Raw genomic sequence first — 72,089 nt, forward strand, 5'->3', positions numbered from 1 at the left:
AAGAAATACGGTACTGTAAGATTTTTCCATAGTGTGTATGCACTTGGCTCTGTAGCCTACTGTGACACAACTGCTGTCGTGAAGTAACAATAGTCCCTGGGTGAGTGGCTGCATGTTTTCAGTGTATAGCCACATGGAGGAATCCAAATATCACATAGAAGTCACATGAAAACATCCAACATTTTCCTGCATTCTCATTGAAAAATGTCACAACAAACTCTGTGACAAGTTTGAAAATTGTATTACAGTCTACAAAATTTCAGGCAATTTTACAAGCAGCAATTTATACATCTAACAAGCAACTTCCCTCAAATATTAAAAATCTCCTCAGTGAGGATTTGTCACTGATATTGTGAATGGGCCCATTTAATTATTTGAACAATAGATTTAAGATTGTACTCCTGTATCTCCTCTGCCCTGGTTCAAATTCTCTTGTGCCATAGCTGTTACTATTCACAGTGGCTAAAACTGCTGATGTCCACCTATTACTACAATAGTTGTTTGACACAAATGAACAAGTAATTCATAATAGGCATTTTAACATAGAGGAGAGTGGATGCTATGACGTGATGCCAATAAAGTGATATCCAAACATTCATATAAGTATTCTTCAGGATATGAAAACAGCCCAAAACAGTCCAAACACAAATAAACAGATAGCATCTGCATGTACCTGTCAAAGTCAAGTAATTAGGTGATCCGAGTATCCTCTCGGATCACCTTCTGTATCTGTACGGATTCTTTTTTCTTCTTCTTTATTTCTCCTCAAAAGTTGTGCAGAGGTTAGCTCACAAAGTGCATTGCCTCTCAATGTCAGACTCATACCATATATGTATCATGTCGCAAGGACGACAGCGCAAGTAAAATCATAGTGATCAGTCGACCGTGACGTCACTATGACGTCATTATATGAAAACACATTTTCATGAATATCGCATTAATGGAATGGAATATTTCAATGAAATTTACGTCACATATATTTCAAGTCAAGTGGATTCTACTCATATTCTCAAAATTTATTCTTATCTCAAAACGCGCGCGTACGCGCCCGTTGAAATATTTGTATGCTCAAATCGAGCTCAAATTTTTTTTGCACACGTTTCAGACCATTTGGAGCATTTTTTGAAAAATTGAAAAAATTGGACGGACGCGTACGCGCGCGCACATATTCGCACGCACAGCTAATATAAAATAGAAATTTTCAATTTTTTCACACGGATCAGATGTCCAAAATGTCAAGGAATATTTCTACCAAGTTTCAAGTCGATCCGAATCAATATGACGTCATACGGGCCCGTCAAATTCAAAATTCCGCGCGTGCGTCAATGGGGATACACAGTGCAACTATGCTAAAAAACCGCCAATTTTAAATCGGATTTTACTCGTCAGAATGGACGGTGACCACCCATTTTCTTTACATATTCTGAAAGCTGATGAGTTGTACATGTAATTTCATGGGCTGGCTATGCTAACAAAATGATTAAAAGATATCAAATTTCTTAATAAAGTTAAAAAAGAAAATTTTCAAAATGACGTCATCAAATTTCAAGTTTACTCAAGCCTATCTCACTTATCCTTTCCCAATTTTCACCCAAATTTCAATATGTTGTAGGTTATGAAATGATCTTTCATTTATGTAATTACACAATTTTGATTTGATGACGACATTACCTCGAAAAAATGGATTGAAGGTAACCTTGTCAAATTTGACCAGTTTACGTGTAATCTCTACGGGAGTGCAATTTTTATGGAAATGAAAATTGACATGACTATCTTTATCGAGCACTAGCTCACTTATGCTTCGGTGAATTTCTCTAAGATTTTAACATGTTGTAGCTGAGACGGAGAGCTATCGTTAGTGTGCCCTTCGTTTCTTCATACATTGTCGGGATCACGTGAAAAAACTTGGTTGAAATTAAAGTTTATCTTCGATGTATTGAAATATTTCTTTCTTTTTGCAACTTTATGTGCAATAAATCAAGAAAAACATACCCTATCACCACCATATTTTGCACATCTTTAGTTCATGTCACGAACATTATTTCATAAAATAACAACTACTTGATCAGACACCATCTTGGGTATGTAAATTAGGGTCAAAGGTCATAGATGTTTCATCCTGTATCTTGGTGAATACAGGTCCTATCTTTCCCATATTTTGCACACGTAAAGACCATGTTACAGGGATCATTTCATAAAATAACCACTTTTTGCTCAGATGCCATCTTGTCTGTGCAAAGTGGGGTCAAAGGTCATATGTACTTCTTTTTCTATGTTCGCTATGACGTGTTATCTCTATGGGAGGGAATTTTTTAGATGTGAAAATTGACATGACTCTCTTTATCGAGCACTATCTTGCTTATGCTTCGGTGAATTTCTCTCAGATTTTAATATGTTGTAGCTGAGACTTTGCAGTATCAGGACTCGAATCATTGATTTTAAAAAAAAAATCGGATCACCTTAATTTGTCAGTGATGACAAATTACAATCTCTAGTTCTTTCAGTTTTTGTATGATTGTCGTCATGTTACCCTGTCAGACAAGGTGACTGTGAGATCCTGGAATGTACCAGCTTGGTAATATTTTGGTCTTACTTTTTTTTCATATTCTTTTTCATTTCTACATTTTTAATACCCAGAAATGATATATAAGTTGGGTAATGTCATTTTGTCACTTACATTGGAACATTTTTCAAACTATTGATTACTATATATAAACTGCTACTTACTGGGCATGTCTAATATTTGCAGTTACCAAGTTTCCTCAACATAATGACATCATAACTCTTCAGTTCCCACTTTATGAAATAAATTCTGCACTTTTATGTTTCTCTTCTCTTAATAAGTAGTTCTTTTTCACTATTGTCCTTTAATATATAAATACTGCAATCTAGTGCTAGTCACGATGATCTAAAGTACTCTGCAAAATATAGAAAAGCATCTATTTCAGCAAAGTGTTACGGTGAACCAAAAATGCCCAAAACCCGACCAATACAAGCGCACTAGATAAAGCAAATAAAAGCATGCAAATCCAAGAAACAAAACTCCAAAATCCATTGGCCAAAATTCATCTCATTATTTTCCTGCTCATTAACATATTGTTGTGAGAACTGAGATGGAAAAAAATGTAAAAAAGAGAGAATACACAGAAACAGCTCCAACCTGGGCAATGGTCCATAAAAATTAAAGACAAGGAAAGCAAGAGAGAGAGAAGGGGGAAAAAAGCAAAGCGATGGGAACTGGAAAGAGACAAAAAGGCCTACAACCTTAGACTTCTCTGTTATGGTAATGAGACTTGTGCCAGGAGTGTGCCGCTGCTGTACGCTTCACTAGCCACAGATTCATGTCTCAAAGTATGAAAGAGCTCTGCAAATACAGGACTGCCACAGAGAGAGAGAGAGAGAGAGGGAGAGATGAAAATTAGGGATTACATAGCAATCATAAGGAGAAGAGAGAGAGGGAGTTAAGGTGAGAGGAGAGAGGGGGAATAGAGGAAACTCGCTTGTACAGAGTGCCATTCACCATCTGTTAGTGGGTAATTACACAGGGTACCAATGGCAAACAAGTAGGCGAGTGGTGTGTGTGCACTGGAGTCTTTTTTTTTCTGCCTAATAGCAGCAGATGAATGAATGGACATTTCTATTTTCTCTACAATTTGGCAATGCCAGCCTCTGATGAGAGGATTTCTGCTCTGTGCGATCACAAAAATAATCACATGTATTCAATTCTTGTTTTTTCTCCGCATTCTGTGGATTTATTGTCCATGGGAGTTCTTATCACTGCAGTCAGCACATTTTATTATTTTTCTGGAGGGTTTTTTTTCCCCATAAGGATAATGAGCTCAGAATGTTTTTAGTTGTACTTTATATTGCCATTGTACATGTCTCTCATATGGAATGTTTCTTTTCAATGCAAATAACACCACTCCAAAATATGGACAAATATACCTTCACAATGTGAATCAATAAACATACAATGATTAAAAAAAAACTTTCTTTTTAATTAAATCATTGCATTTCTTGAGTGTAAGTTCATTGGGTATCAAAGATATAATCACATTTGGATAATCAGGAAGAGAAGATGAAAAATTCTGATGCAGCCTTGGGAATCTGAGGAATCTCTTCCCCCAGTCCTCTCTTGGATACATTCATTAATCAATTCTTCACCATGGTAACACTATTTTGGCATGATTAATATTTGCCTCTTACTGATTCCATCAGCTGCTTGTGTGCTCACACCATCACAGCAGAGTACCTGTCCTTAGCTCACAGGTCAAAGTCAAAATACTGTCCTCACACGGCTGTCATCACACGCAAGCTTTGAGTGATAAAAACAACAAAAACTTATTTATTCAGTGCTTCAAACTCTCATTTCATGACAGCTAAATGTCTACCGGTAGTTTCTCAATCCACTGTGAATGAATGAATGAATAAATAAATAAATATGTATATACATAATTAGATGAATAAATATTGTAAATTAATACATAAATTCTGTATAGTGGGTAAACGAGTATATCAATGCATATCTTGGCATAATTATACAGAAGACTGGGCATATTGGATCCAAGAAGAAGGGGAGGGGCAGAGGGTTTTTTGAACCTTGAACAATTTAAAACTCACTACATCATTACAGAGAATAGCAAAGGTAATATGCAATCAGTCTTTTTTTTTTTAAGAGAGGAAAATGCAAACTGCATGTGATATTGTTGCCATGACAGAGCACTATGGAGAATGTAATAAGCTCTGTCCTTGGAATCACATTTTGATGTCCATGTTTACAATTCTGGAGTACAAAATGTCCATCAGATTTTTTTACTGAGCTGCAGCAATGAGCAACACCTAGACTTCATTACAATAATTGTATCATTGTATTATAATATGTTTATATGAATAATAATATCCGACCATAATAGACAGAAAGGGAGCAGAGCTGAGTCATAAGGGATCATAACCTGTGCACAAATCATCCAATGAAGTGATAAGATCTTGAATCCCTACAAATTTGTGAATTCCAAGTTTGAATGAAACTCAAGATCAAATATCAAAATGGAGAAAAAAAAAAACAGATAGCTGTCACTGTACTTGAGCCTGTACTTATTCAGACCTGGAAACATTTGAAACATCAGTCAAACACAGATAGGAAATGATGAAACTGATGGAATCTAGTCAAGGAAATAAGAGTGACATATTGTGAATGTGCAAAATCTGCCTTGTCTGCTAATGCTATATTTGAGCTTACATGGGTCAAAGATATGTTATGAAAATGCTCCTGTTCCTGTGTAACCATGCCTGTATTATTTCAAATAATGCTATATGGATTAGCAATACAAACTCAAGGGCAGAGGATTCCCCATGGTGTAAAAAAAAAAAAAAGAACGCAGTGGGTGGGGAATGACACAAGAGTCGTAAAGTTGCACTGACTCTCCACCACAGACGAGAGAGCCAATACCCACGTGCTGCATTCCCATCAGGGCGTACGACAATTATTGCGCCCTCACTAGCGACTGACAACCATTCTCGCATCTCCAAGAAGGAGGCAACTGTGGCAGCACGCTGTGTATGATTTACTCAGATTATGTCAGCTCAATTAAAACAGCAATTGTTTTAGCTCTGATTGTCTGGTGTGATAACTCCACACACCTGCAAGTCAGTGAGCGATTAGTAGTCTATCCCATGCAGACTCTGGCTGACATGTTTTTCCCCAATGCAAATGAAAGCACTACAGGAGCTGTCTCTTTGACAGTGTGTATCAGTTACCTTATGAAGATCTTTTATCAATGCTCCTTTTCCTTGAATTCTTTCCCCCGCTTAATAAATTGTTGATTGTTTTTAATGATAATTAATTGATTTTGTTTGAGGCAATGTATTGGCTTTTGTTCCCTATATGTTACTCTTCAGCTACAAAAGAAAAAAGATGAACAAACCTGGATAACAGAATTTGTAAGTCACCTTGACTTTGGCTGAAGAAACAGATACCAACACTGCTCAAATTTTACTTGAGTCAAGCCACTGCTTACAGGAAGCTGATGTACCATATATCAGTCCTGTAGACAATATCACTTGGTTGTTATTTGAATACTGTAAAACGAGGAATTTTCACGGGCACTTTAATTTCGTGAATTTTGCGAGCGCCAAGATTCGCGAAATTAAAATGCACGCGAAAGTTCTTGTTTACACTATATGCATTGAACGCCAGTGGCACTTCGCGAAAATTTCATGCCACAAAAAAGGCTGTCAGCTCCAATTCGCGAAAATTTCATGCCGTGAATATATGTTTTACAGTATGCAAAAGAGCTACTCATTACAAAAAGTCTACACGCGAACAGTGACAAACAGATAATGAGCTATGACGTAGATCCCTCATTTGCATACCACCTATCACAGTGCGTTGAGCGTTAAAGAGTAATACATATACATGATGCAATCACGTGCCGCAAATGCTACGTTGAGCTAATGTATTAATGAAATCTGAATAGTAATAAAGACGCGCGCACCTATTGTCACGTCACGAATTTGCATATGCGCAACATCACGATCACGCGTTGACCCGATGCGACCTCGTAAGGCCAATGACATTTAGCCAATCAGCGTAGCGTATTCAAGTGAGAAGCACGCAATTGCTTTAGTGTATGAACATATTGGTGGGTTATTCACTCGGGGCTGAACTGACATGGTTTATGAATATTGAAAAGGTACCGTTGGCGAAGTTTCACGAAATTCCTCCAAACTCAGTATGAATACACGTGAGTATTTGCTGCAACTTACTAGGCAGGTGCATTGTACAAATACAACAGGTATGGCAGTAAAATAACCCTCCCAAAATGGCCTTCAGGCTCACAGTTGGCACACGGCGCCGTCAATGTAAAATTGCGTGTTGTCGTAGAGCTGATTGCGTTTGAGTGAGAAATGACACCTAATTTTCAACTCGAAAGGTACCGATGTAAAATTTTCACAAAACTCTACAAATGAGGTATGTAGAGCAAGCTTGAAATCTAGATTTTCATAAAAACCAGGTGCATTTAAGCAAAAAGACATATTCTGGGAGGTATGAGTTTGTAAATTCGAGAGTCTGTGTAAATGTCCTATACCTGATTGTGTGCTCTGCGCGGTGCATTTAAAAACGCTCATTTCCTATGGAGGATGTCACCGCACTTTTTGTAATGTACCCCCAACAGTGACTTTACCAATCAAATCCTTCTGCATGGCACAATCACTCTGGAATGAATCATATAAAAAAATTTATATGAATGCTTTGGAGGACAGATAAAGTTTAATTTAGGAAATGTTATTTTCTATTTATTTTAAAAGAAATGACGTCTCAAATCGAATTGTGATTTTGACTAAGCAACTGTTTGTACATAATAGCATAGAAAGAAAATCAATGAATACAATGTATTGTGCAGATCAAAGATAAATTCATTCTCTATCAGGTGGGTGCAACAAATATACAAAATGACAGTTACTCTGACATCTGTTTGTATAAATGAAAATGAGAGAAAAAATATTGAGTTTTGTTTCAATCTCAAATATAAGTATAAGATTATTCAGTTGTAAAATACTTGAATGGATTCAACAAAATATCCAATGGAAGGCTGAAGACATTCGCAAAAAGATTATATTACAATATATATCATAATGTTTTCTTTTCCCTTGCAGCTGCCAGTACTCACATGATTTTCTTTTTAATGCTGTTGGTGCTCTTCTATTTCTACATTTTTCTCTGATGTGTGCTGGTGTGTGCATGCACGCACACAAACGCTTGTCTAGGTGTACTTGTGTGAGTGTGTATGTGTGTATGTGTGTGCATAGAGGTGTTTGTAATAACTTCTTTTCTGGAGACCAGTCCCAGCAAGCCTTTCCTTTTCTTTATGTGCCCCCACACACTGTCTTTATTCCAAATACAAATGCAAAATACACTACTGACTAATTTGCATGCATCCTGTAACTTTGATTATAATGATATAAAGATCAACCAGTGAATATAAATGGGACTTTTTTAATATTTTTGTTACCATTGGTAGATCTGTAGATGTATGTCACAAATGCAAATTGTTGAAAAATTTAATGACTGATATGAAAATAGTACAAATGTAGATTACTATTTGTCACAAGGGTCAACACTCTTCACATCTGATGAATTTCTGTCTCTACTTTCTATTTATCCAGTCTATGGAAAATCAAAGATCTTCAAGGTAGAAAATATGCATAGAATTCATATGTATGTTCTTTAATATGAATAATCAAAATGAATCAAATAGATGTTTGGAGTGGAATTAAAGCACATCACAGCACAATGCACACCTCACAGCACTATGCACCTTCTGCACTACTATTTACTATATCGTGAATTGCGACATAGAGTTGTATTATTAAAGATAATCTTATCTATTGTGTTGTAAGTTTATCTGGGGCCATCTGCCTAGTCAAGCTCTGCTTATTAAAATGGTCCCCTGCATTTCCAGTTTTATGTGATATCATATGATAGTCTTTACACCCAATTTGAAATTGTGGTATATTTTTTCCCTATATATGATTTCTTTATACAATCATATACAGTGTCTGTATTAATGCGTTGGAACAATTCATCTACGATTTATGACATATCATCGAATTCTGTTATTCATTGTTTAACATGAAAATGGAATGCAGAAATAAACTGAACTGAAAAGTGATGAGTCTATTTGTATTAAACAGCATACAAAATGACAAACAAAGGCTTGTATTCTCTGGCAATATGAAACCTTACACTAGCTATCAGCTGAGGTAAATCTATACATAAGACAGAGACAGCACCAAGAACAACAACAACAAAAAAGACAAGCATCTGTTAGTGTTCTTCCATATACTGTTTTCAGTTTTACGTACCTGCCCCTGCTTTAGTTATTTCAGAATCATTTTCAGATGTGGAAATGAAATGCAAATTGCATATTTTATACAAGCATGCAAGTCTCAGCCAAAGATATGAAGAGGTATCTATACTACATAACAATCACACATTTCAATTCAAAAACACTTATTAAATTCAAAGTACAATTTTCAAAACACTACTTAGTTTTGAACACAGAGATTTAACCTGCATATTGACCTTTGAGAGATATTGACTTTGAATGAACTCCTACCTAACGAGGGCATCAAATAGGATACTGGAGAAAAATGAAGATTACCACTTCTACCACGCAGACACACAAACACACACACACATACAGATGTCACTTGATGGGATGTCAGTCCATATACATTTTAACCCATTAAAGACTAGTCCTGATGATATACTGTATACGCTATAATTTTCGCGTACATAAATTTTCGCGAATTGCCGCCGTCATACATTTTCGCGAGTGGTTAAATTCGCGATTGGGGGACCAGAGAAAATATGAAGTGGCAAAGAAAGTGTGAATTTTCAACTTACTAGCAAATAAGAATGATACTAGTTATACACTGCATGAAAAAAACTTAACAAACTCTGCGAACTAGTAAGTTAGAATTCAACATTTTTGAAGTGGTTAAGTCCATCGCGCTAGATTTCTGACGAGTGGTCCCATTGCGATAATGGATTGGCTCTCTACAGTATTCGTAAGTAGACGTGGACGTGCGTAAACAAGCTTAGCCAGTATGGTCTGTTCGGTAAGCCGTGACATGGTATACTAGTACTGAAATGTTCGTATCATCAAGGCAAGGGATTCATTTTGGAAGGTAATATTTTCGCGTGTTGTTGATTTCGCGAATAGCTCCCGACTCGCGAAATTCGCGAAAATAAAACCCCCGCGAAATATATAGCGTATACAGTACTTGGGTGGGTGTCTATGGGAAATACATGTTAAAACAAAATCAGCTGGTTCTCAGTGGGTTAATGAGAGAAAGATACCTATTTCTGGCTCTAAATCAACAGTCATGAAAAACACCAGATATTTGTTTAGTTTATGGTATAGATTTGCAACAATTTGTACAATAAACTAAACAAATACTTGGTGTTTTTCTTGACAATCTTGTAGGCAACTTTTATGGGCTATCTATAGGCAGCTATTGCCATAAGATGTAATGTATTCAGCACATTAAGCAGTATGCTGCTGTTACTTTATATGTAATTCAAAGAGAAATGTAGCACAGATGAGCAAACCAGAGTAAGAAGGGAATCCATTACAACAAGGAAATACACAATGGACAATTTCAAAGCTTATGAAGGTCTTTCAAATGATCGGAGACCTCCACTACCAAAAACAAACAAACAAACAAACATAAAAGCACAGTCTTTATACACATTGGTCAAGGTGAAAATAATAATGTCTCCCTGATTGCTACTGATGGTTTGACATTATCCCTTTAATGACCATATTAAATCTCTCAATACCCACAAATCACTTGGTTCCTTTGTTGTCAGGGTCTGACCCAATGGACAAAGAAAATCAGAGGGAGTTCTAGGCTAGGGGTCTCTATATTGCCTAACTCTAACCACCTGCCTGAGCTACCATTGTGTCTTATGTCTGAATGAATAGCAGCACTCATGTTAAAGTTTAGCCTAACTGTATGGTCATCCTATCCATACAATATCTCATCATTCATGTTCAGGGTTTGTGTTGCTTTTCACCGTAACACAAAATATGTGCATGCCATTGTTTGACCATATTTTTGAACATGAAGAAAATAAAGTCTAGAGAAATTAAAGGATTTTCTCTGATAGTGGATGAATGGATCAAACAATTGCAAAATGATCAGTTCTGGCAAAACAAATTTGCCTAGCTGTCAGTCCAGCAGCAAACTACAGGTTGTTCTCTTGGCCACGGTAGACTCTGTCTCTGGTCTGAATATTGTTTATATATAGTATTTATCTATATATATCTATCGTATATCAACCTATCATTCATTCACTATACACATGCGTGCATGGAACAAGGTTGGATTGGTCAATTTAGGTTTGAATGCAATGAATGATCAACAAAACTGCCTAACTATGTGGATAATTTGTCTAGTTTGCACAGCTGCACAAAATGTGCCTAACTGTGGTATGCTCTCAGCAGCACTGGGTTTCCATATGTGACCCGCTACAACAAAAGGATCCTAAAGTCGCTGACGGGCGAGCCAAGCATGGCCCAGAAAAACGCTATTTTCAGGCCTTTCCCTTTATCATTTAGCTTCGAAATTTCGGCAGATGATAGAAGATACACTAGACTACAAAATTATGTTACAAACAGAAATCCGAACGTTTTGACAGATTTTGGTGATCTGACTTTAAACTTGATTTTCTCGGCTCACCCGTCAGCGACTTTAGGATCCTTTTGTTGTAGCGGGTCACATATTCTTTATTTGCCTAACTCTATTATATGCCAAATCAATCGCACGATGTGACTTGAACTACTTACAACAGCTACTACAACTACTATAAAATTAGCTGTTTGCCCATAAAATGTTACTCAGTGTTGTTCAGAAGGGTAATGCTAAGTTTTCACTCACATGATTTGGAGACTCACTTAGCCCTACAGCATGACATACCTGTGGGACCAACACTACACATCCACCATGGGGATGGTATCTCAGGGCGGGGCGGGGCGGGGTGCGGTTGGGGCGTTCTGGCTGAGCATTTTGGGGACCTTCGCTTGTACCTGGGTTATTGAATGATAGAATGTAAAACCACTGACCGTTTATATACATTATACAATGTATCACACGACAAGCAAGTGGTAGAAATTGTCACAACTTCTGTCGAATCGTAACCACAAATGCAGATTAATATTAAAAAAAAGTTCAGCAGCATGCATTGAATGGCCTAACATCGATTTTACAGATCGACAATTTAGAAGAAAAAAAAAATCTCGAGAATTAGCAACAAACCTTTCACTACGATGTATGCGCTCTGGTCCTCCGTCCCCGATACCTCAATGTTTTTCCGAAGCGAGAAAATGATATTGTGGAATTAGGACGAAAGATGGCGCCAAACCCATTCGAATCGTTCTAATACGGTGCAACTGCACTGGTACTCCCTTCGTTATACATAGAGGCATTATTTACCATTTGCAGATGAAACAAAAATCCAGTTTTAGTGCTTCAAAATAGTTCTAAAATGTGAGTTCGGGATAGAAACAACCAATGTAAAAAAAAAAATGATAATCAGTATAACCAATGTTAAGCATTATTAAATATTCAAAATGTGAACATAGTTACAATAAAATTGTTTCTAGACTAAACCGTCTACAGCTATGGTTTAGTTAGAAATATCTCCTTATATATTGTAGGCTTTATTGCAATTTTTTATATGGTAGGATATTTTGTGATACCACAGATCTACCCATATGCATCAAAATAATGTGACATCTCGAACATTTTTAAATCACTGCTCCCAATGGTAAACAGTACCTATAAGATCATGACTGTTTGCAGGCACCATCGAGCTAGCTTTCATCTCCTATTGAGAAACAAATTCCCGCCTGGGTTGGTGCCAAAACTTTCTACGTACCGTGGCAGCAATAACCTTGATATAGTCATTATTAATTGTACCATATAAAAGCATGATGTTTGAATCAAGCTTTACTCTGGGAACACAAATTGCACTTTTCATTTCTCCTTGAAAGAAAGATTCTGTGGGAATATTGGTAGCAACAGACCAAATAATAATAATAATAATAATAATAATAATAATAATAATAATAATAATGATAATAGTAATAATAATAACAATAATAATAATAATGATAATAACAACAACTGAAAGTGCTTGCATGCCAACGCTTTTCATAACACATTATCTTATTTTCCCGCTGTTTTACGTTTACACTCATTCTAGTCTATATGCTTACTGGCCCATTTGATATATTATAAGCTACAATACATATTATTTCTCCAAAGAAATGCTATGTTACAGTCACTGTTATGTTACCATAACAACAGTTACTCAAATTGTGGAAACAGCGATCAAGTAACAACCCTCCAAAGAAGTAAATTATTGAGGATAAATTTAGTCGTGTAAGTATATGGTTTCATGCAGTGTCATATTATTACGTCATCTCTGCGTGGAAGGCATTATAGTGCACAATGTTGAATGTAATATTTATGTAGTCTAAAAATAAATCTTATGTCGTGTTTACAAATTTCTGACCCTGAGTCCGAATTAAGAGATTCATTTAAGAGTGTATACTACTAAACATTAAAATCCAGCATTCAGAGAAAACGAGGAAGAAAGAGCATTCAACAAGAAGCATAGGCAGACACGATACAGATGTGCGTGGTGGGATCAAACTTGAGTAGGTATTCTCTGAAAAGTACAGAAACATGATATACGAAAGCAGTGGTAGCCAATAAAAATTAATGTAGTACATGTACCATCATAAATCTCAAGTCTGATCATGGCTAGCAATGGGAAATGGGTTGCAATGTGTTTGGACTGTAGATGGCGCTCTTTCATTAAAAATGTCGAGACCAAACTCAAATTCACGCTTCGGCAAGTTGCGACGCTTACTTTCTATGGGCCCTTGTATACCCTACACATGCATGTCTGTATTATAGTTTCACGCCTATAAAATAGCCTTATTACGGATAACAGTCCATAGTTCAATAAGAAATGAATGGGTGAAGGAAGAAAGGAAGGAAACTTAATTCATTTGATTAGCAAATGAAAACAATACATAACACACATGTTACTTCGGCTCGTAATGCTTCTCCTCCTCTTATACAAACATCTTTCATCAATTTTTTTTTTTTTTTTTTTTTTTGCCGACATCGCAGCACATCGATAAACAAACGATGTACAGGACGGAGAGGATCAGTTAGAAATAAGAATTGGATGCTCGAGTTTAACTTTGGAACTGTTTAAACCCACGAGCGCAGCGACTGTTTCCAAAGTTAAACGAGAGCATCCAATTCTCGCCGATCCACGAAATGGGCCTGCGCATCATTCGTTTTATGAAAATGGGCCCGTAAAATCATGAAATTCAACCTTTTCCCCATCATGCGTCCGGTGCACCTACAAAACTATACAAGGCTTGCCACCATGCCTTTGAATGTTACCGGACGCATGGCTCAGTGTGGATCAGTAAAAATGCATGATAATTGACCTATCAGATTGCAGAGATTCTAAAGCCTCTTTGTAAAGACTAAACTGATTATGTGTAATATTCAGTGCTTTATTTTACTTTCAGCACTTGGATGGACAATCAATCGAAGATTGCTGCAATAGATAATTGTGTATTATGTTCATGTATGTTCTTTTTCTAGTTTCCATGTTTAGGAGACAGAATTCGCACAATAGCAAAAATATGTCAAAGGATGACTCATGATTGACAATGGATGACTTCAAAATCACGGAGTTTCAAGATTATAATGAAAAAAAAATGATATTAAAGTTTGAATAATCTCTAGATTCCTGAAAAGACACTAATATAGCACTTAATTTGCTTATACATCAAATCAATACAAAGTGACATTACAAAAGATTTATGATTCGTTTTATACCGCTAGCGAGCTTAATGCTTTATCATGATAAATCCTCCAGCTTAATAATAGCTATGACAGAATATAAAAATGATACTACAAAATGGCCTCGAAACGGTATGATTTTGCTTGTGACTTGTCTTGATAATTAAACAAAGGGAGACCCAAATAGGATGTTAGACTGTGTGAAAGATGTGAAGAAAATGGAAAGGATGCCATGCAGTATTAATAGTTTATGTTTCATAATGTGTAAGAAGAAAATATAAAACAGTCATCGGACAACGGCTGCCACAAACACTCGTGACTTGCTCTGGAGTTAGTTTTGGATCATTTGGCACGAAAATCAGCGGGGCTTTATTGCATTCGGATAGTAGTATTGTTATCGAACTTCGTGTGGCAGTGAAGCAGACCTATACACGGGCACCAAGAATTGATGGATGACCGTTCGTAAAAGCAGTCATGCGCCACCACTGTCTCTTGGCAGGAAGTTATTCTATCGTGTCGTCTTGAATGAGGTTATAATAAAAATCATGGCCTTACGATACATTCTTTCCTCTCTATAATCGAGGCGATATCAGGAGGAACATGAGTGAAGCAAAGATATATTATGTTTCTTGATTATTGACGATTTTGGGGGAAATATTATAGAACAACCGATACAATTTTCTGAGTATGATATTCGATAAAATAAATTAAATGAATGCCATTTGGGCCAATATAGCGTAAAGGAGTATTATTTTGAATGATATAGAATGTAAAATTATCTCAACTTTACGATTGAAGAATCTATTCATTTTTTTATCTTATACAGTATGAAAGCACGATGTCTTTATCATCATTACAGCAGAAATTGCGGTGTCAGGGAGGAAATGTTTCTCTTAACCAAACAAGAAAAAGGAAAAAAAAAGTAGACTTGCGATATCGTACATGTAAAGCAAATGCGTAGTGAAAGCGCCATCAAAGTCGGTGAAAACTATGCCGTTTTGATGTGATAACACGTACGACACCTTATATTTAAATGGTTACAACATTCTTTATCATAACATGTTCGATTCCCCCTTTTCGTTTTAGCCGATAAAACATGTACCTAAAATGGGAGTCTGTTCCATTACTCAATCCACTATGTGCGCTTCTGCTAATACTTATGTAAGAACGATCTAGAAAATATGTAGTCATTGTACGGGACTATTACCACCGTTTGACCATGTATACATCAAATCAGGTTGCAAACGAAGATACAAGCGTTTTTAGAAAGAAAGAATCTGGCCTTTCTCTCACGAGCTGTAGTGTGAAGGGTCTTTTGTGCGTCCTTTTCAATTCGAAGCCAGCTGGCGCGTTTTTGTCGGCTCCAGCAAACATCGTTCTTTCGGGGGAGGGGGAAGACAAAGGAAGGGGTTTGAGACTTGGAAATAGGGGGCGGGCCCATGATCGAGCTACAAGCATTGTTGGTGGACGACTATCCCTCATCACACCCAACCCTTTTCTTGTTGTCCTTATTTCATGTGATGAAGCTCTGTGTTTTTCTCAGCTTCAACGCGATCGGAGCTTTTGTTCCAAGCCTATACTGTACCGTTGCCACTCAGTCTATTACCATTTCTATATGGATGTGAGTGAACGTATTATGAAGCATTAGGTCATCAATAGCCCCTGCCTACTTCCTATCTGTATGACCCTCGGTTTAGCTACTAACTCATCTCTGCATAATTTGACAACCTAATAGTTTGAGTGAGAAAATCTATGTCGTTCCTTTCAATCATTTTATACAACTGATGTTAGGAGTATTAGTTTTCCTCAGACTGTGGGAAGAACCTTATGCATTCTCATCACGGTTTACCAAAGGCAAGGTGTTCACAGTTTCTGTTGCATTGGTTCCTGAATTTCACCTTTTCTATCAATATAAATAGTTATTGATGTTAGTAACTTGTTCTTCTTCATGCCATTTTGGGGGCTGGTGAAAATAAATTGCATTTCTTTTTCGTCATTATCCTATTCCTGCACCGTCACTCCAACAGTATTATATCATGCGCGTTGAACTATACATGAACTTTTTAGTCTCCGAATGTTTGGTTTATATCGTGCCTTACCATCAAAATGATTATCTTTTCTTTTATACCCATATATAGTAAATTAGTTGCATCTTTGAACATATTTTTTTTTCATTTAAATCATTTGCAAATCAATATCATGTACATTTGCTGAGGTATTTATGTATAAAAATGTATGACAAGTCTAATCACAATAAAAAAAAAGGACTTAGTGTTCATAATTCTACACTAAATAAATGTAAACAATGACATAACGAGGCACTATATCAAAGGAGTATCAACGCTTCAGATCATTATTATTCTTGGTCGTTAAGATATCTCTCACTGTACCATTGAATATTTCTTTTTATCTCTTAAAATCTGGCTTCTTTAAAAACAAATTATCATCATTTAACTTGGTCACTATTGTCCATTCGAACTGTCTCTATTTCTACCATTCCTTTTCTTGTTATGAATAGTCATGATTTTTCTGGTATTTTGTCCTTCTCAAATATATAGAACTGATTTAGCATCTCTACACCATAGCCATCATCATCATGATCATCGCCATCAACATCCACACCACTTTCGTCACCATCATCACTCTCTCAATACATTGTCATATTGATTTTATTCGCTTTACTTCTCAGTTATTTAGAGTCAGCATCCCTATTGATTTTCAATTTGCAATAAAGTTTGACAAAAGCTGCTCCTTCTCAATCTACCTGATACTCAGATTTATCATGATCTTCCTTTGTCATTCGCATAATTTCTCCTTTCTTCCTTCCTTCCTTTAGTAATCTCTTTGTTCTTATTTTGGTCCATATTTTCTCTTCTTCTATTCATTTTTCTCATATTTGAACAAAACGTTTTATTTACTTCCTTGTATATCAACGATATCCATCCACTGTCTTTCGAATAATTAGCATTTATTGCTGTCTTTTATCTTATTACCCTTTCCCTCCATGGACTTTGTATTTGTCTTAATTTCCTCTTCAATCCTATATCTATTCTTATGAATATTCCATTAAAAAAAAACCTACTTGAATTGCTCGACATATTATAATTTCGAAATTCGTCATGTCAGCATAGGTAAGTATTGGCATAATATAGGCACCATTTTCTCAATCACCATTTCTTCAGTCATCATTTCTTCAAATGGCATCATTTCTTCAGATTCAAATTATATTGTGCTCAATCATTTCGTTCAATTCACTTTGTATTTCATTTATGTATGAAAAGTGAATTCAGAAATCAAATCAAATCAAATCAATCAATCAATCTATCTATCTATCTATCGGTCTCGTCGGGATAACATGTTTGCTTGTAATAAATTGTTGATTCTCCTTCCAAGCAGTCTTCACATGAGAGCAGGATACCACTTCTTGGAGAACAGAGGCCACTCAACAAAGGCTTGATCATGAAATATGGCGCGAGCAATAACCAAAGCAGGAGAAAGCTCTGAGAAAGGAGTTGTGAAAGTGCGATGCACGCAGAGGCTCTAATTCCGGTCATTAACTTGGAAATATAACTTGAAATTGACTTTGGTGAAAATGAAAAAGATATATAATCCATAATCATAATTGTAACTAAGTTAAATTTTCTCATACTCTATGGCAGAAACAGCGCGCGTATAGAACAAGGGTTGTCATTCGCCTCAATAATTAATGTTTTTTTTTCCTTTCACGTATATAGCTGATTTTCCATTACGTAAGTGCTCAAAAGAAGTGCCTGTATTTTTCATGGTGGTGCAGTGTAAAATAGACTATAGTGTTATTACAAGGCCACAGTCATTGACAATTTTCGTTGTGACTTCCTTGAACGTCCTTACTATTTTAACTCTTCTTCCTACCATTCGATGTTTTTTTTTTTTTTTTTTTTGGGGGGGGGGGGGAGCTCAGCAACAGCAAATTCATGGTGGAAATTGTATAACGTCATGATAGTCGCGTAGTATTTGAGAGTATGTGTGTGTGGTAAATTGAGACAGTTTGGATAATGATTCAGAGAGCAACTACTTTAATGGTTTAAGTCCAGAGTAAGAGAAAGAGAGAGGGGTTTTCATATGACATATGAATCATATAATTCACAGACGAGATAGAATATTTACTTTGAAAGGAGATGTGTGAGGTTAATATAACCTCACATGCGCTTATCACTGCAATACAAAAAGAAAAAGTGACAAAAAACCATCGACAACTTTAGTATCAGTAAAAGTGGGATGTATTAAGCAATACATGACCATGATGATGATGGTGATGATGATCATTGCTACTATAATGTCACATCTTTTGTTCATACACCGATAAAGATTTACATGTATTGTTATTTGGCATCCCTAATGCATCAATACTACCATCATGATAGTGATGTCAATCTTCTAAACAGTTTGATCATTACAGATTGAAAGGAGTAGGGCCACCCAATGTTCGCTTGGAACTGTTGCATCCCTCTCCGCAGAGATAAAACGCGGCCTTATGTTACGACAATAACAACCATGCACAGGACTATTCATTACTGGCATTGGCGTTCATAGATTATGTTTTATAGGTCCTCAGAAAATTTTCACCCACTCCGTTCTGTGTGAGAAGTTACCTTTCTATTGTAGACCAGTATAAACGAAGCATGATCACAAACACACGCACACACACACACACCAAAAAAAAAAAAAAAAATATATATATATATGACTATACTTTCATGCTGGGACTATTAATACTTTAATGATTTTGACAATATCATAAAAAGCCCTTAGTGATAGAAAAAAAAACAATTAAAACTAAAGGTTATGTAGCCTTAAAGTCAATAGCATTGCATAGATCCTGCATTTGCTGGTCACCATATAAATCAATAAATTATTCTTTTTACGAATGCGTAGAAAAAAAATGCGATATAGTGAATTACACCATTATAGCTGCCCTTGCTTTAAAACATTACATGGTTGCTACCTCCCTTTGTTTCATGCCAACTTTCAGCGTGCTTTTATCAAAGCACGAACACTTCTTTATGTAATCATGAAAGATCATTACGAGTACATCCGAAATACTTACAGATGATGATGATGCCCAAATACTTGTAGTAATTTCGCTACCCTATGAGATTTAAAACATATAAACTGATACGAAAGGCAGCTCGATGCATATCAACATGTTGAGTTTTTACAAAGGGAAAGTGTTGTCTCACCGCGGATCGGAAAAAAACAAATCGCTTTTGTACTGATGCCACGGATCAGATATGTGATTGTGAATGTGATATATTGTTCATGCGATTATATCGAAAATCAAATCAAAGCTAAAACCTACACGTTCCTTTTTCACTGGTTTGATTTACGTTTATACATCACTGGAAGTAAAACCCTTCCATCTGTCTTGTCTATGCCTGCAAAGACAAAGCCAGCGTTCCACAAAGCTTCAAAATTGATAACACTCACCTCAAAAAATATATCATATTAGAAGCAAAATAGTTTCATCAAATGGAAGGAAGGAAATATTATTTCATACCAAGATCAATTCCGTGTTATCCAAAAATGGCATGTGTTATCCAAAAATAATTCCAATATCAAGAAAGTCCACTGTAATCCACGTCAGCGCTGTGCGTTTTGCCACCCGTGCTAAAAATAGACACTCCGGGGGAACCCCGTACACGAACAATGAAATGAGATAATTTATCCTTTCTGCGGACCGATTCACAAAGGATCAAGGTCTGAAAAAGAGCAAATCGCTGATACTCGGTAGTATATCAGAGCAGTAAATGAAAAAATTGGGAACACGGGAGGAGATTTTGTATCCGTCTCCATATACTTCAGATATTTCCACGAATAAATCACTAATACAGTATTTTCGTTTCCAAGGATTACAACGAACAATAGCTCCAGAGATGGGTAGTCGCTTTGTATACATTCACTCTCAATGGCAATCGGCGGATCCAACCACGTGGTAACCAGGGTCGCTTGCAGACGACAAATTCAGCATAGCAACGCGTACGAAAATGAAAATCTCTTGGACTCACCACAGAAATGACTAGAATATCGCAGCAATCCTTAGTTCCAGCAGGTTGAAGCATTTAGATGTCGAAAATCCAAATATTCCTGATAAAACGTTATAATCCTTGAAGAAATGGGCCTCAAATTTTCTCAGACAATCACATTTTGAGCCATTAACTGTACTGCGATACCAGTCTTTCAACTACAAAGACTTTCTCAATCTCCCGCCACAGACAGTGTTTTCCTTTGTTTAGCGATCATCGCGTTGATTAACAGAGATGAGCTTTCCTCATTGGTTCTTGGTGACTCGTTGCTGGCAATTCTATGAATTTGATTGGCTCTTCTACGCAACTTTTTTGTCTACCTATATGCATATTCATAACCATAAGTGGAGAGAAAATCTGGCTTCTGTATGTTACAAACAAACCATTTTCCGGTGAACCGAGTTCGAGGGTCAAAGGCAACCGAGACTACACGTAGTATACTACACACACGGTACACACACACTGTACCGTTTTATACCGTGTACAGCTACAGATTGATAATTCTCTGTCTTCGTCCTTACACTCCGGAGTGCTGGGAATCGGCCGTCTCTGAAAATCAAACAGGTGAACTTCACAATTACTAAGACTTACAACGATTTACATCAACACAGTGTAACGTAATTTGTAGTTCGGTTTGCTTTGATACCGCTTGTACGCCGTAATTTACTTGTTTTCGTACACGTACAAGTAAACCCGCGGATTGACAGTCATCACACTCGGTCACACTCACAACAACAGTGCCATGAACAAGTATAGGTTCTATTCCTTCTTGCTTACGTGTCACTACACCAGTGAAGTGGATGGCAGTGCTCAGTGAAGAGCATGTAGGTTCAGCGTGACTTTTCAAGAATCTAGGTTTTGTTTTTTTGTGTGTGAAGTCAAGTCACTATTGTAATATAGGGGATATCACAGAACACATACATGCACGCAAAGTTTGAGGAAAATCTGACAATTGATCGTCATCATTACGCCTTGCCTAGTCCCACGTGTACAAATTAGTGTCGTTATAAATGTTAAATGCAACCAACCCCAAGCTTATGGCAGTTAGACTAACGCTAGTTCGGGGATATTAAGCTCTGAACTGCAACTGTTTGGTTAGATCTACATTGTAGAAACCCAATATGCCAACTGACAAAACGTCACGAAATATCGGCTATCATTATTAATATCGAGTTCCCTTGTAATGACTACAAAGTACAAGCTTGTGTAGGTTCTAACTTTGACCGAAAGATCGGTCTGTTTCTGTCCGTCAGGGAATGTTCCGCGGAGACTGCGTCTGGCTTCACGGATCCCCTCCGTATACAGACCGAAGTCAATGATTGCGGCTCTTGTGTGGGGCAGTCGCGCACAGATCAAACGTTACGATAAACCAAATTTCAGACAGCTTTTTTACATTCAAACAAGTTTGACATGACATGACACATTATGCAGCAATATTTGGGATAAATTTCTCACATTGTGCAATCGAAATACATAACCTCGGTTATAACGCAGAAATTTTATCGATATCGCAACATCGCCGTTCGCGAGCAGTAAGTCGCCATTTTGAATCTGTAAGCCAATCACATGCGAGGTACGTGTTTTAGTAAAACACGCAGAAATTACCTCGCATGTTATTGGCTAATAGATTTATAGTGCATGTTTCTGCAGTTTGAATGTGACGACGCGACAGGCTGTGTTTTACGTTGAAAATTCTCCTAAAATGTCGGATTATTCATTAATCTGGTGAGTGTAACGTATTCTTAAAAAGCTAATTTCACCATACAAGCTTAAATTTGCCGGCCTAGGGCCGTGAATTAGACGCAATTGAGAAGGGTGAGGTACCTCACCCAATTTTCCATCAGTTCGGGAAACCCACTCACAAGGGGGGCCCCTCCTTATAAGTAACCCGTCCCCCTTATAAGTAACCCCGTCCCCCTTATAAGTAACCCCCGGGGCACCCCTTATAAGGAGTCTCCACGCTTTTTTGCAATGCAGCGCGAAAATGAAAGGACTGCGGCAATTCGCTTGATTATGTCCATAAAGCTTCACAAGTTTCCTAGTTACTCACGAAATTTGAGCAAAATCGGTTTGAGGCATCATATCTAAAATCATGGATTTAAGTGCGATGTCAAACGACCCATGCGAATGCTGAAATGCGAGCGATTACTGGCGTGAGTGTCGCCAGGCGCGGCGGCGCGGCAATGCTTGAGTGCAGACGTGGCGACTCAGTACATGTACTCAGTCGCCACGTCTGCACTCAAGCATGGCCGCGCCGCCGCGCCTGGCGACACTCACGCCAGTAATCGCTCGCATTTCAGCATTTGCATGGATCGTTTGACATCGCATTTAAATCCATGATTTTAGATATGATGCCTCAAACCGATTTTGCTCAAATTTCGTGAGTAACTAGGAAACTTGTGAAGCTTTATGGACATAATCAAGCGAATTGCCGCAGTCCTTTCATTTTCGCGTTGCATTGCAAAAAAGCGCGGAGACTCCTTATAAGGGGTGCCCCGGGGGTTACTTATAAGGGGGACGGGGTTACTTATAAGGGGGACGGGTTACTTATAAGGAGGGGCCCCCCTTGTGAGTGGGTTTCCCGAACTGCCATAGAGACAGTGGTTAAGAACATCCACACAGCAATGGGTACTACTGGTACCTTCCACTGTCTACGGAGGACAGCGTTAATGGCAAAATATAAAAGAGTCCCCCAGACAGACGGATCTTTCTGTCTAGTTCTAACTATACTATTTTATTCATATGGGTAAATTACAGAATACCGGCAGCCAATCACAGATAGCGCAAATCGCTCTGAAAAGAGCGTAAATGCGCTTAGGCCAAGTAAAAAAAGATAGTAGTTTCTCGTCCGGGTTTTTTGAGCAAGGCGATGAGGGAGGTCCTTACTATTTGATATCTTACTATTTTTTCGAGGATTGACAAAATGAAAGTAATATGTGTTTCTCGTCCGGTAATTCTGAGAAAGGTAACGAGAGAGGGTTTTATATTTTCTATATCAAATTTATGAAATGAAATATCACTCTGGTAGCTGTGTTATGAGAGACCAGGTCCCAAGTGTATGTCTTGCCTGCACTCTGTGCATTTTCAAACAAATAGATTATGTGCCACACTTGAAATGAAACTTCATGCATATGCAGAAATACATTTGCTTTTTCTTTCCACTATAGATGTCAAGGGAAAATGACAATCTTCATACTGGTATAGTGTTGTAATGGCATTTCTGATACCAGTGTACTTGCAATTCTGATGTATTGTGCTATTAAATGAAACAGGTATAAAACATGTCTTTCGACAAAGAATGTACGACTGAAATTTAATTCCATGATATTCAAAACACTGCTTTATTCATCATTGGTGTTTGAGACTTTTTGTGTCCACACAGCTGGTATGTATCTGCATTTCTTCACAGTACAATTGTAGCACATTCAACTGGAAACTAGCTTGTACAATTGCAGATGGATGTCAAAATGATACTGATATGGCATTATAGCATTAAACATTTAAAGATGTTTCTTCATGTTCTAAAAAGACATTTGATAATCACTCATCATATGGATGACGAATGATTGTATACCACACTACAGAATGGGTTGATACGACTCACGGCCGTGTCCGTGAATTTACATCGTAAAGAAAAGTATCCCGCAGAAATACGAGACAAACCAGAATCTGTGGAAAAGTTATTTATTTTGTAGATACACCCATTTGATAATTCTACATTTGTTGGAAAAGTGCATTCATTTTCTCTTCAAAATAGAATAATACATCGCCGTCAGATGCAATGTTACAGAGCAGAGTGTACGGGCTCTACACATTCGAATGTGTTCATGCATGCGTGCAGACAGCTGACAGACCAGGCTGCAGGGGATGGTACCGGTGACCGACCCTGGACAGCTACAGATACAGCTAGCTACACAGACACGCACACTTTGCCAATACGGTGCGGCACGGCCATTGCACCGGCACCGTACCTTCCGACACTGCACACACATGCACATAGTCACAATGACATGAAAATGTATACAAACTCGATACAATCCTCACAAGCATTTGTACAGTACAATTCATCCGCTTGAAATATAAACGGGGAAAAATACGAACAATGCGCGAAATATGCGTAGAATATTGACAACGATTGATCGCAAAAATGTAGCCGCGCTCGCGTTCACGACGTACCGAGTGCGCTGTACATCACAGCTAGCCCAGGCCGGCCCGCCCGCGCCCATCCAACTACAGTTCGACTGCTTTGTGGGTCATTCCTTCTTGCCGAGCTCGCAGTGTGAAATGCATGCGTTATTACATACGCACTACAGAAGCTACAGCTGTACTACAGCTAAATAGAGGAAGCAAGGCCTAGGCGTAATTAGAAATGAGACATCACGATTGGTAGGTGAATTGTCGATTTTTTTTCGGCGGCCGAAAAAATAGTAAATATCAAACAAGTCGATGCGGCAACTGAAAATCGATGCGGGCGGGGAGCGGACTGGGACGAGAATTATGAATTTCTTGGTATTTTCAGCGCCATTTTGAAAATAGTAAATAGTAAAAAAATCGATGCGGCGGCCAAAATCGATGCGCGCGAGGACGAGAAACTGGTTTCTTTTTTTACTTGGCCTTACCGATAGCAACCACCTAAGATATCAATCCGCATAAGTGATTCTCAGGCCTCAAATTTCGCCAGTTTTAGGGGACAGGCAATTTTTGGTTTTAGGGGCACTCTCTCTCTCAAAATTTTTTAAGGGCAGCATGGAAAAGTTGCAGTAAGCATGGTAATTTTGAGAGAGGCATTGCGACAAGTAGATAGGGCATTGCAGCAAATTGCCTTTTGCCTCCCGGGTAATTCGAGGCCTGGATTCGGCTGTCTACAATTGCATTGTTTACGTGTGTTTTTTCGATCTGTGCGGTGAGGAGAGTGTGGTTGTCCATGCATTCGGTATGGGGGTTCGGGAGTGTCCCCTGATAATGGCAATAATGTAGTTCTAGATCCCTTCCAGTGCTAGCATTTATGAGGCATATTCACAATTTTTGGAGCAGAGGATGGTGTAGAGGACTAGAAAACGAGATAATTTTCGCTTGGTATGGGGGTTCGGGGGTGTCCCCTGATAACGGCAATAATGTAGGCACTCTAATGTTAGACTGTGCTAGTTCTAGATCCCTTCCTATATAGTCTAGACTAGTGCTAGCATTTACGAGGCATACTCGCGATTGATGCTGGAGCTGAGGATATTCCGCATTTACAGTAGAGGACTAAAACACAAGATGAGTTTAGGCGAGGCTATAAAGCAATCTTAAAGGGATTGTACAGTTTTGGTTCAGACCTAATATCAGGTTTCTAACATTTTTTGGTGAGATAATGAGAAACCTCTTATGAAATATGAAAGAGCATGTAATTCCATGAAGAATTCAACGTTTATTCGATGAAAATTGGTTTTGAAATGGCTGAGATATCCAAAACAGAGCGATTCTAATAAAGTGTGGGACCCACACTTTATTACGATCACTTTGTTTTACTTTGTTTTTGGATGTTTCAGTCATTCCAAACCCAATTTTTGTCAAATAAACTTTGAATTCCTCTTAAAATGTTACGCTCTGTACTAGTTCATAAGTGTTTTCTTGGTATCTCGCAAAAAGTTAAAAGCCCAATTCTCATCTCCACCAATACTGTACTATCCCTTTAAGTAATTGCTGGTGCTAGAGCTGACGCTCTAGTGGATCCCAGAGCCCACAACACCAGTTGACTCAATGCAATGTACTAACAGTCTGCTGCATGTGTGTACGTACGTGTGTACACTGTGGTATCTTAACAGTGGAGTCTGCCTAGTTGTTTGCGTTTATTGTGTGTACTGAGCTTGCAAATCGTGCGCATGTTTACTACTATATATCGTGTACAGTACAGCAGTTCAACGCGCAGTTGTCTTTGTCTACTGTCACTACGCGTACGCGCTGACCTAACTAGCTGGCTATACTAGTCATAAGTGATTGACCGTGGTTGACCCTATTGAAGTCGACAGAACCACTTTGATGACGTCATTGTTGACAAAATAGTTCTGTCCATATCGGCTAGATTTTCTTTTCCATCGATTTACTCGAGTTATCTTGATTTATAGCAGTTTTCCGCGAAAACCACTCAATTTTCATAAAAATTGTGTGGTCAAGCTACTTCTTGACAGCCGATCCATTTCCGGGCTTTTTTTGGGCCCCAGACGACGGGAAAGACGAATTTCAGCTCTCCAGGCTGAAATTCATCTATAGGAAAGAGGTGCCGGAGGCGGGGCCATCAGCCCCGCCTCCGGCACCTCTATACGCTTAAATATGCTGATTTATATAGAGCAAAACTGGTCTTCTGTAATTTCCCCCAGTAACTCAATATATTGGGTTTCACTTCCCTCTAAATGCATGAATTGCATCATTGCTTTCTTTAAATCTAACCCCCTCAGTCATAACCTTACCTTGTAGTGGGGCAGATACGTGAAAAGATGCTCACGTCCGGCAGAAAGTATAAAATTTTGCACACAGGGGTATTTCGGGGTGCTGATTTCAAAAATTGTCGGATCCAAGAAATCTGACCGCAGGGTCGGCCACCATTTTGAATTCCAATATGGCCGCCGCCAAAGATCCCTAATCTTCAGTTCTATATATAGGCCGTTGAAATTTGATACATAAAAGCATGGTGATATGATGACTTCAATAACAGACTTATTTGATATGTCTGACAAGCTACATGGCAGCCAATTTGAATTTTCCTACATAGTTGCCATGTCGGAGTGTTGAAAATCTCTATCTCGGGTTTGTAAATTAGGCTAAATGATTGAGCGCGCGTTTGTAACTGATTGAGTGCACGCTGCTTTATTTACATTGTGACGTCAGTGAAAAGTGCAGTATGCTTCATTTTTGCTGCACTTTTTGGCATGCCCGTGAATGTTGGTCGTGATGTTTGTCTTCGCAGCCATATTGGAATTCAAAATAGCGGGCATTGCGTTTGTCACACACATCACATTAGTCCATGTTTTAACTCCGTATGTCAAAATACTTGTTTGCACCTAATTTCAGCATCACTCACCAGTTAGAATTCGAGATAGGATTTTGAATATTTCGTCCAGGCGGCCGTATTGGAATTCAAAATGGCGGCCAATCGATGTTTGTCAGACACTTCAAATTATTCTGTCATTAAATTCAATACATGTATGTCAAAACGCTCTTGGGTACCAAATTTTGGTGCCACAGGTCATTCAGAACTGAAGATAGGGATCTTTGTTTTGTGATGGCTGCCATATTGGAATTCAAAATGGCAGCCGACCCCGTGGTCAGATCTCTTAGATCCAGCAATTTTTGAAATCAGCACCCCAAAATACCCCAATGATATGCAAAATTTAATACTTTCCGCCGGATATGAGCATCTCAACCAATTTTTGCTACATATCTGCCCTACTATTGGTCCTTGACCTTGGCTTAGCTTGCATAAACTCAGTTGCGGGCGCTCCTGGTATAGAAGCTAGTTGGACCTACCATTCATCGACCACTTTTTTTAATGAATACCTTGTATCTTCGAAAATATCCCTCATTTTCACCTTAATTTCATTCCACTCGAGGCAGAGAATACCGCAGATTCATATCCCAGGCTCACATTGTTCACTTGTACCGTACGCGCAGAGTTCTCAGCAACAAACACAAGTGACATTTTTCACTGTATACTGGCGCAAGCTCATTATATTATTTTAATTGACTGCCTGTTTTCCGATTGAAAAGCATGTAAATCCAGTGAATGGGCAAATATGTATTGACAATAATTACAGTGTACGTGTATTACTAATTAGGATTTTCTTCAATTCTTTTTCCTCCTGTTTCCTCAGGTTATTGAGATGGTCTACCTGTATCCCCCTAATTTTATTGATTTGTATTCATGTTTGAATGTTCCAGCGTATTGCGCCCCGTCCCGCACATATTTTTGATTTTCGATGTAAGAAAGCCATTGCATGAGGGTGGTCGATCTAAAAATAGTAGACCGGGGGCCCAGAAGATTTATTCAGCTGAAAAGGGTCACACTTTTTAATGGTCTCATCATATAAGGATGTGTCCAAGGGTCAATAAAATGCATTGCTGGCAAGTCACATCCTGTACCGTAAGCCTAGGGACCACAAAAAGGGACCCCGAAAAATGGATTTATTCAGCCGAAGGGGGTCACGGACAAAAGTTGGTGGATATTGTTCCTTTGGGTGTACTTATCATGAAAACAGCAATGCCAGCTATTTTATCCTGTACGGGGCCCCAGACAGTAGCCCCAAAGGGCCCCAGAAATATGGTTTTATTCAGCTGAAAAGGGTCACGGCTAATTTCTTTTGCAATGGAAGTAGTTCCCATCAGAGATATCTAAAACACCAATGCCAGCTATTTTATCCTGTACGGGGCCGTAGACAGTAGCCCCAAAGGGCCCCACCCCCCATAGGCCTACGTACAAACACACACAAACATTGATTTTATTCAGTTGAAAAGAGTCACGGCTAATTTCTTTTGCAATTGAAGTAGTTCCCATCAGAGATATTCAAAACACCAATACCAGCTATTTTATCCTGTACGGGGCCCCAGACAGTAGCCCCAAAGTGCCCCACCCCCCATAGGCCATACGTACAAACACACACAAACATTGATTTCATTCGTGCAGCTGAGAAGAGTCACGGCTAATTTCATTTGCAATGGAAGGAGTACCCATCAGAGATATCAAAAACACAAAAGTCAGCTATGTTATCCAGTACGGGGCCCCGGACAGTAGCCCCAAAGGAGCTCCCCCCCCCCCCCAACACACACACCCACACTAGTTTCATTCAGCTGAAAAGAGTCACGGCTAATTTCTTTTGCAATGGAAGTAGTACCCATCAGAGATATCCAAAATACCAAAGCCAGCTATTTCATCCTGCACGGGGCCCCAGTCAGTAGCCCCAAATTGCTCCCTCCCCCCCCCCCCCCCCCCCACACACACACACACATTAATTTTGTTCAGCTGAAAAGGGTCATGGCTACTTTCTTTTGCAATTGGTAGTAGGCATACTCATCAGAGATATCCAAAACACTAAAGCCAGTTATTTTATCCTGTACGGGGTCCCAGACAGTAGCCCCGAAGTGCACCCCCAACACACACACACACACACATACACACACACACATTAGTTTCATTCAGCCAAAATGGGTCACGGCTAATTTCTTTTGCAATGGAAGTATACCCATCAGAGATATCCAAAGCACCAAAGCCAGTTATTTTATCCTGAACAGGGCCCCAGACAGTAGCCCCAAAGTGCCCCCCCCTCTCCACATACACACACACACACACACACACACACACACACACACACACACACACACACTAGTTTCATTCAGCTGAAAAGGGTCACGGCTAATTTCTTTTGCAATGGAAGTAGTACCCATCAGAGATATCCAAAATACCAAAGCCAGTTATTTTATCCTGTATGGGGCCCCGCACAGTATAGCCCCAGACACGGGTAATTTCTTTTGCACTGGAAGAAGTACCTATCAGAGATATTCAACACACCAAGGCTAGTTATTTCATCCTGCACAGAGCCCTAGACAGTAGCTCCACAGTGTCCCATCCATTATGCATGTACTGTGAATCAGCTGAAAATGGTCTTACAAATTCTTTTGTAACGTTAATATCAGGGCCTACTGAACAGAGATATCACAAACACTAAAGCAAGTCATCTTATCCTGTATACGGGGTCCCATAGGTTACAGTAGCAAAACACTCAAGAAATTTGCAAAGGAAGCATACTTCTGTATATAGTGCACAACCAAGATGACCATATTACGAAAACCAGTCATTTCATCTTGTACTGGGCCCAGGTTACAGTAGCCATAAAGTGCCCCTCCCCCACATAATTATTATGACATCATTTAGCTGAAAAGAGTCATAGTTGTTTTTCTTTTACAATCGAAGTAAGCCTTAGTTTACATCATAGATACCCAAAACATCAAAGCCAGTTAGGTTTTCCCAGCCAATTTCGCACTTTTGTTGGTTCATTAATTTTGATAGAAGGTTCGAATTCGTAAAATGGGTATTCAAATTGGCTGGTACCCTATACGTTCATTGAAATTCGCCTTGACTTGCCGAAAAGTGTATTTCAGTCATTAAATTTCGCGAAAGACAGTCAAATTCCAAACGTGTTCATTCAAATTCAAATCATGCTATTTCTTTGTTTCAGATCTTTTTAACATGTCTTTCTATGTGTGTTTTCGTTTCATCTATAAATTACTGTTATAAAGCAGTAAAAGTGTCATATTTCTTATCTAGTATAACTGGATTTGGTTGTTCTGTAACCAGACTGGTAACGCTCTTTCTCTTTCATATACATGTCATTATAGGCATATATGTGTACCAGTAATGCAGCTTAACTTCATTTTTTATAGTCATGATAGCACAATATATACAGACGTATATCTCTAGAAGACATAGAAAGAATTATTAAAAAAAAAAAACATTTGAGGATCATAACCTTGACTTCTTGGAACTGGCCGACCGCTCGGAATAAAGCGCTCGTAACGGCCAGATAATTTGTGGCTTCTTACTTCTTTGGATTCAAAAAGCACGTTAAAAAATGGTGTCAAAGTCTCTTAAACGAATACGAAAACATGAAATGCTATGATGCTTACAAAACAATAACTACGACGAAAGAAAATAAGGAAAGAGGCCAAGCATGAACATATCTGTTTAATTGACTGCAGAACATGTTAAATTAGATGGCCAGAAATCAATTTGAATGAACGAGCGCAGCACGTAATCACGTGACTATATCATTATGAATTTATGAATGAACGGATAGTGGAATGGTACTATATATGGATTTCAGTTGAAAAAGTGTTATTTAGAATAAGGTTAGAGGTAATGTGAACGTTTCAAAATAAATTTGAATGAAGAGATTAATATGACATTGAACTACCATGTCATCTAGGCGAAGTTTTTGCTAAATTTAATTCAACATTAAAGAATTCGATTAAAAGAGGTGCGATATTGACCCCGGATGCAGGGCCCTTGACAGGTATAGCCCCAAGGTATTCCCACCCCATATGAATTAATTGTTTTTAGGTGAAAACAGTCATGTATGCCTATTTTCCTTGGCAGTGGAATTAACAGCTGAGATACGTAAAACACAAACCCATCCAGTTAAGGGGCCCCCAGCCAGTAGCTGGAAAGTGCTCCCGTATTATTATATTCTAAGTGAAAAGAATCATTGCTATAATTTCTTTTGCAATGGAAGTAGTACTCAAGGAGGTATCAAAACACCGAAACCAGTTATATAGCTGTACGGGGCCCCACGGAGTGTTTCTAAAGTGTCCCCACATGTAATTCCACTATCAAGATCTGCATCCCGATCTATTCAATCTGTCAGATCGGGAGAGAGCGGCAAAAGTGTACGGGGACCGGGAGCATCGTAGCAGCAGCGTTTGGGTGATGGGGTTGGATCTGGCAATTTTACAGATCGGGAAGAAATTTTGAACTGGTTCAAAATTTCTTCCTCATCTCCCCATCAAGATTGACCTATTTTGAATCGTAGCTCAAACGGGGAGAGAGCAGTGACAGTGTAAATACCGCGGGATGAGCGTAACAATTCCAGGTTTTTCTGACCGTAGTAACAGCGGCACAAGAACGGGAAATATAGTCTAAACGAGACACCGACGACATGGTCCCGCTGCTGCGCCGCTTTCTTGATCAAAGCATGACCTTCCCGCTTTAACGACGCTCTCACTAAGTTCTCTACTCTCGTATAAAATCAAGGCATGTTCCTACGACGCTTCATTCCTGCTTCGATAACGCTGTTGGCCGCGTTAGCTACGCTGTTCCTACGCTTTCCCAGACTCAATTCCGCTCTCGCCGCTCTAAAATCGAACGTAGCCGATACGCTGGAAATGTTTGCCAGAACAGCAAAACTGATGATGATGAGGAGGACGCGTTGTCGTTGTCGCGAAAATGAAGACGAAGGAGCGCATATTAAATTCTTTAAGAAGAAGCCCATGCAAACAATAAAGAGAATAAAGCAAAACACTTTGGAGCTACTGTACGGGACCCTGTGCAGGATAAAATATATCGGACTTTGGTAATTTGATATCCGATGGATACTACTTCCATTGCAAAAGAAATTAGCCGTGACCCTTTTCGGCTGAATGAAACCAATATATATATGTGTGTGTGTGTGTGTGTGTGTGCGTGTGTGTGTGTGTGTGTGTAGGGGGCACTTTGGGACTACTGTCTGGGGCCCCGTACAGGATGAAATAACTGGCTTTAGTGCTTTGGATATCTCCGATGAGTACTACTTCCGATTGCAAAAGCAAGTAGCCGTGACCCTTTTCAGCTGAATAAAATCAATGTGTGTGTGTGTGGGGGGGGGGGGGGGGGGGGGGCGGAGGGGGAGGGAGTAAGGGGGCAATTTGGGGCTACTGTCTGGGGCTACTGTCTGGGGCCCCCCATGCAGGATAAAATAACTGGCTTTGGTATTTTGGATTTCTCTGATGAGACTAATTCCATTGCAAAAGAAATTAGCCATTGACCCTTTTTCAGCTGAATGAAACTATTGTGTGAGTATGTGTGTTGGGGGGCTACTGTCTAGGGGCTACTGTCTAGGGCCCCGTACAGGACAAAATAACTGGCTTTGGTGTTTTGTATGTCTCTAATGGGTACTACTTCCATTGCAAATGAAATTAGCCGTTATACTCTTATCAACTGAATAAAGTCAATGTGTGTGTGTGTGTGTGTTTGTACGTAGGGCTTATAGGGGGTGGGGCACTTTGGGGCTACTGTCTGGGGCCCCGTGCAGGATAAAATAGCTGGCTTTGGTGTTTTGGATATCTCTGATTGGTACTCCTTCCATTGCAAAAGAAATTAGCCCTGAATCTTTTTAATTGAATAAAATCAATGTTTGTGTGTGTTTATACGTAGGCCTATGGGGGGTGGGGCCCTTTGGGGCTACTGTCTAGGGCCCCGTAGAGGATAAAATAGCTGGCATTGGTGTTTTGGATATCTCTGATGGGAACTACTTCCATTGCAAAAGAAATTAGCCGTGACCCTTTTCAGCTGAATAAAACCATATTTCTGGGGCCCTTTGGGGCTACTGTCTGGGGCCCCGTACAGGATAAAATAGCTGGCATTGCTGTTTTCATGATAAGTACACCCAAAGGAACAATATCCACCAACTTTTGTCCGTGACCCCCTTCGGCTGAATAAATCCATTTTTCGGGGTCCCTTTTTGTGGTCCCTAGGCTTACGGTACAGGATGTGACTTGCCAGCAATTCATTTTATTGACCCTTGGCCACATCCTTACATGATGAGACCATCAAAAAGTGTGACCCTTTTCAGCTGAATAAATGCTTTGGGCCCCCGGTCTATAGGTGGTCGATGAGTAGTAGACTTACTATATACAGTTATACTGTGGGAGCACCCTGCTCCCACAGTATGCTGTCTCTGTACGATGCTGTCTTTGTACGATGATAGAGAAAGACAAATTTTCACCCGTCTATAAGTTACATATTTCATCAGCAGAAGGCTTACTTTTATACTATTAAACAAACAGTAAAGTTTTTGTGTAAATCAGCTTTTTTTATTTCTTCCATCATACATTAACGTACACGTATGTATGTGTGTGTGTACATTTGTCATTGATTTATTTGTGGATTGCTATGATCAGGGAGGTGGTTCCCACGAAATCCCACCTCCCTGTTATGATTTTGGCAAGCCAATGTAATACAATGTACCGGTACATGTATTTATCAGGGAGACAGGAACCTCCTTTCATGTATCCACGAGCAGTCAACACAATCATCTTAACTTAGTTATTTTTTATGATGAAATCAAAGATATTCTCTTGTGAACACAAGACCAAAGAGGAAAATGCTGAGTACATGTACTAATAAAGTGATAATACTGTGGCTTTCTCAACCTTAGTGAACATCACTTATTTATTTGCTTGCCTTCCCAAAGCAAATTTTGCTTATGGCAACATCATGCCTGTGTGAACACTGCTTGTATTTGAAGTAAGGAGGGTTTGGTAATATATATTCTCCATTTGAAAGGGCATGTGTATGTGTGTGCATGATGCATTTCCTGACATAGCAGTAGAGCAAAATGAATGCTGATAGGAAGTAAATGCACACACATATGCACATGCAACACACACATACACTCAACACTGGCTGTACACATGCATAGCTGCACAATGATTCTGTAGGGAAAGATATGGGCCATGGGGTCAAAGGTCAAGTGAAAATGTTTAAATGTCACAATTTTTCCACATATTTTGAAAATATCTCAAAGTATTGTCATGAAAATTGGATATTACCACTCAGTAATTATTTGAAGAGAGTTTTGGGTCATGGGATCAAAGGGCAAGGGTCAGAGCTTGAGTAAAAATGCTCAAATTCTGCAATAATTGCTCTCTGAAACAATTTAGCAATCCAAATGAAACCTTTTTGAAGGAATGTTTAACACTCGACACATCCGTGATTGTGCCAAACTTTCTCACAATGTAAAGATGTAGTGTAGACCTGAACAATGCGATATGGTGGAGGCATGTTTTCTAGTCTTTGTTTGTTTGGAAAAAGATAGCTATCCAAGATGTTCCCCTACCTCATCACTAAACAAATAGAGCTGAGAGGTGACAAAACATGCAACCATTCATGGTTTAGAAACATTTGGAAATATGAAATTATGAATTGATATGATCTTGTGCAGATACCTGTTTTTTTGGAAATGGCTGTAATTACGGTGACCCCCCCCCCCAAAAAAAAGAGAAGAATATTATACTTGTACTTGTGTAAATGAATATATATTACCAGGTGTCTTGTGTACTATTGACCCGCATGTTTGTTGTACATTGTGTGTCTTATTCCCAATGCAGGATGATAACTGACGTGCAGTTAGCAATTTTTGCCAACATCCTTGGCGTGAGCCTTTTCCTGCTGGTTGTCCTCTATCATTTTGTAGCAGTAAATAACCCAAAGATTAAATCAGAATGATCAAGTGGTGATTAGACAAGCCAAGATGTATCATATGTAGAGGTGAGTTTGTTGTCCGTGAATTGGTGCTTTTCCAATACATAAAAAGACATGAAAAATACACCGCATGTTAGCAATATACTCAAGCAGGTAACAATTTTCTTTTTATGACAAATTCTTGTTAAATGAACACCCATAGGTTGCTTCAAGTACATACATGTATTGTAGGACTACAGTGCGTCTAAAACGAAAGGTAATCCAACTTTGGAGGGCTACTATTGCATTGTCAGCTATGGCGAGTGCAAAGTTGGTTGTGAGGAAAGGGGAACCCCTCCTCTTTCCATTGGTGCCTAATTTTGTTGATAAATATCGTGCATGACTGAGCACATGAACTTTAAAGGGATGGTACAGTTTTGGTTAAGATGGGGCTGCAGGTTTCCAATTTTTTTTTTTTAGTGAGGATTTTTTAGATAATGAGAAATTTCTTGTGAAATATGAAAGAGTATGATTCTAAGGGGAATTCAAAGTTTATTTGATGAAAATTAGTCTTGAATCGGCTAAGATATCCCAAACAAAGTGATCATAAAAAAATGTGGGACCCACCTTTTATTTGGATGGCTTTGTTTTACTTTGTTTTTGGATATCTCGGTCATTTCAAAACCAAACAGGTTCGCATCTCAGAACTTACTGGATTGAGGTCAGGCTAACTCTGACTCGGGAACAACTCTACCTCGCTTTGACTGCGGGGCGGACTTTTGCCCCTTTGAATTGTACAGTGTTGTGCTATTGGAGCGCTTCGCGTTCTGGCTGGTTGCAGTTATGGACCGAGTTGATACAACACACGCATCAAAGAACCTCTTTTGCGAAAAACAAAATGAACGTGTACCTACTTTTAGAATACAGCGATCACGAACTGCGTGTAAATTGTCTGAAATAGGGTCGAGTTGTCCCTGAGATTGAGTTAACCTGGATCCTTCTGGAATAAAATCTGTATACCGACGTTTACTTTTGACCTCCAAATACTCCAAAACAACTCATCTTCCTGGCAAATCTCGCGTCAGCCAGATAAGTTTCTTGGTAGCCTCTTTCGATATATTGCACGCAAATATGAAATGGTGCAAGCAAGATGGGTTCTCAAACCCTTACCAGAGCTGTGTTTTCACTTTAAAGGCAACAATGACAAATCACATTTTTCCAAGCTTGAGTGTTATTGTGAAGGAACAATGAATGTCTTCTTGAATGGGTGAGATCTATCAGTGAAAGTGTTTGAATTAACAGGCCTAGCCTTTTATTGTCCACAACCTACATCATGGCCATGTTGTCAATAACTTGGTCACTCCCGCAAAGGCTAACCCATTATCCACTTTTCTATCTTCATATTCAAGACATGGTTTGTCGCTGCGAACTATGTGTTGAATATGAGCAGAGAAAAATGGGCTGTATTGGTTAGCCTCTGTGGGAGTGACCAAGTCATCGTACAGGTAACCATGTTTTAAAGGTTATTGACTATAAAATGTTAGAAGAAACCCTAAACACAAACTTGTATTTGTACAGGCTAGCCTATTTATTTGGCCACTTTCATTGACAGATCTCATCCATTCAGTGAGACATTCATTGTTCCTTCAAGATGACACTCAAACTTGGAAAAAGTGCAATTCGTCATTGTTGTCTTGAAAGTTCCTGTGCTCAGTCATGCATGACATTTGTCAACAAAATTAGGTATCAATGGAATGAAGAAGAGTTCTTTTTTCCTCACAACTGGCATTGTGCTCTCCATAGCTGACAATAATGAAATAGTAGCGCTCCAAACTTTGATTACTTTTTTTTTTTCCCCTTTTTTTTTTTTTTTGATACGCACTGTACAGATAGTCCTGAGACATCCAGCCCCACTTGTAGATGAGATAGTTGTCTTGTTAACATTGTTCAACATTATGTCAATAAACAATGTAACATGCATTGTGTAGGCTGTCACCTGGAGTAAACATGAGACTCAAGGCACAGGCAAAATTCCATGCACTTTCATTTGGTTCAGTTTGACAACAAAACATCAATTCCATCTCAATAGCAAGGACTCAGGAGACACAGAGACTCCTTATATCCAAAATGCTGAAAGTGTTGATAAGTTTAAATCAATGTTGAAAACTTATCTATTTTACTCAATGCTAATTTTTGTTGTTGTTATATTATATGTACATAATGATGTATTTTAATTTGATATTTTTTCTGTATTAATGCGTTTAGAAACATCAGTATTAAGCGCTATGTAAGCGTTATTATTATTATCATTAAAAGACATAAAGCTGAAAATAAATAGCATGTATTGATATGACTGTGTGTAGAGCATTATGCACACCGTCATACATGTTTTAAAATTTGATATACTATATATATACAATTTTAAACTTAAAACTATAAAAAAATATTGCAAATGGTTTAGTTCTACAGTATCATGATACTTAAAGTGTGATAAGAATGCAATAATGTGCAGATATTGAAATTTCAACCAACAAATACTAGATAGACCCAAGTAATAGTATTATAGTAGATGATAGCGTGAAGATTATCATAAAATGATATCTTAATTAGTAGACAAATACATAATACAAAATTATGCTCAACATTTCAGATGCATCACCACAAATGGTCAAGATTATTTTTGTGCAAAGGTACAGTTACATGTATGTACATAAACACAGCACAATCTGTTACATGTGATTCCCAAGCGTGTATTTCCATCTTAAAAATATAGCTTTCTGTCATTCTTCTGTTTGTGTCAAATACAGGATATTTTGAAAAATAAATTTATAAATGTGTAGTTGTGAACTCACAGTGAAACCAACTGACTAATTCATATAAATATTTGCTTCATCTGTGGGTCTGCATGTGTGATTATGATGTGGAGAGAGGAAAAAAATGCAGACAATGTGACACATGCTAGACTGTGATCTATGTTGTAATGGTTGTTTTCTGGTAACTAGTAGCAATTGGAATATGTAGTGTACTGTATGATTGTGAAATTATTAATTCCTCTCCTTCATGGTGTGGTAATTTCTACCATATTATGAGACTGTTAGTATGAAATGTGTATAAATGAAGTAGCACTTAAAAAAAAGAAAAGAGCTGTGAATACATGTACAGTTGAACCTCTCTTATCCGGCCTCCCTTTATCCGGATCTCTCTATTATACGGACGCAATCTCGCCGTGATTTTTATTTTTTTTTAATAATTACGGGAGGAAAGGGGGATTCCCAACTCAATCTAACAATGGCGACCTACAATCAACTTTGCCGAGCCGTGATGATCGAATTTTGAAGCGTAGTTTCATCGACTCGTACTGTTTATTTTCAAGATCTACTTGATATATTTCTTAATAATTATACAGGTAAATCATCCCAAGAATTTATAAAAGAAAATGATTTCCTTCTTGCAAACATGAACCTCTATTTTGGGGTCTGTTACTAAGTGTAACAATGAAAAGGTTGCAGTATACACATTACTACATGTGGTACTACAATGGGCTACATCAGTACATGTGTATGTATATGTACATGTATAAAGCATTGAGTCTCCCGTATCCGGCCAAATCCCTTATCTGGATGAGCCCGGTCCCGACTTGTCCAGATACGAGAGGTTCAACTGTATGTGTACAGAATCTAGTTTGCAGCCATGTATACACAGTGTTTCACTCTCAGTGGTTACGCAGTATTCAGCTGTAGGTTTCTTTTTCATAGAACCAATCAGCTTCATGATACTACAAGAGATTTAAAAAATTGTATCTTTTTTAAAGTGGTTTAAGGGATCCATTCAGCGCATTAGTATAAAAATAGATATTGAATTCAATTGCAGATATGAATTAAAAAAAAAAAAAGTACATTTTTTAATGTAATCTAATTACAGTGTACTTGTATGGAAAAGTTCTCCTCTCGTCTATTCTTTCTCCCACATGTAGCATTCATTGAGGAAAGAATCATGCCCAGGTTACCAGCAAGCTGTTCATCACCATCCAGTACTTTGCCAGCCGCAAGTCCACTGATACGGGATGTTGATGGATCACTATGGAAAAGGGAGACAAGAGCCATGTGGAGCCACACAGGCAGACAGCAGGTGTGCAGTCTCCAGGAAAATTTGAGACATCCAGCGTGAAAAATCATCTATATGCCACGTGAAGTGTGAGAAATGTGGATAATTGGTCCAAAGTTTTCTAGAACTGTGACCTCCTTTGCACAACCAATAACATTATGCCCCTTAGATAATTCGTAAACATCAAATCAGTTACAGTAAGAGTTACATTTACAGTTACACTTGTTATATTGTAGCACTTTGCATTCCCATGTGTAAAAGAAAAATAGAGAATGAAAGTTAAATGGAACTGAAAGCCATCAGTATATTTTGGTATGCAATTTCATGTTTTCAAGGAGTTGGTCTGCTTGTTCTAACATGCACAGAATGTCACTTTCCTTCATATTGTGTTCAATTATTACATACAGGACCATCCGCACATCTCAAAATTTTGATTCAACTGAAAGTGATGGTTTAGATATTTCTGACTGTGAAATGATATGTCATCGTCAAACATATTGAGACTCCTGTTCTCGTATGCTGTTCTTTGCAAACTTTCAGGAATTGGTATGTTGGTGAGAGTACTTGATTATGCTGAGTGGCAGAATGTATCATCTAATTTTGTTCTTATTTTTTTGACAGTAATTTTTCTTCCAGCAAATCATTTTTTTTTTTGCTAAAATGAGACTCATTGAATGGAATTTGGATAAGTTCAAATATTGTCTTGAGTGCAAATTGAAATTAGTGTGAATGAAGGTGCAGTTTCACTGCATAGTCCTGTTGACCACAACAGAATACAGTCAAACAAATGGAATCACAGAGGTCTCATAACTAGACCATTAGTAAAAATTATTTTGAAGTTTCCAATATTTTCTCCAATAGTGATACAGTGTAGTAATTTCATCCACAATATGATCAGGGGTAGACAGCACCTCACAGCTCTCCTGTAGGTTTGTACATCACAGCAAGTAATTAGAAAAAAAGGAAAACAATCTTGTTTTTGGTCATCAAAACATATTGCTAGTTTATTGCAATACTACCACAATTTAACTTGAAAGATGCATGGTTGATGACATCACTTCTTATTTACATATACATGTACATGGTTTTGTGAATAAATTTGTTCTGTGAAATGAATTAAACCTGAAGAATCCCTTTGTGATTTTACTACTGATTCTAATAAAACTTCAACTGTTTTGTCATTTCTGTCAGATGCTGATGATTAGCCTAAAAATGGCACATATAATGCAGCTTATTTCTTTCGAAATTCTGTGAACCTTGGTTATTTCATATGCAGGTGAAACCATTATACATTTTATGTTAGTACCGAGTAATAGTGAGAATGTGTCAAATGAGAAGCATTTTTTGAGTCAGGTACTGAGGGAGGTTCATTCTCTGTCTTGAGTTTTATGTCTCCCCATGAAGTGTAGCCGGAGGCATCCGTCCACAATCAATTTTTTGGACAGCATAACTTGAAAACCATTTGAGGCATTCTGATGAAATGTGGCATGTGCATGTATGAGTGGACGAAGTTGTGCATATCAACTTCTAGGTGCGTATGCTCAAGGTCAAATGTCAAGGTCAAATTCTTCAAATTGTACAATGCCCTCCATATCTATGCAATACCGGAAGGTATTTGCTTGAAACTTAGTACTGTATCTTGCGTTACCAGATAAAGATTCTCTATGGAAAGTTTTGGGCCATGGGGTCAAAGATCAAAGGTCAAGTGAAGATGCTGAAATTTCATTTCTTAGCTCACCTGAGCCGAAGGCCCAAGTGAGCTATCGCGATCGCTCTTCGTGCATCGTGCATAAACTATACATTTTTATCTTCTTGAAAACCCCATAACCGATTTTCACCAAACTTGACAGGTAGCATCCCTAGGGGGATAGGATCCCAATTGCTCAACTGAGCGCCATGCCACACCTGGGCCGGGGGGGGGGGGGGGGGGGGGGGGGGGGGGCAAACCTTCCAAAATTAAAGAATCTGGTTAAAAAGCAAAATTCTCTAGAACCAGAAGTGCTAGAGCGAAGTTAATACTATGAGTTAGTACATGTACATTGAAGACTGTAGTTTCAAGTTTGTTCATGGCAGAATCAGGGTTGCCCCACCCCCCCCTTCCCCCGGAACCTGGGGGGGGGGGGGTTCTAATGCCATTAAATTACTCTCATCTTCTTCTTTGAAAATAACATAATGGATTTTAATCAAATTTGGACTCTGGACAGAAATCTATGTTCACTGCACCCCTGTTTTAACAAACACAGTTATAAGGAAATTTTGGATAAAGCAAAGTAAAATTCAGGGCCCAAAATCATTATCTTTATACACTTCATTTGTTCAGATATAGGCAAATTTGGATACCGTATAACAAAATTTTGATATAACGAAAGAAAACTGCCCGTCCTGAAAACTTCGTTATAAATCAAGTCCTCTGTACTAGCATATGACTTAGGTCATATGAATATTTGTAGGATTTATGTGTGTGTGTGTGTGTGTGTGTGTGTGTGTGTGTGTGTGTGAAAGGTTAGAAATTTATTAGAAAAGATAACAATTCTAAAGTTCTGTGGAACACTTGCGTATTATGACATTCTAGACTTAAAGGGAATGTATGTAACACGGATGAACCAAAATGCGACAGTTTGGTTTTGCAGTGCAAATATAATATACATGTAAATAAAGGCACAAAAACTATTCTGTCCTACGGGTGGAGTAAAGTGCAAAACACACAGGTTTGATAGCGCCACCCCACATCAGCGGTCATCAGGGTACAGTTTACATACTAATACTATGTGCATATGTATTTATATACACAAAAAAAAATTAAACACTTTCGAGTTCATAAGTCTTCATAGAAGATTTGAATGACAATCAATGTTTTATACACCATATTAAAGGAAATTTAATTGGCTATCAACCTAGGTCAATATGGAGCAAAACTTTAGGCATGAGTGAACACATTTGTTTTTGTCCTCCAAGGCACAAAAGCAAAAATCATCTTTCATTTGCAATACAAGTGCAATTGCAAATGACAAAGAGAGTAAGGGCACAAAAATGAATAAATGAACAGAATATCTGTATTTCATTCATTCAATTTAGTACCTTAAGAATACATGAGACAAATTCAAGAACCAAATATAATTCAGAATTTTCCTAATTTGAGAAATCAATTCAAAATCCTACCATTTTTGTTGATATTGTTTCTTATCTTATTTCATTTGAATTTGGATTTAAAAGAAAAAAAATCTCCATTTTCCTCCATTATTTTTAGCCTTTATTGATCTTTTGGGCTTCAAAGATATGATAGAGGTCATAGGTATATTCTTGCAACTGAATTCATTCTTTTTTTTTTTATTGTGCTAAATTTGTCTTTTTTTTATTGTGCTAAATTTGTCTTTTGTTCTTATTGTTACATGGAAGAGCATTTGCGCATGAATGACAACTTGTTCACTTTTGCAATTATTACTTTTGTGCCTTGGAAGATAAAAACCTGCATGAAGTTTCTCTTTTTATTGAGTTACAAAGTTGATAGCCAATTAAATTACCTTTCATATGATATATAATACATTAACATTAGCCAAAAATTCTATGAGAAATATAAACTTGAAAAAGTGTTTACTTTCTTTTTTCTTTTCTTTTTTGTTGTTGCTGTGAGTGTATATATATGTATATATATATATATATATATATATGTGTATATATATATATATATATATATATATATATATATATATATATTAATACAGTGTATGTATAATATACTCACACGACAAGTGACGAAAACAGTTCATATAATATCCATGCTTCATTTCCTATGTGGTCGTGGTAATGGGAATTAGTATAGCTGTAAACAACAGTACCTTGTGTACAACATTGCAATGTGTGCTTGTGTTTGCCGTCTTGGTACAATCAGGTACAATATTGTACTAGTAAATGATTTACATTTAAAGTTTGTACATGCGCTGTTACATGTAATCTATGAAGGGTGATATGTGTGTACGTGTGATTAGATGGGTATGTCTGCCTCCCTGTAACTCCTCTAGTGGTAAACAGGCGATAGAAATGATATTGATGTGCGCCAACAGTGCATGTAGGCCTACATAGTGGGTGCTGGTTTGTTAGCATAACCATGCAATCCATACTGATACATTGTTAGCAAAACTACATGCCCATAATAAGTAGAAAAAAAACCTTTACTTGCCGCATATAGCAGAAACACACACACACACACACACACACACACACACACACATACAAACGCACCCACCCCACACACATGCTTATATATTTATGCAAAGATGTATGCAAATATATCATGCAAAAATTTACCATACATGTACATAGAACTTTGTATACATTCACTCTATAAGCCGGGTCTATAAGGAGGCCCAGCAGCGATGTCAAAGAATGCAAACACGAAGTCATGTAATAGTACGTTACCACTATAATAATTTAATGAAACATGAATTCTGATATTGCGACATTGACATACTTCCACTTACCTCTTTACAGAGGATGAAAGATCTAGAGTGGCGATATTGTACTGTACATGGAAAAAAGCACCGGATTGGTATACACTGTACTGATTGACCATCCATGCCAAACATTGACAAGAGGATATGCCTCAGTTCATATGTCATAATCATACAGAAAACAATAGCTTATAATCACACAAACGGGTTGTTTTGAAAACACTGGCTTCTCTACGAGACAAGGTCTCTACGAGACAAGGTCTCTACGAGACAACAGACATGTTTACGTAAATCACATGCCACTGTGGATGGTACTCCTTACAACATACTTAATGGTATAGACATAATGATAAAGAAGCTAAAATGGTAGGACATCATCTTACTGAGAAGCACACTCGGTGGGCATAAATTATTATGAAAGTCCTTTAAAATGTATCACTGAGTACAATAAATAATGATTTAGAATGCCACAGAGAGATGTTCAGTATAAAAGTAGCAATATTACAACAGAGGTTTTGTGTGTCGGCATATTAGAAAAGGAAGGAATGAGACATGTTTGCTAAATTAGAAACAGATGTCTGAAATACACGAATAGAAAATAGTGTGAAAGTTCAGAGGTACTGATTTTATGAACGACATATAATCTATATATGACAAATGTGTTTGAAGAAAGCCCCATATAGTTATTACTCGACGAAAGTGAGAACAACCCGTATATAATACATAGTTGTGAAATCTCCCACCACCTTAAAAAAAGCATATCACATAGTGATCAATTCGTAATTGGTTGTTCTGATAGGACAGTAATAAATAACCAGGAGTATACAATGGTTACCTGGATCGGTGTATAATTATCAGTGTTACACAGTAACAACATTCTCGACGCATACTACGTCATCACATTAGAGAGCAATCCCCCTACTTTAACATTGCTTTTTATTCGTGATTTATAAATAAATACTGAACACAATATACATTTTACTCTCATTTTACAACGTGTGCTTGCATTGCATTGCATGTATGCTGGACTGCAGTGCAAAACAAGATTAATGATTACATAAAACACTATAGTGGCGCCACAATGCGCCTTCACTTACAGCAAACTTTGGATGAGCAAGTTCAAGTTTAAGGCATGCATTCATCATGATTGTTCATAACAAGAAAGTTCCTGACATGTAGAAAACTTGCCACAGGCTTGCCAAATTTCATAGTGACAAATTAATAACTAATGCAAAACGTGATCTAAAGACTATGGTGTTTAAACGATTAGCGGCTTTAGCGACTTGTCAGATCGTCATGGTAAACTATTAACTAATTGGAACTAATAAATATAAACTGGCCTATTACATACGATTCTTTGCGCATGGACAGAATCTAAATGAGGTATGCATGATCGCAATTATTTCATGTGTGTGTGTGTGGGGGGGGGGGTCTGTCTGTCCGTCTGTCCCTTAGTCGCAACACATTATTGTTTACAACCCCATTTCACGTTTTTTTTTTTTCATTTTCGCAATATGTGGAAAAATAAGCCCAAGAATAATCTGGGGATTGAGAGACGTTTGGAAAGAACTACTGTAACTGAAATTCGTCTTGGATAGTTCATGATAATTATGCAGACTCCAACACAAAAAAGATACGCGTTAGAAAAGGTAAATAAATAAGTTGAATATATGCTAATAAATAATATTTTAGGACTCATTATGTTGTTCTGTCACAGTACAAAGAAAGACGTTGGTGATATGTCATATTTCACCTACACATCAATGTTATGTAGTGTCAACTAACTTCACTGTCTGTAAAAAACGCGAATTAGTGTAATTGCGCTTTATCTTTTGCTAGGGCTTAAAGTATTTGCGGTATATCTGCACACATGCCCTTGTATGGTATACATCTTGATTCCATTTTCATGGAAAACGGATACATTCTACTGGCAGACACTGCAGCCATTTTGATATGACCAAACAAACTACTCTGAGCACTTTTGCAATTACGGCGGTATGGTATCCGCATGTCATATTATACTTGAATTGGTCCGAAACTGTGAGAGCCCACGCGGCACTGGTAAGTCGATTCTATCATGACAATTTTTTTTTCAAGAATCAAACTACTGAAAGGTGATGCTGTAGGGCGCTAACACTGGCATTGTGCAGATTTTATAGGCCTACTTAAAAGACATTCTTATCAACGTTTCATCTGTGGAGGATTTCCTCAACAGCAATCTTGGTGGTTCTAGTGCGTAGCAGGTTCACTAACATGCTGCACATTCGCGGTTTGCCTGCTATGTTTGTAAGAACATGCGCAAGCCACACCCACTTCAGCGACGGCGGGAACATACACTTTCATCCCGCTCCTACAGCCCGCCATCTTGAGCACATGGATCTTCTTTTTGACCAGCCTGCAAGTGCCAACCTTGTTGTGGGCATGCCTGCACTCGTTGCATACGCAGCGCACGGTTTTCAGTTTGGTAGGATACATCGTGACGTCTTCCACAACATATTCCTCCCATGGACACAGGTATCTGCTGATAGGAGTGGGTGTGACCTCGAAAGGGGTGGTGTCCCTCGGACACACGGGCGAGATGGTCGTTCGTGGGGAGCTGTCCGCCTCATCTGTAATGTCGGTGCTCTCGACAGTGACCTCTGACAAACCGTCCTCACCATCTACCATATCCCGAGTATTTAACTCGACCAAATATCTTCTGAGGAAGGCATCGGAAGGGGCGTGGCAGTCATTGCTATCTTGCGTGGTATTCAAAAGAGGTGCACCCCTGGTAAGCGCGAATAAAGTGCCAAGGACTCCTACGAGTAAATGTACAGTCGATTTCATCTAGTGAGGGAGAGAGAGAGAGAGAGAGAGAGAGAGAGAAGAGATGACATGACAGCTAAACGTTAAAACATATCACGAGTGCAAAACATTATAGGACATTTCGTTCAGGGTGTGACATTGAGAAAACTTTGCAGGGTTTTGTGAATTTCCACTACAGGCCGAAGAGTTATAGGGTTCCATTTTTGTTCCCTTTTACTCTTGCTATGTTATTCGACCTTCTCACGCTCTTTGTCTTTGTTTGATTTGTGGTATGTACCATGCCTAACCCCAAAAACCTAAAAAAACACAGGAAACACCTACCCATGTCACACTATAGTCAATCTTGATATGTGTTGAAAATTAAATGGGCCTTGTCTGCCTTCTCTCATGCAGCATGATTAACTTGGGTAAATATCCTATTGCGTGAACAGACTGCTGCTGAGGGTTTTTTTATGATGATAACAATGATGATAATGATGGCAATAATGATAATGATCATAAAAATAAAAGTAATATTTAGATAATGATTCCTGTTTCTCATTAAGCGATTTTACATAAATTTGATCAAAGCGCCGTAGTTATATAGCCTGACAGTATTATCGGTCTACACTGAGATGCAACTCAGTTATGAATCCAACATTTTATTCTTGAGATTCCTTTTGAAAGTTTCTTCTGCAACACATTGGCGGAGTTGTTGTGGTTGAGTGTTCCAGATTCGACTGCCTTGGTGTTTGCTCGTTAGATATGAAGTAGTATTTTTGTCGTTCTGTGTGTGTGTGAGTGTGTGTGTGTGTGTGCGGTGGTTGTTTTGTTTTGGGTTTTTTTTTTTTTTGCCTACCGTCTTTGGTAGGCGGCCCATTTTTTATGCAAATATCAATATGAAAAGCCATCCTTTCATAAAGCGTACTATGCGTACTACACGCAATCATATAGCTGAACAGTCACAAAAGAATGAATGAGGCAAGGCTGTTTGCTACTGTACTGAGAGAATATGTAAACTGCACACATGAACTCGAAAATGGCTATGCACTGTCGACAGTTGACACGTGCTTATATAGACGACCGCGCTTTTGGACCTATACATTATAAAACCTATTCTGTTAATGGATGGTCATGAATGTCAGCGAGTGACCCAGTTCCAGAAACGTATTAAAAAAGGACTTACTCCTCGGAACCCAACACCGGTCATGCCTCTGGTATACCTGATCTAACAACTCGTAGCACAACGATCTCAAACCATTGAAATATACGTAAATTCAATTGTATTCAAAAGTCTCCATTCAGTTGTGCTACTGCATTTAGTCAGTATAGAACACACAAGGCCCATCAAATTTTTTAAAACCTGTGTTCACTGGTGGCTTGGAAATACGGCTCGTTCAGGCTACAAAATTGTAACCGTTCTTGGTCATTTTGCCAATACTCATTGATAAACAACATCCATTTAAAATCCATTTAAATTCACTTACACACCAAGCAGTAATACATCGCTTTACATTTGAGATTCTGAAATTTATCATACTTGTTTTCAAATTAAAGTAAGCACGAATATAGCTTACTTAAAAGTATAGGTTAGCAACCTAGAACGTCCATCATGAAAGGCTTACAATCTGAAATAGTTTGCCAATGATTTTTTGGTTCAGATTATTCCCATTTTCTTTCCTCTCTTCATGGTACTCATCCTAATCTTTACCCAAGGAGTATATTTTAAGGTACTGTACAAACATGACAAATCATTTTCTCCAACTGATAAAACAGTTACATGCTTTTGAGTTTGAGCAGTATACTGGTATGATCGTCCTCTAGCTATCCTGATGGAGCATTATAAGACAAAGTATTTTTTCCGAGCTTGTGAATTAAAACAAATATTAGATAAAATGATAGTATTATCAACTGAGCATACAGTTTTTTTTTTATACTCCAGCCTTTCCTTGTCCTTATGCGATTCCCTCGTCCATATTGTCACCATTGAAAAGTATGCATTGTTTCTATTTATTCGTTCATATAATATTATCTTATTTTGTTAAATTGTCAAACCTTATGATTTGTATTTCTTACAAAAATATTGATAACGATATGATTTATTCAAATGTATACAATATATTTGCATTACCTTTTATTTGATGTAGACAGAGCACAATTAGATTGAATTTAATCTAATGCAAGTATCTTCAATGCGAAATCTATGCATCTTTACTCATCTCAAAAGAAACTAACTCATATTGGAAGAAAATTTGAATGAAAGATGTATAAACTGCAAATAAACAATCAAACAAAGACTTCATATGAAATGAAACATTATAGATGCTTTGGGATGGGGCTTGTCAGGAGGCTTGTAACTCTTGATTGAATTCCCAGCCTACACAAGGAAAGCGAGGAAATTCACGAATGTAATATTGGTGATTGATGAGATTGACTATACATGCAGTATGCAATATGAAACCCAACTCACAGGATGTTGTGAAAAAGCTTTTAAAAACTTACCATTTTGATTACGAGATGAAAATGAATTGCCTCCAAGGACTTGGTATAGTTCTGATTATGATGTCTTTCCTAGGTGGCTTAGATTCTCGGACTGGATCGAACGATGGTTGGACGACTAGTTTTAAGCTGATGGCACCTTGGAATTGGCTTTGATCTGGACCAAAGACCTGTTCCATCTTTATACCTGAAGGTGGATGGGTGTCATGACTCATTGAGGGTAAAAATAACCCCCCGAAAACTAGGGAAAATTTGGACATATCTTTGAATACGTTCAGACCAGGATGTTCACGACTCGAAGGCTCGCTGCGTTCTGCGTTGAGTCTTTTCGTTGGTGGCGCATTTTATCTCTAATCACGTTGTTCTCCGGTTAATCCTTTGTTTGCGCGATCATAGAAAAAAAACAAAACAGACACACACACACGATAGCATTCTGAGCTCCAGGTTTCCAAATCTAGTCGTCACCTGAGGGTAACATATTCCCCATCGTTATGAGCAAGAGACTTGCTCAATTTTAAGTGAATGGACTTCCTTCATCATCAAGCTCTGTATTATCAGAGCGAAACCATATCTTATAGTCTAATATGTTTGTCGTCGTTGTTATTTTGACGCAGTCAGCAGCGAAAATCCGTGATGTTATTAGACTAATTAATGGCTATGCACACACAATGAATGCTTGTTTGCATTGCAGAGATGGCTTGAAATAAATCTGCCCAACAAATTGATGACTCGTAAAATCTTAAATACATATGACAACAGTTCAAATGCTTGTCGATAATTGATGGTTTCTTGAAAACCAGAAATGCATATCTATAAGAAGCGCAGCGGGGATTTTTTTTTTTAAAGATGATCAAAGCAGTGCTTTAACGATGATACTGAATTGGTCCACCCAGAGATCATCGATAGGTTGGGAATATGTAAATCCTGTCTTACTTGAAAAAAAAATCAACTCTTCTAGAGTCGGTATTATATTCAATTTTCTCCCAAAGTTGTATATTGTTTGTTTGTTTGTTTGTTTTTCAGGTTGCAATGATGATTAATGGAGTATATATCATGTCTTGACGTCTTTAAGAGAAGTAAATCGAGATTTTGCAATGTACACCCATGTTGTGACAAAATCATGACAGTCTATTACGTATTTTATGCCATGCTATTTAGGAAATTGTAGATTTAAAATTTTTGTTGTGAGGAATAAAATCATTATTGTTTGTTATTTTCTATGTATTCTCTGTTTTATTCAGTGTATGGATAGTGATAAAGCATTAACAAAAGACAATATTTCTAGTTTGTTATGATCGTGATTTCGCGTCCGTATATTTTCCTCCCTCTCCCCTCTCCCCCTCTCTGTTATATGTTCTCCTTTCCTCTTCTATATATATATTTTTTTATCTGTATCCACTTCTCTCTTCTCTCTTCCTCTCTTTAAAACTCTTCTTTTCCAACTTATACCCGTTAATTCTGCTGCCTATATATTCACCTCTCTCCTACACCATCTGTCTGCATCCTCTTTCTTCTTTTCATTCTTCCGCATCATATGGCGTTATGTATTTTCTCTCTTTGTTTGGTTTGTTTTTTTGTTTGTTTGTTTTTTACTGCAGATTGTAAATCAGAACAATGTTATTGCTTAAAATTTCTGATTTCTCCATTTACGGTGCATTGAATTGTTTACCAATTTTAATGTATTTCTTGCGGTGACACGGTTAGTGTATAGTATAAATTTTTGATGTGTAACTGTCTGATTAATATATCATGTATCGAAATTATTCATTTCATGCAGAAACAGATCAAACAAATCAAACAAATGGAGGACCTCTTTGAAAGATAATTGTGAATTGGTTTACTTACCGTGATATGTAATACTTACAGTGAAACATTTTGAAATTCAATTATTTATAAGTCTGTATTGGAGCTACAAATCCTCTTTTAAAATCAAATGGTGTTGTTGAATACATTTAGATGCAATCATTTATCTCAAGAGACTTAATGATAGAATCGCAGAGCAGCTAGTCAAGACGACATCACAGGGCCTCTCGTGATGTCCTGATAGCCTTAGGTAATGATATTCCTCAATTTCCAGTTGAACATTTTGTGAGACAAATATTCATCACAAATTATCTATGGTATCCAACAAAAAAGTCTTAGATATCTAGGGGCATTGCTGTTTACCAAATTCCACTGCTCATTATACCCTATATACACTTTAGGAACTTACCAGAATTCAACTCGTAACCGAAACAGGTTGATAATCATAAAGACAACGAACAAACATCAATGCATGGTATATCTTGTTGCGAAGATCAAATTGACGAAGAAACAATAATGTTGCATGTCTGCAATCAAATAATTATACCAACAACATCACACAGCACGCTAAATATCACGCGATAAACCGGTATTAGATGCATGTTAATTTGAATCGTGTTACTTGTTAATTGCGATAAAAATCTTGATGCATTGAAACAAAAAAAAAAATGAACGAAGAACAAATTAAATTTCCATGAATTGCGGGAACAGTTCGCAGCGTAACGGATGTATCAATACATCTGATAAAACTTTTGAAACTTTATCGTACACCGGATAACAGACACTTCTGGCCACTGTTAGGTCTGATGACTAGCCCTATACATATACACATGCCTAATTGCCGTTTCTTCCTCTCTGTCCGAAGTCGATGGTAGCATTTTGAGTTTGCTTCTGAGTCATTTTCGTGACATCAAGAGAAGATTCTTGTCTATATCCTATTCAAAATATTTACCTCTCATGTACCTTAGAATACCAATTGGCGTCAATGTTTGTGTTCATTTTGCACTAAAATGATTATGCTGCTTTTCATCCATAACAGAGGCGGCGGAATCGGGGATAGGGGGTGGGGGATGGGATTGGCAGCCCCCCCCCCCCCCCCCCCCCACACACACACATACTTTTGGCTCTTATAAAGAAAAGATAAAAATAAATTCAAAAAGGATAATAAAAATAAACGTAAGAAACCTCATGAATTTTCGAGGGTTCCAGCCGATATTGATAAATTGATTGATTGATTTTATTTCTGCATTTTTTCATAAATAAATAAATAAATATATAAATAAATATATATATATATATATATATATATATATATATACATATATTATATAAGAAGAATGAGTCTCAAATACGCCATCTGTAGATCCAACAAGAAGGTTTTTATTCACAAAAGTTTCAAATGTCCTAGTGTACGCTACACTGACGAAGGCCCGAGGTGGGTTGAAAATTTTGTAAATAAGAACCTTCTTGTTGGATCTACAGATGGCGTATTTGAGACTCATTATTCTTATAATCATAACATTCGAAGTCCAACACGTGGAAAAATCCAAGATGTATACATATATGTTACCTGAAGCAAAAGGAATTGTGTACAAGAGTGTCCTTTCATATCATAGAGTCGTAATCAATAAATTCCCTTCCTATCAATGATTATACTTTAATTGAAGTGATTTTATACTGTGCTTACAATGTGTTCACACTGTGGTTCACACTAAGGGACACTATGTCTATACATAATGGATAGTAACGATGCATGGATAAGAAATGATTTCCTTTCCTGTTTCTTTTTCTGGAAGTCAGTGTTTTGTAAATGTTTGGAAGATATAGTAGCAGACAGATACAATATTACTACTGCAAACGGTCCTTGGTCAAAAGACAGATGATTGGTTATACAAAGAAATCCGTGTGTCAGGTTTGGGGATATTTCATATGCAAGAGGTGTAATGATGATTATGTAAAATACATGTACTTCCATGCACAGAATCCCGAGAAGTTTGCCATTTAATAACGTCAAAAATAGAGTACACATTTTTTTTTTCAATCAAGTAATTCTTTCATGTCAAAACAGCAAATTTATCACGTATTATATGCGGTACATAACAGGCAAATAAATCTCATGACATTAATTAATGACGTTTAGCCTTGATTGAGGATTTTACTGCGTTAATCAGGCGGATTCGTGTAATTAAATTCATAATAGCCGACAGGTGCAGCCAGTTGGAGTCAATATTGACGATCTGGTTTTGCAAATTCCGTGTTCTTTTGAATGGAAATAGCTGATACAGTATTGGTCTGACATTGTACCACCGTTGGTCCAACGTTAGGTTTTGCCACGAGCCAATGTTGGCCTGCTGGCCAATGTCATGTTTCTGAAGTTGGGTAAACGTTGTAACAACGTTGGTCTAACATCAAACTTTCACTGCTGGGCACCGCCGGCCAAACTGATGTTGGACCAACGTAATGTTTCTGACGCTACGCCAACGTACAAGTAGGAAGGTGTTAGAGAAGGAGTGGAATCTCTTCGCAATGATGCAATTTTATGCGTAGGTTCTATAGCATGACAACTGAATGCTTTGATGCTCCATGTTCCAAGCCGCTCTTCAAGGGAGTTTGGACATGAAGACCAAAGAAGACGTTTTTTTATTTTAACGTTCTTGAGTTTTAAGCTCTTCACGTTCTTGAGTTTCAAGCTGTATTTCTGATGAAATGATGAAATCAACTCGAAGCAGTTTAACAAGCTTCGAAAACAAACTATGCCTGTAAACCATTGATCATATATCTCAACTGTGTGAATTGGGTGCATATCAGCTTTATGTGTGCGATGAGATAACCCAGGCAAACCGGGCATTTCTGCATGTAAGTCTATATGCATCGATAACTTGATGACGCTGTCGTTATCTATGTATATCAGTATTTGTATCTTTGATAAATGCTTTATGTTTGAGTTGTTGTTCAGTGCTCATTGCAATCAAGATGAATGCAAACTTTAACTAGCTGCTAATATCAACATCGGTTTGCCCACAGCTTAAAACTTTGGACTGTCATTATAGGAGAGTGTGCATTATCTAGATGTATTCTCAAAATTTGAGCTTCAGTATCGCTCCATGGCACGCGCATCCTTCTTTACATCCCTCTGACACTGTCATTCCTGGAAGGAAGGAAATAGAGCTATTGCTTGTTTGACCACACCCCAGCTTCGAAGATATGTAATCATCAGTCGTATATGTTTTTGAAGTTTGATATCAGAGTGATCAAAATCGTTGATAATTGCTATTCATCCAGAACAGGTGTAATCCTAATGCTAATGTAGTTAGGATTGACTAGATTTTATTCCCACTCTATCCGTCTAACTGGTTTTGTTGTACATATAAAGATATAATGAATTAATGAATGATGTAAGAGATTATTTTCTTAACTTTTCTCAGACGACGTTAAGCATAAAAAACAAAGCAAAACAAAGTGGTCCTAATAAAAGGTGCATGGGTCCCACCTTTTATTAGGATTCTTTGTTTTTGGATATCTCAGCCATCTTAAAATCAGTTTTCATCAAATAAACTTTTAATTCATCTTAAAATGATGATGATGATGATGATTATGATAATAATAATAATAATAATAATAATAATAATAATAATAATAATAATAATAATAACAGTGGTTACTTGTATAGCACACAGGTTCACCTTTCAGTGCTCATTGGGGCTTCAAAAATGAAAGATATTATGACACATGTTCAAACATGACAACAGAGATGAAAATGGCAAACAACAAACAAACACAAACACCAGATAAAGAATACAATTGTTCCGAACATTATAGATAGCAATTATAGTCCTCCGTGTGAGAGGAACAGATGCGTTTTAAATGTGTGCTCTTCAATATCTCAAATTAGTGGTTTCTAATTATCTCACAAAAATTTAAATCTGAATCCCCATCTCAACCAAAACTATACACATTCCCTTTAAGGGTGTGGGCAAGACGGTTAATGAAGCCCACTCAACTGGGACATCTGCCAGTCTGCCGCTGCGAATGGTCTCAAAGGCACACATGCTTCGCTGTTGTCAATGATTGTTATGTTCCATCAACAATGAAAGGGGTTTTCCCTATTTTGTGGTGTGTGTGTGCGTGTGTGCGTGGGTGTTTGCAGACACGTGCTTATACGCACTGTGAATGAATGCCGGTGGCGCACATGTTGACATGTGTCCTCCGTGAAAGCAAAGGACCGGAAGTGAATACCTGCACTATGGAGACTGCCTATACGCCACGATTTATTTTACAATGTACCAGCTCTGCCTGGATCAATGGGGGAGGAGGAGAGGGGTTAAAGGGCTAGCTGCATGAATGACACAAAGACAAGAAGAATTTATCTTGCATTGAAATAAGATGTCTTCAACGTATTGGAAGCTTCATGCTCGAATTTTTTCGAAACTTTTATCGGGATGTGTTTACTCTTGAACAGATATAAGAATAGTAGACACCAACATCTGAAACATGATTTGAAGCAAGATTTGTGAAAAGTGTTAATTCATGTTTGGAAAATATAACTTTTCAAGTTGACTGCTTACTGCCATAAATTAATAATCATCCATGAAACACTTGATTACTGTTTTCTTAAATAAGTATACAAACTTTCCCAGATTTTAAAATTGGAAGGGTGATTTAAGCAAAAAATAACGGGAAATGGTGATTATGTTCACTGTGGGAAAAAAACGAGACATTTCCGTCACGTGATATAATACCAGGGATTTTCCCGTTAAACCTTAACGAATATGAGATATTCAATTTATTTGACACAGATAGTCATAAGGGGATCTTCTTCATTATTCTATTTTTTGAGGGGTTATTTTCCTTCTTCTTTTCTCCCATGGTGCACTGTCCTCTCTATATGTATTTTTACCTGTGTGTTATTGTATATCTGTTATCATGCATGCATTGTTAAATGTATTAATGCATGTATGTATAATATGCATCTTCCGGCTTCGGGCTTCCTTTCTACTCTGTTGGTTAAAGTTGTTAGGCCTTTATAACGTGTGTATATTTTTCAATGTGTCTGTTTTTGAACGCGATGACAGTATAGGAGAAAATGTTTGATATGCATAATATTATGACGTAATTGAACGACAATATGCTTTCCTCGAGAATTTACAGAAATCTGCATTTTCTACTATTAGTAATAGGGTTAAGGTTTGCAGGCACACATGGAAGTTGATAATGCCTACTATATATATTGAAAACAATTTTACAGAACCTCAAAAGAACCACAGACTATCAAAAATAAAACAACACCAAAAACTATATAATTGTTATGTCTATATGTTTGTTATCTTTTTTGTACTTAAGCATGCTAATTAAAACATTTGATTATTAATAATATATATGTGATCGCTATAATATCTAATTGTTAGGTATTTGATAATGTGCAATTTTTTGTTAAGTACATTGAGTAAAGTAAATCATTGTAGTTATGTTTACTAGTGTAAAATTATGTATGTTATGGTATATATATAAGGCGCTTAGAAACTCTGTAGTAAGCGCAGTAAAAATTTAAATTATTATTATTACTACTACTATTATCATTATTACTACTACTACTACTATTATTATTCTTATTGTCATCATCATTATTATAAAACCCACCAAAATAAAACAAAATAAAACAAAACAAAATGAAACAAAAAGGGAATCGTTGAATATGAAGATGGGAGAGATGACGTGGAAAAGACGGAGTAAGAGAGAGAGAGAGAGAGAGAGAGAGAGAGACAGTGGAAGGCTGGGAGAGAGAAAGATACAAAAAGAGGAAGGGGAGAGGAAAGGAAGGGATTGTAATCTTCAAGTGACAACAATATCTTCGACTTGAAAAATTGTATAAATTTTTATTTTTCCCCATAATTGTAGACAAAAAAGGACAAACGAAGAGTCATTGAAACAGAAGAGACACGCAAGCAGATAATTAAAATTCTTTTCCTAAATGAATAGACATATTAGCAGAAGTATGATATCTATGGTACATACAACGCGCGCACACACACAAACACATATGAAATAGTACACACACACAAACAAACAAACACACACAGGTACCATGGCAAAATGGCTGATTACTGCCGTGTTGCATTGCCACGCTATACCGTTTTGTAATGTGTTGCAATATTTATGTATGTTTTTCTTCCTACGACCTATTAGTAACTAAGCATTTAATTTACCTGCTCAGATTAAGTTCCATATAGACAAGAATTCACTTAGTTATTGCTAGATAGGGCAAGCCTTCGGTTGTAAAGGGCTACTTTTGTAAATAATGCATGCATAAAATCTCAATACATTACAGACCCAGTCTATTGGTTTCTTGATTTTTTTTTTTAAAATAAATGAGAGAGAATGAAGCGACAACTTTTTGTATAAGCTTAATAAACAAAATTCCAATTTACAGTACCATGAAGAAAAAAAAAATGATAGCGTTTTTTTTTTTTCGGTTCCATGCCATTTGCTCCTGCGACAATTGTTCCCATGAAATATCTGCACGCTAGGCCAAGCGTAGATCATACCAACACACATAACCCTAACCCTAATCCTAATCCTCACATCAAACTAAGCCTAAAACCCTATCACAACCCTAACCCTGACCCTAAGTCCTTGAAGAAAATAAAACCGGAGCAATTGTCCCGGGAGAATGTCGTGTCACCTTTTTACAGGATCAGATTAAATTCAATTACAATTATAATTATGTTTACTGTATAATATGCTCTTATCACCTTTGACTTTAAGATCGCACTGTATTCTGTCCCCTGAAATCATTCGGATCCTATTAATAATTCATGCATTATAAACACGCAATCATTCGTATTTTCCAAGTAATGTTCGGTCCAGTTTGTTAGTATATGACGGAGATAGGAGAGCAAATTTTCTTATGACTGAACACAGAGTTAAAAGGTTCACGAAAATGACTGAGTTCATAAATACGTGTCAACTTGAATAACTGATATATTTCTTTGTTATGTGACAAGCATGTCAATGTGGTTTTGTGTATGTGTTTGCGTTTAACTTTTCTTTTTTTTTATACGTATTGAAGAAAGCAATAAGGACTTTGTGTAAATTTGATGACAACTACTCGTAGACGTGTAGTGATTAGGTTCACGGGTGTAACCAGCTCTTTCAAGATGACTTCTCAGACGCGGAGGGCGATTCCAAACGTCATTCTCTATCATAACTAATATTTACTGAAGTAGCTCCCATTTCCGTCTTGAAAACGTCATGAATGTTAAAGCATCAATTAAGCCGATATCTATGATAGCAGCACTTACTGGATTACACAATTACTCAATTACACACTAATTAATCAACAAACTGATATTGGTTTTTAGGACGTATACGTTGTGTCAACACCTGTGAGTGCTCTCATACAACTCGGGAAACCCCCTCCTTGAGTTGTCAACCGTAAATTTAAATATCTGACATCAAAACCTATCGATTGGTCCATCACCATTTATGAAGAAAAGATCCATGACGTAACTCCCCTCCCCCTCCCTGTCGAATAATGCATAAAAGAAGAACATACACGTCCAACCAAGATTTGGTGGTCAGGTAAAAGAAGAGTTAACAATCATAAGTTCACATTTTTATGCTCTGTAGTCAGTGCAAGCAAACCGTTGGCTCAATAAAAGAAGGATCATTTTTATGTTACTGACTCTCTAAAAAAAAGAAAATCGAATGAAAATATTCACTCTTAAAGGAGTGAATACAAAAATGAGTGAATTTAGAGTGAAATTGGAGTGAATTTTGAGTGAAAATATTCATTTTCACTCATTTTGGAGTGACCTCAGGGATCACTCGAAGATTTAGGAGTGATCCCTGAGGTCACTCCAAAACGAGTGAAAATGAACATTTTTCACTCAAAATTCACTCCAATTTCACTCTAAATTCACTCTTTTTTTGTATTCACTCCTTTAAGAGTGAATATTTTCACTCGATTTTTTTAGAGAGATAGATTCAAGCACGAATGCAAACGGAAAGAAAAAAAAGATAGCTATGTCTGTGGTCGGGACTTTTTTTAATCATTTAATTGTGAATGGCATTGTGTCGGTTCTTGACATTAGCTAGTCAACTATATCAAAAAGGACGACCACAAATACAAATAGAGGGGGGGGGGGAATAAACTTGTGAAAACTGAAACATTCTGCATGGTTGAGGGTCTGCGAAATGTTAATTCACGTTACACAGATTTGAGGAAGAAAAAGTAATGGTCATGGTAGGGCAATTTTTCAGTTGCAATGAACATTGTTATTGTTCGCTACTGTGTGGAATCTGCAAAAGAAATGCCTGTGATCACGTCATAATTGTTATCAGCATTTCCGATTTCAGTTTTGTGACATACTTCAATGCTTTTTGTCTAGTATGACCTCCTGTACGCGTCTCATTACATAAAGGGAGAGGAAAAGGGAAATAACTCAACTAAGATATCGGCATTATGATATAAAATATGGAAGATACTATCCACAAACGGTAACAATAATCACCTAAATCCTACACTGTAATAATCCTTACCACTGTGCTCATCTTCAAACCTTCATGACTACATGTAAGATGTGAATTTGACCAAAATGACGATATCATTTCCTTTTTTGTGTATACAATATATACTTTAATACACTGCATATAAACCGGTGTTGAGGATCCAAAGAGGAGAAAAGAATTGGTCAACAATGATGGTTTCTTTATTGATAAGTACGTTGAACAAAATGTTCATAATTGTATATATCTTCATGGTTTCTAATTTTACATGACCTTGTATCAGGATTGATGGATGGCTATTAAGAACAGAACATTCTCATGACGTCTTGTGAACCAAATCTTGTCGTGTTTAATTCAACACAAAGTAATGGTGAGAAGAGAAATTGCATGTTGGCCCTTAATGTTTCTCGGCTTAATTCGTTTATTATCGTTTATGCGTGCATATGTGTAATGGCACATTCAAGATGTTTCTTTATAGAAAAACTTTTTTTTTTGTCCACCGTAAATGCTGGAAGAGTCATGGATGTGTGGATACTACAGTAACCGCCTATACTCAGTAAACGGGGAAGTTATTCTAGACATGAAGTGAAGACATCGCCTTTTCTTGTTGATTTTGTGCAGGGCTTAAACTCTTCCGACAGAAGTATATGAAAGCAAGACAATGAAGATGTGTATGATGTGCGATTTTCTTTAGTTTGTTTTGTTAAAATGTAGATCAGCAGTTGCGATCTTACAAATTTCATTTGTACAGAGGGCAAACAAATTCAAGAAAACTCATACCTTAGTATTAAGTACAGATGAGATTAATTTTTTTTTCCTGCAGGCATGACTCAACCTACTCTAGACTTAACAAAAGTTTAAGATGGTTGAGAAAACATGGAAGAAAGAAGCAGCAAAAGATGAAGGTGTGCAGGGAGACAATATGAAGAAGATAGAGAGAGCTTTAAAGAAAGAGAAAGGAGAGGTGCGAAGGCAGAATCACCGTTTTTGAAACGCTGATTCAAAACGTCGATTCTAAACGCCGTTCACGGAGGTACTGTCTATAATCCTGCTCAATTTTTTTCGAATTCCAATCAGGGTAGGTTAAAACCATGTCAAATAGACATTGTGTCAATAATAATTAATGTCATTTCTATGCCTAATCGACATCATGATAAGTGACAGTTTTGTGTGTTTTTTTTTAAAGACGATCTTCCTAAAATGTCTATAATTATCATGTTCCTGTCTGAAGTCTCCTTATTTTTCCTGTGCCACATTTTTTTTTTTGTTTCATCGGTTTTGTTTCTTTATTTCAACAATTAAGGCAATATGCATTATTCTAAAGTGAACGAACAAGCGAAGAAAATAACTCGAATTAACATACAATGTTAAACCAAGGAGCTTTATGGTTAAACAAACACACATCAGTGTTGAAACAGACTATATGGATTGTTATATAAAGTGAGTGAAAAAAAAAATACTCTCAGAAAATGTCATTTGTTCTAAAACCAGCCATGGACGAAAGGCTATCATATGATATGAAAGTGTGTTTTATCCCGAATCATTTACATTTGTTGTATCATTTTGTGTGTTATGTTCACGCATGTACATGAACAGAAGGCATTGCCTGCGAGAATGTAAAAATCGACCTGCGCAAACATATTAAAGTGAGGAAACGAATTGGAAATAGGCATCCTATCTAATGTAATGTAGTATGCTTTTTTTTTAGAAAAAAGACGCACGCACATAAACACACACACCCTCACACAAAGCACACACACATATACACACAGGCATATCTTATTGTCAATCTTTTATTTTTCTTTCTTTTTCATATAAGGCATAAGGAACACGCACACATACACACTGTCACATCACATTAAAGGCATAATTTACCATTTGCAGATGAAAAAAAAACCGCATTAGTGCTTCAAAATAGTTCTAAAATGTGAGTTAGGGATAAAAACAACCAATGCAAAAATTTGAACCAGTATAATCGATGTCAAGTATTGTTGGATATACGAAATGTGAACGATAGTTATAATAGAAATGTTTCCAGACTAAACCGTCCACTTATGGTTTAATAGGAAAAATAGTGATATCTCCCTATATTCTAGGCATTATTGCAAAAATTTTACATGGTAGGATGTTTTGTGATACAACTGACCTACACATATGCATCAAAAGTGATATCTTAAACATTATTTAAATCACTGCTCAGAAAGGTAAACAGGACCTTTGATATGCAGACTGGCGAGTCCTTTGGGAGACACAATATTCAATGTGATGTTAGTGCACCAAACCATTTCACATTCCATTTTACATTAAAAAGGAAATTTGTGATTTTACAGAAATATCAATTACTTGGTTATATCTTGGCTTCAAAATATATGTAACAAAAAAAAATGTAGTCATCGCGCATGTACCGTCAGACAAGACAGTAAGAGAGATTCCTCAGTGATTGCCTCTTTTATTCCCAAAAAAAGGCAGCTTTTGATAGGCTTTTGTCCTCTTTAGCTTGTGAATCAAAACCTTGCCTGACTTAGCCGGCATCACGTAAGCAATGAATAGGGCAAATTATTCACGATGATTAAGCTATCAATATGCTCTTGTTCTTTTGTGTAAGCTTGCGCTTCAAAGACTTGCCTGACTTGGCAGGCATCGCTCTTTTTTTGTGGACAGAAATTGCACGGTGTTAAGGCAATGTGACAGACATCTTGAGACGCTTTCGACAATGTTTAACAAACGTCAGTTATGTTCTTGAAGGCAAAGTGAGTATAAAAACGGGAACGAGCCACAACTTCACCCAAAGGACATCCCAGACGTCGAAGATCAGCTAAGTATGTGTGTGTGTGTGTGCGTGTGTGTGTGCGTGTGATATTGCCTGATGATTGCGCCTCATAGAGGTGGCATGAAACTCCGAGTAGCAATAAATACGGATGAACCTGCTGTCAACCGAGTGAACTTGTTCCAATACTTCTGTCTAAAGCTCTTCCTTTGAGGATATCGTGCACTCTTCATAGAAGGATAGAATCACCAAGTGTGTGTATATATATATATATATATATATATATATATATATATATATATATATAGATATACTGAAAGAAATTAGACTTGAGGCGGACGTTGCTCTCGATATATATGTATGTACATATATATATATAGAGAGAGAGAGATGATAATATACACTTGTATGTGTGGGTGTGTGTGTGTGTGTGGTGTGTGTACGTGTGTGTGATGTTTGTGTATATAGAAAAACTTGTGGGCTGTGTGACTCGTAGCTTATGACTTGTGACGTACATCCAATGAGATGGGCCCATTGTTTTATGGTTTGCATCTTTCACCCTTTCATCCAGTTCAAGGGACTTTGCCATATGCCCATTTACAAACTAGTCACCAGCATAAACCTAAAAAATGGTGCTCCTCGCTCCTACCCCCCCCCCCATCTTCCGTAATTTTTTCAAGCGTATAAACTTTGTCCAGTGTAAATTGGATAACGTTGCTCAAATGATTATACAATATAATTTTAATCAAGCTAGTCTGCGTAACAAACCCAAACATAAATTTGATATTTTGAGGTCCCTGCCGTCAGTGAAGACACTTAAGTTTTATTTCTGAAGTAATTGACGTTTCACATTCCTGAGACCTGTTACTATGAACCAATGGTCTATGGAATATGTTTATACTTTGATTATAACGTAAGAGTCACGATTTGTAGGTCCCTCATGATAAAAACATAAAGCCAAACATCAAAGTCAAAGGTAGAGACATGTTTATAATTCCTTATGCTCTGTGGAATAGGAAAACGATTCAATTGTAACGCAAATGATGCTTAGTACATCATTATTATGTTTATCATCAACCAATCGCACCAAATATCAATATTTTGATATTTTGAGGTCATCAGAGCTCAAAGGTAGAAACCTGTCAAGGCTCTGTGGAATATGAAGACAATTCCTGTAACAAAAATGAGTTTTAGTACATCATTACCGTGTTTACCATTACCAATGACGCAAAACAATCGGTCATCAGTATTCTGAAAGTTTGCGGTCATTGACCTCTGGAGGTCATCAGAGGTCAATTCAGACTTAAATCCCGATCTTAAAAGGAATCTTATGGCATGTGCTAGCAATGGTAAAAGTTTCATGCTTTAGTCAAATTTCGCACAATTTTTTCGCCTTATCTGCTCTAGAACTGCATCATGGCGCAAGTCGATTTTGCACTTTATCAAAGTTAAATGTTGCCTACTCATCCAAGCGTGAACATGTAATCACACAAATATTATACAGAATGATTTGGGACAAACCACTCTTTCAGAACATGTATGATAACCTTTCGTTCATGACTGGTTTAACAAAATAGATGTCATTTTTTATAAGTGCAAACTTAGAAAAATGTCTCACCCATGTATAAAAGAAAAAGATGTAAGAAATAATAAGTCAACATATTATCGACTGATTCGTGTCCATGAAAGGTAATGGGAAATTACATGATTTTGTATTGACGAACTCAGAAATGAGAGAAAGCAAAGAACAAAAACGCGTGTTCATAAAGCCTCTCCACCCATGAAGCAGTTGAAAGCGTCAGACTGCGCCCAGCCCAATCCGGCATTCTTCGAAAACAGCGAATCCTCACTGATTAATTCATATATATATATATATATATATATATATATATATATATATATATATATATATATATATATATATGATACAATTAAAATTATCTCCACGAAAGTCCACTAGGCGACCAGCAGTCTCAAAACTCCATATTAGTACGTATACCTTATCATCTTACCCGGCACTGATGTAACGATCGACGTCAAAAGCAGAATTTGCTTTCGTCATCAGGCGCAGTTTATTGCGAATTAATGATTATGAGTTACATGAATAATGAATACTTGACATTATACGTCACAATGCCCAGACGAACGCAGATGCATTACTTCAATGGCACTCCCTGTATGGCAAGATAGTCCCATGCAGATAAAGAGTGATGGGGGGGGGGGGGGAGAGAGAGAGAGAGAGAGGGGGGGGGGAGGGGGGGTACTCAAACAATGATCCTGTCAAAATAGACTTTGCAAATGAGACATTCTGAGAATTTCTTGAATAGAACACTATGGTTTAAAAGATATAAATCTTCAAAGAATAATTAATAAGAACTTCATGCGGAAACTTCACGCTTGGCAGAGAAGGACAATGATAGTATTCTTTCAGTGAAAGATGTAGGGCGAATACCCTGTTTGGTGTACTTTGACGTCTGATGAGAATGCGACAAATTCTTGTCATTCGTATTCACCCTTTTCTTGGAACGACTCCACCGAAGCGTGTCCAGTAAAAGAAAGAAAAATCGTAGCTAGCAATAGGCTAATTTCGAACTTCCAAAAGGAAATGAACAATTTTCAGCAAGTATCATAGTTTACTCATATTTCATGATATCTAAAAAACAATTAAAAAGAACAATCCATTTGACTATGATAATGGCTATGAGTTAATGAGTTCAGAGTTCGTGTACAGGAACTGAATGAAAGTACAGAGAAAACTTCATAAATTTGTTCAGGATATAATAATTCCATCATAATCTCCATTATCACAAGCTGTGCCATCTCCATTATCTCGTTCTGTACTTTCGCTGTCTTGAACTTTCACTTTTCCCTCATGTCATCCTTACCATCGATGTTTGCTTGAAGAAGCATTCTTCAATCTATTTTCATTTATTTTCCGAACGTTTGACTCCATTTTGTATTTTATTTATGTATAGGCTGAGCGTACGGGCAGAGCGCCCCTATGCGGCGGCCGAGAACCATGCTCAGGCCAACACGTAGGGAGGGTCCTATTTACACGAACGCAGGATGACCATCATATTTCGCCTTTTTTCTGCCTCAACTGTAATAGGATATTGCAGATTACTCTTCGAGGGAAAAAAAAAATGATTTACAAAGTTGTTTGGGGCTATTGTATATTTAATTGAGATTGAGATTATAGCGCAAATATTCAAACTTGAATGACGCACCTCTGAACGGACGCGTTTATGTTATAGGGGAAACAAAATGGCAATTAAAAGGTCTGGAGGAGTGTGATATAGAGAGAAAGATAGAAAAGAAGTAAAGGAGAAAGGGAAGATAAAAGGGGAGATGAATAGCTGCTGAAGTAGTCATTAAAATCGATAGAGAATCAGGAGCGGATCCAGGGAGGACTGCAACCGGCGCACGCCCCCCCCCCCTTTATTTTTTGTTGAAACAAAAGAAATAAAAAGAAAAAAAAATGGGGGGAGGGGTGCGTGCGCCCCCCCCCCCCCATTCAATTTTGTAAACGCGCCCCCTCTTTACGGAATTCCTGGATCCGCCCCTGGAGAATAATAATGCAACAATATAACGGAGAATAGATGCAAAGAAAACATCGGCAACAGATCTGACCACATCGGTGAAATTCGTTAAATTTAAGAGTTTTGAATTTCAAAAGTTATAATGATATAAAGAAAATATGCTGAGTATTAATACTTATACAAGATTTCATTTTTATTGTAATGAAAGTACACAATCCCCCGACGAATTGATACTACTACTACTACTACTACTGCTAATAATAATAATAATAATAATAATAATAATAATAATAATAATAATAATAATAATAATAATAATAATAATAATGATAATAATAATGATAGCGGCTACTTGTATAGCGTACAGGTCCACCTTTCAGTGCTGCTCATGGATGGCGCTTCAAAAATGAAAAGATAGACTCGTGTTTCCATGTTCAAACATGACAACGTGAAGAGACAGATACCATAGGTCTACCACTGCACATGAGAATATTTCATTAGCGTAACCTTTTATGTCAATGAGCTATTTCGATGTAATAACTGACGATAATGAAGAAGAAGAAGAGGGAAGAAGATACATGACGGTATTAGGGCTGACGATATTTTTTTACGGTTAAAAAACGGGTGCACCACGTTATCCTTAACACAAAGCGACTGAACAGAGACTAGGCCGAATCGGACAATGGCCATTGGGCAGTCGTTGAAGCAGCGCTTACCTTTAAACGCATCGTAAACAAAAGCACTACGGAAGCCAATGCGACAAATGGTGGTTACAAGGAACAGCTAGCAGCAGCGCACAGACGATTCGGTAAGTTTCGAATAAACCTTTTTTTTTGGGGGGGGGGGGGGAGGGGGAGGGCTAAGGGGGGATAGATCTCATTGTCGTTTCAACAGAAAATTTGAAGTTCACTGTATTTTGCTACATTAGCAAGTAAAAACGCGGCAGACAACAACCAAGGCCAGGTAACAACGGTACGTACAGCTCGGCCTCCGCTAACCCGTGGGCGCTCCTTGTAAAGTTACACAGTAGCGTTCGGGCCGGCTGGTCGCAGTTAGGCCTCCTCGATATTTCGAGTTACCCCACCGACAGCGTAGCTTCAGCTGTAAACGTTCGCTCGCGATGGCCCTCATGCTGCAGTAACTATCTCCGACGACATGATCACTGAGATAAACATAAAACCGATCTTTCAGGTTCGGTCAACTTACAGCTGCAGTCTACAGACTACTGTATGAGTAATGAGCTGTATAAGCAGGGAAGTGGACCTCCCTGGTTATCCAGACTTCTATTACTAATAATACTGATAGGCCAATCAGCTCAGCATCTCCCCGAAAGTGATAGAATAATCAGCAAGGTGATTGTGGTCACTCTCTCACTCACAGAAGAAAAAGAAATGGCAGAAGAAGATCTGTATAATGGAGGTCAGACTACCACGTACTACATTAAGTACAGACATGAACATTTATTAAGTACCGACTTCCAGTACTTTTCACAAGAAAGACAGACATCCCTGGGTGGAGATCAAACAGGCTAACTCTTCAAATAGCCCGACCAGACGCTGTGCGAAGTACAGTAAAGTGGGAGTAGTGTCCACTTCACAGCGTAATATACTTAACAACTACGCCATCGGCCTGATGCGCTTGATTTCACTGGATATTTCATGAGGTTTGTGAGGTTTCCATCCATGAAGTTCCAGTCCAAGTCATCAAGCTATCAGTCAAGGTCATGGGGGTCAATTGTCACCTGATAGAGTTGGATGTGTCAATCAGGTGACCCCCCTAGTCAGGTTAAAGTCACTGTCCGGGGGTCTGGTTAAGGTCGTGAGGTACAGTGGATAGGAGGGGAAGTTAAAACCAACCATCCCCAAAAACCAAATCCCGCTACAATAGCGTCACAGCGACTGGACTGTGTATAGACAGTTATATGTTTTGTAGTTGTGTTGTCGTTCCCCACTTTAATGGCAAGGTCCGGTCTGTCTGACTCTGGTCAGAGGGGACACCTTTACAAATTACAGGGGAGGGCACGCTCCCTTTTTTCTTTTTATTTCTTTTGTTAGTTCTAGATCTTAAAGGGGTGGTACAGTATTGGTGGAGATGAGAATTGGGCTTTGAACTTTTTGCAAGATACCAAGAAAACACTTATGATATAGTACAGAGCATATCATTTAAAGAGGAATTTAAAGTTCATTCGATGAAAATCGGGTTTGGAATGACTGAAACATCCAAAAACAAAGTAAATCAAAGTGATCGTAATAAAGTGTGGGTCCCACACTTAATTAGAATCGCTCATTTTTGGATATCTCAGCCATTTCAAAACCAATTATCATCAAATAAACGTTAAATTCCTCATAGAATTACATGCTCTTTCCTATTTCTTAAGAGGTTTCTCATTATCTCACCAAAAAATGTTAGAAACCTGAAATTAGGTCTCCACCTAAACTGTACGATCCCTTTAACCATTTCATAAGACAAATATTGCAGTGCCGGATCGAGGGGGGAGCGAACCGGGCGCGCTCCCCCCTCGATCCAGCACTGCAATATTTGTCTTATGAAATGGTTAAGATCTAGAACTATTTTTCATTTAATTCATGCATAGATATCAGTCAGCTACATGTGGAACTTTCTCATATAGAGTCATAAGCTGTACAATTGTAAGGGTGTCTGAAAAAAAATGTTCCAAATGTTCTGCACTCTAAATTAGAACTGGGATTGTTTTTAGTAAATAGTGACTGAGTGCGCACTTGTGACCGAGTGAGAGTGCACTGCTAAAGTATGCAATTTTGATGTCAGTGAGCCTGATTACGGCAAGCCACATGCAGTCACAGGCATATCTCAGAGCGATCGTTACATATATATCAGTCATTATCATGTGGTCAATGGTAAAAACTAATGTTAGGCAAAATGAAAGGTAGGTCTGACATAGTGTTTATCAAAGTATTTTTGCTTCATTCATAATTGTAGTTTGAAGCATAATACCCAACGAGAATCTTTAGGTAATACTATTCCCAACATGTGCATTATAAAGGACTTTTGCCGCCACCGCTAATACACAGACGTGCACAAACACACACACAATACACATTCATGACGCTCGTGACCAAAATTCAGTTTTTGCAGATACTATGGAACTGCAAACAGCTGATATCATCCAAATTACTCCATCTGGTGATACAAAACTGTAAATCCTAAGTGCTATCCCCATCAAAGTGGAGGTACCATAAAAATTGCATTTTAACATTGCCATGACAGTGTGTTTTTTCCTCTAGGCAATATATTGTATCATCAACATTGTAGGTCATGGATCTGGAGACAGCCATTTTGACTGCCACCACTCCAGTGGTTATTGTGGACAACAAGAGCAGACCAGCCCTAGACGATCTCCTAGCAGAGCTAATCAGCTTACGTGTCAGGCTCTGTGAGAAAGGTATTTGTGAAATCAGGAAGGTATTGTAGAAGAAGAAACCAGAATCTCTCCTTTGTACCCATGCTCTGTGTTGCAGAGGGTATGTGAGCTCCATTGCAGGTGTGAATAATTGATTCTGACAAAAAGGAGCACCCCTGTTTTAGTGTGCATCATTCTTCAATCACAACAATCCTACAGTGAGCAGTTTGCAGTCCCTTTCAATATTTTAGGCAGCAGTTATTTAGTTTGCAAAGAACAGATCACACACATACCAAGAAAAAAAAATAGCAAAAATCAAGTGTGCTTCTTTAACTGCAAAATACTATCATGCTGAAATATACATTGGCCAATTACTTGCTCCGAAAGATTTAATATTCAAGTACGGTACTAAACACGGTGAACAAATTTATGCACAAATTCAAGCACGAAGGTTAACCCGTTGAGGACAGACTGCTTTTGCTACTGCATGCGTTTCTCTTGTCAATACCCCTGCCCAAGTATATGCGGGACTCGTCCTCAACGGGCTATACGTTCCCATTTCATGAGATGCTAATATTCTTTTTTATCAGTTCTGGGCCATTACTAGTTAAGGGTGTTTAACTAAGCACTTGTCGCAGCGACAAATGGCCATTTCAGCGACAAATATGGCTTTTATCAACAAACCTCAGTGCAGCAACAAATTTCCACTTCATAAAGAAGTTGTTGCTAGAAGGCTGTGAGCGAGAACTTTCTGATATATAATCAATGACAAATCTGGTGAAATTTTGTCACAGCCCTTCGCCCTGGCACATTTATTCACTATTCTGAATAGTGTGAATTGCTACAGATTGAATTTGGCAAAATGAAATACTCGGGAAAAAAAACACCCAAAACTTAATACTGTCATAGCAGCGTCCATTGCTAGGTACTTTGTTTTTTGTCTTCAGTCAGCTACTGTTGCAAAACTTAGTTCATCTGTGGTCTTGCAATCAATTTTTTTTCTTTCTATGACAAACTGTCACGCATGTTACAATATGGAAATTTGTCACCGGTGACAATGAAATTCTGTCACAGGCACAATTTGTCACAGCGACAAAATGATTTCGTAATGAAACACCCTGCTGGTAAAAAAAGGAGATTTGAAGAAAACTCGAAGGATTTGTTTCGTATCTGATATAACCACCAAATTCCATATCTAGGGTTTCAACATTTCCTCTGAAATGTACAACAAGTGTATAGCTTGAAATTGTAAAAATTAAAAATCACTTCTTTGAGCCACCATAGGCAAACTTTATGGAAGAATAACTTTGAGTATGGCCACATAAAAACCACTGAAATGAAAGCATACATTTTTATGCTATATCTTATGCTTAAATTTACACAAATTGCAAAGAGATTCTGTAACACCTTTTATAACACCTCCCTAGTGTAATTACATGAAACATGAATGTTTTGTCTGCCATTGTTTTGAGATACTAATGTGGGCTGATTAGCTGAATACTTTGCAAAGTACTGATGTACAAGGAAGAACCAGCACATGTTGACATTTTTACAGTTACATGCAGCATATTTCCATACAAGATTATTCATTACAATTCTAGAGCTTGTACAGATTTGCTTTGACCATAGCAGTGTGCTAATGTGTTCCATCATAAATACAGGGATGGGAACTTCAGTTGCAGAAGATTGCCCAGTAAAGTGTGCACTCACTGGAATACATTGTAAAATCAGGGCTCCACACTAACTTTTATTTTTGGTAGCCCAAAGACAAACATCCGACCTTTTTTGGTGGCCTGATCAGGCCACCAAATTCTTCATTTCTGAAATTGTGGTGGCCCGACGTGCATTTTTGGTGGCCCTGGGCCACCGGGCCACCGTTAGTGTGGAGCCCTGAAAATTCATTAACATTGATAAGTACAGTGTAGCTTGTAAATAGCAGTTACCTACTGACAGAAAAAATGCTCTAATTGCCTTTGCCTGTCACATTGTTTTGCAGATGACAGCACTGATATTGTCCTCCTTGGGAACAGACCCAGTGGGGACCAAACCCTTCAAACTCTGTCTCAGCACTTCATCAGCCTGTATCGCCAGCATGGTCTAGCAGCCAATGAGCGACAGACAGTGCTCTCAATGGGTGGTCACTTACAGGTCATTCAACTTTGCCTGTCAGAGGACCAGAAGCAGGTTTGTGTGTAACAGGAAGGTGTGGAAGGTTTCACTGTAAGCAAGTCATGTACAGGTTTTAATAACCAATATACCAGAGCCCTGTGGAAAAGAAGTGTTAACAGTGAAAAGGTTAATTTAGATACGAAATAAAGAAGACTGTCATAGCCATTGCTATTGACATTGTATTTGCTCTTAGTACCAATAGGTAATATACACAATGTATCACTGTAACTAAAACCATTCATTGTTATCTGATTTTGTAAAGCACATACTGTACAACATACAGGGATGGAAACAAAAATATACATATTATTATAATATTATGTCTTGCTTGTGCCTACAACTTCTCTTGAACTGAACCTAAAACATTTTGGCTCTCTTTACTCTACCACTTATTATTTGTCTAATTGTGTGTAGGTATTAGTGATATACTGTCTTGAACAAAGCTGTTAATTGTTCAAGTACTCTGTATGTATATGTGACCCGCTACAACAAAATGGTCCTAAAGTCGAGCACGGTCAAAGCCGTGAAAATCGAGTTTGAAGTCAGAGCATCAAAATTGGTCAAAACTTACGATTTTCTGAATTGACATATTATTAGAGTCTGACATAGCTTCTATCGTCTGTCGAAATTTTGAAGCAAAATGATGAAAGGAAAGACCAAAA

General features: G+C 37.7%; 1 protein-coding gene and 1 long non-coding RNA gene across 2 annotated transcripts in view; both read left to right on the top strand.

Moving 5' to 3' along the window:
• Positions 1 to 20,944: 20,944 nt before the first annotated feature.
• On the top strand, positions 20,945 to 39,752 carry LOC139731710 (uncharacterized). Its single transcript, XR_011710983.1, has 3 exons — positions 20,945 to 21,029; positions 35,358 to 35,517; positions 39,404 to 39,752. It is a non-coding gene; the product is annotated as an uncharacterized lncRNA (long non-coding RNA).
• Positions 39,753 to 69,360: 29,608 nt separating this feature from the next.
• The window catches only part of LOC139731727 (uncharacterized), a 4,070-nt gene continuing 1,341 nt past the window's right edge, over positions 69,361 to 72,089 (top strand). The window contains exons 1-2 of the mRNA XM_071642607.1: positions 69,361 to 69,379; positions 71,255 to 71,442. Coding sequence (XP_071498708.1) covers positions 69,361 to 69,379; positions 71,255 to 71,442 — 207 coding nt within the window. The remainder of the gene's footprint in view (positions 69,380 to 71,254; positions 71,443 to 72,089) is intronic.

Source organism: Diadema antillarum, unplaced genomic scaffold (genome assembly GCF_040938485.1).
Source record: "Diadema antillarum isolate AM-2024a unplaced genomic scaffold, OU_Dant_1.0 seq00000383_RagTag, whole genome shotgun sequence".
NCBI classification, from domain to species: domain Eukaryota; kingdom Metazoa; phylum Echinodermata; class Echinoidea; order Diadematoida; family Diadematidae; genus Diadema; species Diadema antillarum.